Raw genomic sequence first — 61,253 nt, forward strand, 5'->3', positions numbered from 1 at the left:
AGAAACCCATAATAGACAGTGCATTTGTATACAGCAGCTGGGCAGTTGAGAATGCATTAATTAGTATATTACAGCCGTGGCACTTATTATTTATTATGCCATCATCAGAGAACACAATTAAGTTATTGTAGAGTTGCTATGGTTTCCAAAGGAGGTACAGTGCAGACTAATTACCTCAAGATGCCAGATGGTGCTGAATAATTCCTGAGCAAATGCCCCATCACCTCTGCCTCTCCTACGTTTGTATAGTAAACACAACATTGATAAAATGGAGGCTGAGAATGTAGTGATTTCCCTTTATAGGTCTCCACAGGTTTCTGTTTGCTCTGAGCATATTTACATTCTTCAGACTTTATTGTTTAATTTTCTCCCATCTGTGCAAAGATCCTAATGAATGAACTGCAAACAAGCATGTAAGAAAGCTCTGCTGCTGGACATCTTGACTGCAAATGCTTCATCTGCACTACACCAGCAATTTTTGTATCATCTGTCATGCTTATCCCAAGGAGATGTTGGATAGAAAGATGTCTGATCCTGACCACAGGGCAAGTAGGCTGTAAGAGACAGTTTAAGCACCATCTACACCCATGATTTCCCTTTAGCCTAAAAACTCACCGCTTTGTGGATCCTGGGGACATCCTACAGTGCAGCAGCGTAGGCGAACATCTATTTGGACTTCCATGGAATCATAGAATCATTTTGATTGGAAGAGGCCTTTAAGATCACCAAGTCCAACCTTTAACCTAACACAGACTTAAAGCCTGACCTATAGGATGCTTGACATAGCAGTGCACGTGCAATCATTGGGATTTAAAAAAATTGCAAAGCTTAAAGACAGTGAAGTTGAGGCCACTCAGTCTTAGAGAGAAGGCTTTCTTGTAGATCTGTGCCTGATCATGTGGCTGCTTTCTCTTTCTTCTCTTTTGGTGGTCAATTTGTTAGTTGGGTGTCTGCAAAATCTTCTATTATGCCGCCTAAGAGGCAAATAAATAGATGGACTCCAGTTCTGCACATGTAGGAAGTGCCAAACTGTAACTTTACCATCAGGGGGTACAACAAAATATGAGGCCACAAAGAAAAGTCTTTGGGATAGCATTTCACAGAGACGCATGCCATAGTCCAGAAATTCTGGCTGTCCTGAATATCAGTCCACAACCAGATGACCTGCAGCATCAGGTCAGTACAACAAGTAGGTCAGCCTTTGGGCAAGGGCTTTTGTGCCCTACTTCTGTTACCGGTATCATAGGATTGCCAATGCACTGCCCTAAGAAACAGCCTTTTAATTTAGTTTATCCTGCATTCAGATTAAATTCAGATTTGCAGTGTGGCTGGTCTAGAAAAACAGCCACGAAAAAACGGAACTGCAAATGTTTCCCCTCCAAACTCAGAGCTTGCCTGTACCGAGCTTGTTTGAGCTTTCCCTGGTATTTGGGGTTGTCTAATTGATAGCTCCCTTCTACACAGCTTCATGGAGCTTGCTTGTCTCTCTGCTGGTCCAAGCTGGTGGGGCTCCAGGGTTTTTCAAGCTTCTCTGTGGGGTTTCAGTGATTCTTGTTGCAGGGACTCTCATGAGCACAGCTAACAGAGGCAGCCACAGATGCAGCAGTTTGCAAGTCAGTCTCTGGGTTCTGCTTCAGGAGCTTCTGGGGACAAGGTCCAGGATCACTGGAGAATGCCAGGAAAACCTCTGAGAAACTTAAGGGTGCCTGCTACAGCTGGGTAAGGATGAGGTAAGGGGAGATACAAGGGTATGATCCCAAGGAAGCTCTAGCAACTTCTAACGAGCATGATCAGCTACCTTTGACCCAGAGTGACTGAAGTCCTTCCTGCAGCTGCCACCAGTTAGGAAGGATCAAGCATCCTTTTAGCTGGTGTTTGGGAGAAGCTATATAAGAGCTTGGTGCTTAGTTGTGGTGGTTGCTAGAGGAGTTTCACCAGGACCTGTCTGGGCAGTTGTCCCTGCTACAGCAGAGGCTTGGCCACAGACTGCGCTTCAGATTGCAGATGTAGTCCTACGAATTCCAGGCTCTCTGATGCCAGGAGAGAGAGCCTTCTGTCCTGCGGGAGCTGTGTCACCTTGGAGGAGCTGTGCCAGCAAATGGAAGAGTTACAAAAGGAAGAGAGCAGGCTGTGCAGCATTGGAGAAGGTGGGATCTTCTCTGAGGTGCAGCAGTTTGAATAGTCCTGGACCCGAACTGCAGTAAAGAAGCAGGCAGTGTCTACACCTAGTGGTAAGAAGGGGAAGGATGGAAGCCAGTGACTTCTAGCACCAAGAGGAAAGATCCTGCCCCATCTAAGGGCTTACAAGTACAAAATAGGTCTACTACACTCTAAGGTGAAGAGGAGACTGCTGTGGCTTCAAGCAGAGGATCAGGTCCATCTCTGGTCCATAAGGAAGAGTTTGGTCAGGGGAAAGGAGGCGCAAGAATGGCAAAACAGTGGCTCTGGCAATAGAGAAAATTGAGAATAAGGTATAAAATCAGGTAAGGAACACAGGAGGGGGTGAATCTCCTGATGCTAGGAGCATAGATGTCTACAAACACTAATGAAACTGACCTGTGGACTGGGATGCTGGCCCATCTTCTGAGGCACTGGAGGGAGCTCTCTTAGACAGCCCACTGGACTTTCCACCAGTTCTATGTCTGAGAGACTTGGTGTGGGGTACGGTAAAGACAGATAGATGGACTTGCAGCCAAGTACTAAGTGGTGGGGGGAGGAAAGGGTGATAGAGCTGTAATTCAATACTGGTGGTGTGTGTTTCATAATACTTGAGTGATAATAGCTTTATAATTGTATGCAATAATTATGCAAAATGATATAACTAAATCAGCAATAGTGATATGCTTATTATTTAATTATATTATTAGGCAATTGCTTTCTTAGTAGTGTATTGCTTAATCAGTAAATGCTTAATCACTGTAGTCTCTTACATCAGTAATATTTCAAGCCTGTAGGTTAGAGGGTGTGAGTTAGACCCGTGAAGCAACAATGTCCAAAGGAAAACATACTTAAACAGGCAAAGATGTAAATATCAACTCTTACTTTGCAGTGTTGGACCTAAGGTACAAAAATGGCTGTCTGCCTTGTCAGATTATTTAAATACTTAAACAAGAAATTAGTTTAATCAATGGGATTTGCAGTCATTGCCTCAGTTCAAGCTCAATTTGAAAAGATCTTTTAATTTCTTATTCCTGCATAAATTTTCATTTTTTTTTCTTGATTCCAGTGAAGGAAATAATTGAAATGCCCAGATCAAATGAAATACTACAGTCTTTCCCTTAAAGTACTAGCTGCTTAGAAATGCTGAAGACCGATTGCTTTCTCAAGTCAACTTGTTGAAAAAACCCCCACACTGTTAAAGCATCAGCCAGTTTGCTTTAAGAATATGTATGTTTCCCGAGATAACACATTCGGCTGTACAGTTAGTTTGAGGATAATACATATAATTCTGGTATAATAAAATTATTTCATTACAGGAGCCAGAGAGGTATGAAATCACTTCTTGCATTACACCATCTATTGATCATGAAACAGCAGATTGCATGGCTTGATAATTTGTTGGGAAATGACTTGGCTGTAATCTGTCTTGTTTCAGTCAGAGGAACTATGTATTTCTTGTATATAGCTAATAAACCGGGACTTTACTGAACACAAATACTTATATTGCTGAAAGTTTACAAGCTAGACATTCTAAATAATAATTTTATATTACTGTAAAAAGTAGTGTAGAGATTAATCTCCTCCAAGGAAGGCTCCAAGAAGGAGGTCAGACATAGAAGGCAGGCCAAGTGTCGAGGCTGAGGGGTGGGGGAAGCAGACTGAGCAGGGGACCAGAGAGAATAAAAACCAGGGCTGTGGAATCTTGGCTCGATATGCAAACATTTCTGATATGATTACTCTATTTGCCATGAATTTTGAATTTGATTAAAAGGCTTTCAGAAAATTGTTCATAACAAAATATTTGCTCCTAATGTAATCATTACATATGAAACTAAAGGAAATTATTATGCAAATGAATCTCTTTCTCACTCTGCTTTATTTTCTAGTTAATGGTGCCTGAAAGTTAGAGGAAAATGTTTCAAGTTGGGAGAAGTATGGACAGAGACAGAAAGGTGCAAAGACAGCAAGTATGGCACTGTACAGGAACACTAACATATACAGAATAGTTTGTCAAATTGAATGACAAATGCTGAAGAAGTTGTGATATACACATGAAACTCATCAATATGTGTTTTTTGAAAAAGAAAGATCACCAGCATTTTTAATTTACTCTGAGGTAAAGTGAGACTCTCCTGACTCTAGCTGATGACCCCAAATACAATTACTGTGCACAAAGGAAACCTGCCAGCTCTTGAAATCGGTCGGCTTATATATGTGGGCTACTGCAGCCTTATGAAATGCACTGGCACAGAAGAAACAATTTTCATTTTCTTTCAAGAACGAACATAACAAGACACATCTAAGCATTTCACTCCAGTGAGTGTGCATGTGTGTATGCCTACCCCAGCTGTAGTCACAGACTACCAAAAATGGGACTTAAACTTCATGTTTGTTCCAGTATTTATCAATAAGAAGCAGTATTTTTACAGTACATATGTATTTTCAGTAATACAATCATGATATTCTTGTAAGGTATATCATCACACTATACACCTACTTTTATGCCACAATGAACACTTTTTCAGACCTATGAACCATATTACATAAGTAATGACCTAAGGAACAGAAATATAAATAATCAAATGTCTAAAAACTTCAATTTTTTTTTTTCCAGCTACAGTGTTTGCTTAAAGTATTCTCTGTGTAGTTGTGGGTGTCTCCTACATGAAAATTGACACCCTTGGGTCTTGTAAAAATAATCAATCTGTATTACATGGACAACTAATGGTAATACAGAGCTTGTAAAAACATGAAAAGGTATTCTGTGAGGATTTCTTCATTTTTGCTCCAAATTCAACAAATTAATGTTTTTTTTAAAGCAATTTTTTAATGTTAACTCTAAGTGAATACAGTGTTAAAGCTGTAGCTGAGTTTCCAAAGCCAAAAACCTCTGCCCTTAGCGTTCCTGACATGAATGTTATCTGATTTGCTCATTTGAATGATAACTCTGTTCCCTGCTGCACCCTGTGGTGCCCTCCACTGTCCAGCTGCCCGAGGAGAAAAAGCCCTCACTTTACCACTTGACCCTTTCTTGGCTCAGTGCGGCTTTAACCTTGTGGCTTACCGTGTGCTTCTGATGTTTTTAAAGGAAAGAAGGATAGAAACAACAAGAGTAAAATTTGTCAGGTGGTGTGGAGTTCAATTTTCTTCATCAAGAAAGACTGGGACAGCCATTTGAGTGCTAAGAGTGGGCCAGTTGAGGTGAGCGGTGTATGTGAGCACACTTGCTGTGTAGTCTGTCTTTGAGCTGCTCAGTTCCTATCATGAGGCTTGGGTCTGTCCAGTAGGAGTAAAGTGCCCAATTATGATTGAGGGTCTGGGTAATTGCATAGCATATATGATTACTTTGAAGGTCAGAGTGCTCCTGCCATAAGCTGCTGGCATCCATATTGTGTTTACACCAACCTTCATAAATGCAGTCTGTCCTTGTAGCAGGCAACACGGACATACCTCTAAAGAAGGTCTCTGTTGACCTGGTCTGTAACAAAATATCAAAATGCTATCACTAAAATTTCAGATAGGATGATTAGAGCCATGTGAATTATAGACAGTGCTGTATCCAACATCTGTAAAGAAGTTCACCTCTGAGGTCATTCCAGACTGCAAGTCCTCCCACAGCAAGGGGTGATGACTTGCTTCCCAGCTGTTCCTGGGTTAAGCAACGTGGATGACTGGTGGACACTTTCGCACCTCCTTGTGACGGTATTCCACAAAACAATTAGGTGCTTACACACTGCACTAATAGGGATCCAGTAAGAACTGCTGGTGGAAATCCATGTAAGCAGGCGGTTGATGGCTTAGCAGATGCCAGGTTTGGGGGTCTCTTCTCACTGAAGACAATAACTTTTCACGTGTGGCTTTGTGACTACATCTTCTACTAGCTTGCAGCTTACACAACAGACTGTACCGAGGATGTTCAAGAGAGATGCAGGGTGCTGTATGCCCCTTGTTGCACCTCACCCTAAGAGACTATATTTAGCAGTCCTTGCAATTTTGCTGTGAGTGTCACGATAACTGGAGATCTTCAGCAACAGAGTGACAAACGTGTCCTGACTGCACATGGTACTGGGCAAATGCACAACTACTGAAATAAAAGGATTGCATGAAAATCTCAGCTTCCATGAAAAAAGAGATTGCTTTCCATGCTGTTGTGGGGAAAGGTTTGAACATATCAAAGGGGTGCAATAACAGGATCAAGATCAAAGAGAAAGAAATATACACATTTTAAAATAGTGCAATATTATTTTGGGGGGCCTGAGTCATGATTTTTGAACATTTTGGAAATATCATTGGTGACTAAGGTTTATTTGGGTCAGTTGCTGGGGCATCCTTAAATAATCTGACATCTGTGCTAGAGCTAAACCACCAAAATGCTTCACTCATTTAAAAGGAATCTTCACTTGCCCAGCTGATTTAGCTTTCATCTGGGGTTTTGTTGCTGAAAGCAAACAAAGCCTGCTGCAGAAAAGATCAGAATCTGCGCCAGAAGATGTAAGATGCAGAATAATTTGTGAGGGAAACCTCACAAATTATTTGTCCTGGAACAGAAGTGCCAGTAGAATGGCAGAAGAGAGATTTTGAGTCAAATAAATGCAAGTCTTTGGAGACCACAATAAAATGGGATTCTAGTGACAGTGCCTGTCTATGAAAATTCACGGCAGTATCAGACATCCCAGGTGCCTATTTTATCAGGAATCGTTATGCTGCTCTGTTCCAGGAACAGTTCTGGACAATGAAATAGCTTTTGCGTTCAAAGAGGTGACATTTAGTCATCAGGCATTTAGCTGCCAGGCGTAAAGGCCACTGCTTGTGAAAGGGTTTTTCTTGAAAGAAGAGAGTGCATGTGTGTGTTATTAACTGGAGACTAAGGGTAAACTTTTAAATTAAATATGCTGCAGCTCAGTCAATATCTTGGGCTCAGCATCATTGATGGGGGGTGATGGGGAGCTCTGAGCTCCTGCTGAGCTCACTTAGCATTAGGACTGCCACGGAACCTCGCCAAAGATTAGGTTTGAAATCTTGCCTTTGTGAATACATATTTCAAATGTAAGAATCTAATAAAACGAGAGTGTGCATTTGAATTTGCCTCTGATGAATACGCGCCACAGAGGAAATAGTCATTTTTATACAGCTGAAGGCTGCATCCTGTGGGAGCTGATGTAATTCAGCAGTCTCCTCAGCTCCAGGGAGCAAAGAAATAAGAAATAGGAATCAAACAGTTACAGTAAAGCTAATCAAACCAAACCAAATCAATACAAACCAAAAAGCCCCTCCAAAAGGTATTCTGGCTTCCCTCCAAAAGATATTCTGACCAGGAACAATATTTTATAAATTAAGGAATTTCGCATTCATGGGAAGAATCTTATAACTAAAAGGTGGAGCTACCAGGGGGTCAGTAATAACATTATGGGGCTGGGTGCACTGAAAAGCTCTGAAAAGCTAGAAAGAAAGAGATACAGAGAGAGAAAGCAATACTTTTGTTTTGCAACAGCTTTATGATGAATCAGGAAAAAATGTGATTTAGCATGAGAGCCTGTTGGCAAGTCAGTCATTATTTGTAAAGATGTGACCAGGAAGCCTAGAGAGTAGTTCACATGCAATTTCATATTTACTGGAGAAAAAAACATTACAATATTCCTGTCAGTTTCTTTGCCACTTTCTTTATGGGGCTCTGAGCAACCTGATCTAGTTCAAGATGTCCCTGCTCATTGCTGGGGAGGTTGGACTAGATGACCTTTAAAGGTCCCTTCCAACCCAAACTATTTGATCATTCCATGATCCTGTTTTGGATCACAGGTATGAAAAAGCAGACCAACGCTGCACCAGGAGCTCCTGAGGTTTTAAAACCCAGGGACGGCTCTGACATTGAGGATTCCTGTGGAGACACACTGTCTTCCCCTTTCATTTGCAGCCTGGTTAATGAGCCCGTAAATTGAATTAGCTCAGTCTAAGTGCTCAAAATCCAAGCTGAAATGAAGAGAAAACAAGATTAGAATAGTGTATGGAGCCTATACTCATTTTGCTGCCTTTGGTTTCCTGAGGAATGCAATAAAACTGAAATAATAATAACAAAAGAATATGCAACTGGTGACATATGATTCAGTACAATGTACAAACCAACCTATTAAACAGTGTTCAAATATCAGAGTGCTGGGTACTCAGCTGGCAAGTCAGTGTTTCCCAGCCTAAAGAGATTAAGGGTAGCTAAAGAAGGCGGCAACTTATTTTTCTTTTTTTTTTTTCCCCAGTGTTATGGTATGTGCATATCCTTTTGGACAACGTTTGGCATCTCTTTTTTTAAATAGCAAATGAATGGCCCAGGGAAGTGACACCAAATGAGAGTTGTGAATAACTGAATTTATGATAACAACAGCACACTGAAGTGTGGGGAAAAAGCTGGACAGCACTGCAGCACTTGTTCCCAATGATTTTGAAGCAATCAGTGCTAAAAGAAGAAAGCATAATCTGTCCTCCAAAGCTTTTCCTCCCTCTATAGATCAAAAAGTACACTTTTTTCTCTAAGCAAACAGAAAAGGAAGGCCTTTCTCCTGTGTTGGAGTGCCTCTCTGGCCCCCTCTGAACCTGCCCGGGGCTGCTGTGTGCCAGCCTCACCCAGAGACTGGCTCTGACAGTACCTCACATCCCTGTGCCGATGGGTGAATCGCCAGTCCAGGCTCCGCCATTTGCACTACTTCAGCTCTGAATTTCTGCTGGTAGAAGGCCAGAGGTTTCATCCAACGTGAGCGTGGATTCATGAGCTGGCCCAGACAAGTATTTGCTGACATTATTTTCCTGATCATCCTAAGGGTGAGCCTGGACCAGAATGGGTGAGGTGATTCCCAGTTTGGTGGCTGGGATCCACAGAGCCTAAATGACTTAATGATTCATCCCTCTTCAGTTAGCTCAGCCATTAAGCAGACCAATACCCTAATCCTTTGCCCTCTGCCTGGTCTTTGTTCGCCTCTAGACTTGGTTATGGGTTACTGTCATGTGGAAAAGTCAAACTGGTCTCATCACTTCTGTGCCCATGGATGCTCCTTCTGCCTCTAGGTCTCGTAAAGATTTACCTTTAGGAAACCATGGCTATTGAACTCTCCTCAGGAGCACACAAGGCAAAGTTGATAGGTTTCAGTTGTCCTGAAGGCTGTATGAAGTGCGATCCTTTCCTTTCCGTCTAGGATTTAATACATTTGTATATACATAAATATTTCCTTCGCCAAAACTGATACCCACCCTGTCTTAAATTAAAAATAGCACAGCAATCCAGGTATTGGATGACTTTTCTTATCAGCTAGTGGCCATATGGGAAATCACTGCGTATGCAGATCATCTTCCTTATACAGGAGTCCGTCTGCTGTTACATACATGAACAGCAGCTGGAAAAAAACCCAACTTCACAAGATTTTGGAGTCTTTTTTTTCTCAGCAATCATCTGAAGACATGATGAACAAACAGCATATAAAGATTTATCCAGTTCTGAACAAAAGAAACCCACAGAAAGAATACTAGTGGTAACATTAGCTAGTCATAATGGAACTAAATGAAAGTCCTTTATCTTATTTTCATCACTCTTATTCCCGCATGTGAAGTGAAAGCTAAGCTGCATTATTATACGTTATTATCTCTAGAGTATCTACTGTCTACAGTCACAATAATGATGCAGTTTTCTAAGGAGAAAAAAAAATGATAGGAAGAAAACACTGAATGTGATTTTCTCCTGTGCAAGCCAGAGATGCAAGACAATATTCTAAGTCTCTAGTAGTCATATTTTTAGCTCAGAAATATATGTCAAAACTACTACATAGTGGTAAGTTTGAGAGAGGCACGCAAGATCTGTGCTTCAAATCAGATATAGGGTTTTGGTAGAAATTTGCATGTTCAGCGGCAGAATTTCCATACAGTCTGCAAGCAGTAACTTGTACATACACCCACAGAAGAATAAATCTGATTAAAAAAACACAACTGCCATGTTGTTGGCATTGATTCCCTCAGAGGTAAAGTCCCAAAATAAATATTACACATCCAAAAAACCCAGGTTGGATACAAACCTACCTGAAAAACATTTTCATAATCTAAGAATAAAATTTTAAAAACATAAGCCTACTCACACTATTTATAAATCCTTTTCATTTCTTCATAAGATTCTCAGAGTAATTCTAGTAAAACTATGTAATTAAATCTTTCTTGTCTCCAAGAACATTTAAGAGATGTGTTTATCTAAGGCTAAGGAAATGCTGACAGCTCAGCAGTAGGACTTAGCAACTGTTTAATAGAACATCGCAATGTGAGGGGAAGACCACCATGTCCAAAATTTAACAATTCAATGATCTAGTTGGAATTTGATGAAAATATTGAAAACAGCATGTAGGCCTAATGTACCTACCTTATAAAAACGGCTATAAGGATTTTGCTTCTGGCATACATATGAATATATGTATTTATGAGTCAAAAGATGACAAAAGTTTGATAGAATTTGTTTTAAATGTTATTTAGCTAATATTGCCCATTTTCAAGAAAAAGGCTGTGGATTTCAAGTTAAAGATAGCCGTTGCCTACCTTTCCAGATGCAATATAGGGCATTTCTCCCTAAAGAGTTTGGAAATGGAGGCTTTCTGCTACCCCTGGCAAAAAGGGCAGCAGGAAGATCCCATATGTCCTCTTACCTCCTTGTGCACTTGCATGCACGGCCTAGATGCATGTGTTGATGTCCTCATTCATTTAACTCATTCATTATATAAATTGAAGAATCAACACACCCAACTCACTAATGTTAACAGAAATATAGACGCAGAAGCCCTGCCATTCTGCCTGACGGTTGTTTTGCAGAAGTTAAATGAAATCTACAAATAAAATGAAATGGCAGTGTAAAGCACTCGTCATGTGAATAATTAGCCATTATAATAGAAACAGTGTGCTCGGTCTGTTCTCATCAGTAGTTTTCTGTTTAGCAGCTGCTACGCCTGACAAACGACTGCCAGATGCAAGAGTTCCCTGGTGGGTACCCGAACATGCTCTGTGTGTCCTCCTGAACTTTGCTGCAGTTCAAATGTTATTCTGGACCTGCAGGAAAGTAGACAGACGTTTAGTCAGCTTAGCAAATGGGAATATTCCTTCTCTGAGCAAGTGGGAAATGCACTAAATCTGTCTCAGCTAGAAACTTGTTGAGCATTCACTGTTCAAATCACCTGTTCTTGTAATCTCTAAAGCATAGAGCATGTTGTTCACAAACTTTATTTACTTGCAACAGAATAAACAACTTATCTGTCCACATGTGCTTTTACAAACCAAAATACCCACTTACCAACAACAGATGGGAACTCTAGGGCTCTCAAATACCTGGGTCCTGATGAATGCTCTGTTAATTGTGCATTAACAATTAGAGATTAGAGAATATGCTTCTGATTACTACCAGCATAATAAACTTAGAGGCAGCTGCAAAGAGACTTTGTAGAGTGAAGAAAAATTAGTATCACAAGACAAGTCACCGTGAATTCATGCCATCTGTCTAATGATGAATGACACCAGTGTGAATGGTATCAAGTCAGCCTACAGATTTGCTATATATACTTAGTAACCTGCAAATACATAAGACAGAATGGCTCCACTTACACTGTGCATCAAAACAGAGAGTATAACGCTTTGGCAGAGGGTAAACTGCTGTATGAATATGATGATATGGTCAGAAATGAAGAAGGCAGTTGCTGATTTCAACCCAGTTTATGTCTTTTTTGGATATCTGTTTTCTTCCAAAAATCTCATTTTCATCATTTGGGTTTCATTTCGCTGCTATTTTGATGCTACCAATTCTAAAAGGTCTTTATACCTTGCCTTTTTATTCTCTTATAAATGGGAATGGCATGAGGTCCATTTTTCCAGTGGTTCCAAATAGTACACTCTACATTTCTTCAGCAAAATGCAGACAATCTCTGCTGCTTAACACACATGGCTAGATACTCTTTAAGCATTTTGCTACAGTTGAATGTTATTAAGTTGTGATTTTTGAAGTATATATATGTATACACGTATAATGAACTCTGCTAGCTAGATGTCACCTACATATTAAAGAAATTATGTCAGGGTTGTAAATGAGACTAGAGTTTCCTTCTATTCTCTTCTGCTCTTTTTTTCCTTCTGGATACAGTTATAAGGGTCTCGCTTGGCATACTGTGGTTGCTCCTTTAGCTTAGTTCAGAGATTTCATCTTAAAAGTATTAAAGAGTTTGGCTCACCTGACCTAATTTTGGTCATCTAAAAAGTAAGTATTCAGACTAAGCTTACTAGTTGCACTTTCTCTGCTTTCTCTGTCATGGAAGAAAGATGTGATGAACCACCCTCTGCAGGCACCTTCCTGCATGGAGTGTGGAAGATTCTCAGATGCCTATCTCAGAGCGGGTGTTTTTCAGGCTGCGTTGTACAGTGTCTATCCCCTGGGCTTCATCCGCTACTGTTATCTTGACTCTGCGTCAAGAAGAAGCATCAGAACTCAACAACTAGCTGAAGCATCATCATCATCTTTGTTCCTTTCAAGTGAGTGATGAATTTGAACGTGATAAAATGTGAGGAATTTACTGGAAACCACATTATTTAGCAGCAACATCAAGGTAATGGGTTGGTTCAGTTCCTTGTGAGATGGAACGGAGTCAAGGAAGAGGCAATGGGTGTAATATCTTCTTTCCAGGTGTTTTTCTTTTTTTTTTACAGGGTGCTTCTCTATTCAGGAGGAATCTCCATAGTGACAACTTTTTTCTCTGCGTGCTTCAATTTTGTGCTTGCTGGACCTCGTGACCTCAAATTAATCAATGACAGAACATTAGGACCAAACTAAGCAGAAACAAAAACTAACAATAGCCAAATGATTCAGAAAGAACCATAATTATGGTTAAGAAATATCTCATTACTGCAAAGCCCCGCCACATTAGCTTTTAATGGATACCGCTCATTAAATGAAATAACCCTTTGAATGAAGAGAAGTTTGTCTAGAGAACCTAGAAAATGATAAACAGAAATATAATGGCTGGCAGGGTGCAGCATCAAACTGGGTATGTGGAGTTAGTGCCAGCATTTACTAGGAATTTTATTCTACAGGAGGGACAGAGATGGCTTAGTCAAGTCCCATCCTTTCTGCCTTTGTGGAGAACATGAACCCAGAGATGGTACAAATATGTGTGTTTCAGGTCTTTGAACTCTCAAATGTCTTATGACATGAATGCAAGCGGTTTAGAGTCTGTTATCTGTTTCCTGCTGGCAACATGCACTTACCACCAAAGTCGTGTGTGCTCAGAGAAGGCCCACAGCTGGAACATCAAGATGAAATCTTATGTGTGTAAACGCCTCTGTCAAGGGGCACTCTCCACTGTGCTTAGCTAATTTTCTGCAAAGAAAACTGTGCATACCATTTCTCATTTCTCACAACCAGGCATAAAAATATTTCCCAATGAATAATGGAATTGCCATGAAACTAAACGATGAGCTAATTTCCTACTAACAAGATGCTAACAGTATTTGGAGTGTTTTTAAAATGTGGTAGTGGTTAATTCTGCATTTATTCAGTGCTACATTAAATTTTTGAATAACTCGGCTAGCATCAAATCCTTTGCACAACAGACAATATAAACTTTCCCATTGCCTGCAACAGGAGTAAAATGGTTTCTGTGTTAAAGAATATACAGCATCAATCGGAGGAGATAAAAATAAAAGTGTTGTGCAAAATATTTCTGTTATAGAAGCTCAGATTTCTTAATCTGTGGCAATTGATTGCAAAGCATTTGGGTTTTATTATTGAATTAAAAAATAAAGAATATTAAAAAGGTTCATTGCTGCAGGTTTTTAAATCAGTAATCAGTTTTTAGTAACAATGAACCGTATTTATTGTCAAAACTCGTGCAGCCAAAGAGCTATATTACAGTGGGATTCCCCCCCTCCCACAAATGAATTTCACAGGGTGCTTATAGTTGTATTCAATATTAGTACGCACTTTGATACAAACTGTTTTTCTTCTCTGAAAGATGAGTAGCAATACATTTTAACTCTTGTAACATTATTTTTACCTGATTTTTTTTCTGTGTGAATAATAGCAGTTGATAACAGAGTGAATCACCTCATTTTAGAAACAAGTGTGGCAACCACGAACACTATGAAATGCCACTAATCATTTGTGTTTCTATTTTGTAGATGGAAAATAAGTAATTTTAGAGTTTAGTCATAAAAAATGTGATTTTATTGGGGCTGAAGAGCAGTATTTTCATGCCTCTTGTTCAAAAGAAAGTGACAACAACCCCCACCTAATTGCTGAAAGATTTGAACCTGCATTTCCAAAATCTTGGCCAGAAAGCCTCCTCAGATGCTTGAAGCTCTGCAGCTGCTCATGACCACAGGCGTTACCATTCTGGGCTGGCTGAGCATCGGGGGACTCGTTTCATGCCTACAGCTGTCGGGGGTCACAGGCTTCAGGAAGCAATTCAGTATTCATGAGCCTGGAGAGAAAGAGTTTGCCAGGAAAGTGTGAAGGGGATGGAGTTCTCGATAGCGCTCTGAGGAATGCTTTGCATTTTATTTCAAATGGAGAAAATGCAGAAACAGCACTGCGAGTAGGGATTATCATGGAAACTCAGAACCAGCTTGGGGGGTCTAAGGCGCTACTATGTGGTATTGAGTAGACATAGCCAGAAGCCTCAAGTGTGGGTTTGTTATTTTTAGGTCTGGAGATGGGTGCCCAACACTGCGCCAACCTCTGCTTGTGATTTGTTGGGATAGAGGAATTTGCTTCCCCTGTGGTTGAACCCACATTACCCTACTTTTCTTTGTTTGATCCTTGCCCCAGTTAATTAGCTTTCTCCTATTCCTTTGTTCGGATTCCCTTGGCCCCGACCCTTGAATAATTGACAAAACTGAACAGAAGCTGTGGTTACCGTGTGGTACTATAGCTGCGGCTCGGTTTTATTTAATAACACTGTGTTACTCTGTGCAACAAATTGTGACTAATTGCTTCTCCACTGCTCTGCCAGTCTGTGAAAAGACCAGCATCACAAAACGCCAAGTCAGAGCACCTCTGTAAGCTTATATAAAAAGCAAACTTTGGTGAATGAGGTCTGACTGGTAGGGGAATTAAGTGTTTTGGTGAAAGAAATGTACCCGTCATTGACTCCCGTGCTGAATTTTGCAATTTTCCCCTCAGGTATAATGTATATAAACAGTTTTGACACTGCAGATCTTGTGAAAAACTCTTCCTCTTTGCCCTTCTTGGCAAACAAAAACTGCATTCATATAAAGTCATGTAATTTCTGTTATTGAGCTTATCATGTGTGGGTTTCAATTTTTCTTTTAATCAAGGAATATAATTTCTCCCTTTCTTGCTTTCTTCCTTGGTGCTAAAAAGTACACAATGGCTTTTTAATATTTAATTGACGAGGTCGTTTTACAGGTTTTAGTTTAAAGGTAACCATAGCACAAATGCATCCATTATTAATAGCAGAGTGGCAGTGTAGCTTCTTGGGAACCCTCTTTAGTTTAATATGAGAACCCCTGTCAACAGAAAACAGCGCTGATATTGTTGTTAAGTGTGACAAACTGGCAAATGCGATGGGCACCACGCTGGAACAATGCAAACTGCTTATGTCAATGGAAGAGGCGATGTTTAAAAGTGAGATGAAGGTGGAGAGTGAGAGGCTGTCGAGGAAGGTTCGATTCCGCGTCGCGTCCTCGCACAGCGGGAGGGTGCTGAAGGAGGTCTATGCCGATGGGGAGGCTGCCGACTCTCTGGACTCCGAGTATGCCAGCAGCTCGGAGACCGACCAAACCAGCCGGCTGAGCGAAGTGGACGGGCAGCAGAATGGACACATAGGGTCTGAGTGCGACGAAAACGAGAACGAGCAGGACGACTTGCTCATCTTAGTCAGAGCCACTAAAGAGAGGGGGTTTGGTACAAAGCGAGTCAACATCCTCAGCAAAAACGGCACAGTCCGGGGAGTCAAGCATAAAGTCAGCGCCGGTCAAGCCCTCTTTGACAATTTGGCAAAAGTATTCCAGGTAGGTGATGTGGTCCTGCTGGCTGTAAGCCCTGTGTCTGTCCCTTTTAACTCCCCACGTTATTCTTTGCCTTTGTCCAAACCTCTCATTTATGATTTCTCAATATTCTATCTCATTCCCATTGCTGTCCGCCTGCTGCTGTTGCCCAGGAAAGGCTCACTGCTCTTTCTGGTATACTCCGACTTCCCACTCCAAATTAACTGTGAAATTTTTCTTTCAAAATTGACCTAAAATTTGCTGACTAGAAATGAGTACATTGCACTATCCGTGTATGGACCAGGAAGAAATGTAACAGAAGAATTAGCTGGGGCTTTGTTAGAGATCTGTACGGATCCACTGTACAGGGAAGTGCCATGTTTCCACTTCTATTATATTAGTTCTAATGAGTTAACGATGTTATCTACTGTCCCCTACATGTAAATATGCGTACTTGCAAATTCCATTGTGTTTAATCTGCAAAGTATATCAAATTAGATGCAGGATGGCAGCAATGATGGTTTTCCCACATGAAAATTTCAGAGGCATGAAATCTTAGTCCGAGGTCTCTTTTATTAATGTCTGTTTTCCATTTATTTTGTAGAAGAAGCAGAATATCTGCATTTGAAACAGTATGTGCCACATTGTCATCTTAGGCAGAGAAATACAGGCCTCAGAAAAATCAAGATAAGATTTCTAAAAAATTAGTGAATGTATGTATAATTTGTCCACATATGCTATTCAAGTCTTTGAATCATTAATATTTGAACAAAAGAGCAACATGTATGCAACAAAACTCTTTCTAAAGTTTATTATAATCCAGAATTATGATGGTCACTTAACCTATAATTGGCTTCAGAGTATTGTTTTGAAAACATTTATGCAGTTATAAAGCACGGGGAATCTGATATTAGTAGCAGCTGCTGTGTATTAATGAAATCATAGAATCATAGAATGGTTTATGTTGGAAAGGACCTTGAAGATCATCGAGTTCCAACCCCCCTGCCATAGACAGGGACACCTCTGACTAGACCAGGTTGCCCAAGGCCACGTCCAGCCTGGCCTTGAACACCTCCAGGGATGGGGCAGCCACAACCTCTCTGGGCAACCTGTTCCAGTGCCTTACCACCCTCATAGTGAAAACCTTCCTAATGTTTAGTCTAAACCCGTCCTCTTCCAGTTTAAAGCCATTCCCCTTCATCCTATCACTACATGCCCTAGTAAAAAGTCCTGCCTCAGCTCTCCTGTAGGCCCCCTTTAGGTACTGGAAGGCCGCAATAAGATCTCCCTGGAGCCTTCTCTTCTCCAGGCTGAACAGCCCCAACTCTTTCAGCCTCTCCTCACAGGAGAGGTGCTCCAGCCCTCGAATCATCCTCATGGCTCTCCTCTGGACACGCTACAGCAGGTGCATGTCCTCCTTATGTTGGGGACTTCAGAGCTGGATGCAGTACTCCAGGTGGGATCTCAGGAGAGTGGAGTAGAGGGGCAGAATCACCTCCCTTGTCCTGCTGGCCACACTTCTTCTGATGCAGCCCAGGATATGGTTGGTCTTCTGGGCTGCGATTGCATATAGCTGGCTTATGTTGAGCTTGTCAATCAGCACACCCAGGTCCTTCTCCCCAGGGCTGCTTTCCAGCCATTCCTTGCTGATCCTGTATTTGTGCTTGGGATTGCCCTGACCCAGAAGTAGGACCTTGCACTTGGCCTTGTTGAACTGCATGAGGTTGGCTTGGGCCCCCTTTCCAGCCTGTCCAGGTCCCTCTGGATGGCATCCCTCCCCTCCAGCCTGTCTACCTCGCCAAACAGCTTGGTATCATCATCAAACTTGCTGAGAGTGCACTCGACCCCACTGTCCATGTTGCCGACAAAGATGTTGAATAGTACAGGTCCCAGTACCAACCCCTGAGGAATGCCACTCGTGACTGCTCTCCGCTTGGACATCGAGCTGTTGACCGCAACTCTTTGAGTGCGACTGTCCAGCCAGTTCTTTATCCACCGAGTGGTCCATTTGTCGAATCCATGTCTCTTCAATTTAGAAACCAGGATATTGTGTGGGATGGTCTATAGCCGCTGTAACCCCTTCGTAGAAGGCCACCAAATTTGTCAGGCATGGCTTGCCCTTGGTGAAGCCATGCTGGCTGTCACCAATCACCTCCTTGTTTTCTATGTGCCTCAGCAGAGTTTCCAGGAGGATCTGCTCCATGATCTTGCCAGGCACAGAGGTGACAATGACTGGCCTGTAGTTCCCTGGGTCTTCCTTCTTTCCCTTCTTGAAAATAGGGGTTATGTTTCCATGGACTTGTGCACCTTCAGGTTCCTCAGGTGGTCTCGCACTTGATCTTCACCTACTGTGGGCGGTTCTTCATTTTCCCAGTCCTCACCTTTGCATTCTGCATCATGGGCAGTGCGGCTGCAGTCCTTGCCAGTGACGACTGGGGCAAAAAAGCCATTGAGTACCTCAGCTCTGTCTCTGTTCCGGATAACCAGTTCTTGCGTTTCCTTCTGGAGAGGGTCCACGTTTTCCCTAGTCTTTCTTTTCTCACTGACAAACTTAAAGAAGGATTTTTTGTTTGTCTTAATGTCCCTGGCCAGATTTAGTTCTATCTGGGCTTTAGCTTGTCTAACCCGATGCCTGGCTGCTTGAACGATTCCTCTGTATTCTTCCCAGGCTATGCGCCCCTGTTTCCACTCCCTATAGGCCTCCTTTTTCCTTTTGAGCATGTCCAGGAGCTCCTTGTTCATCCATGCAGGCCTCCTGGCTTTTCTGCCTGCCTTCCTCTTTGTAGGGATGCATCGCTCCTGAGCTTGGAGGAGGTGGTCCTTGAATACTAACCAACTTTCTTGGGCCCCTCTTCCCTCCAGTGCTTCATCCCATGGCACCATACCAAGCAGATTCTTCAAGAGGCCAAAGTCTGCTCTCCCAAAGTCCAGGGTGGTCAGCTTACTGCACACCTTCCTTGCTGCCTTGAGGATCTCGGACTTAAAATCTTCTAAAAGTTCTTTCTTACTTTGAAGCTATTTCATAATACATTTAGAAATAGCAATAGATTAACATTCTCTTGCTTCTGAATAAGAATTTATCCTCTATATTGTACCTAAATTATAAGTCTTTTTGTCAATATGGGTGTTCCTGTGGAAGGTGGTTATTTCAAAGATTAATTGTCTGTTCATTTTTGTTCTTTACATCACATAGTAGCTTGCGTTCTTTCAAGCCACTCACTGAAAAGTTTGTCTTTGAATTCCCTACTCCGATAAAATTTCTAACAAACTTACCTTTTCTAAGTAGATAAGAGTTAGGAAGTGATAACTGGGGCTTGTCTGGATTATTCTCCAACCTTTTTTCCAAACACTGTTCCGTGCTGTTTCACTACATGGAGTACACCATTTCACCTCTCTAGCCTCATTCCTTCCTAAAACCTTCCTTCCACTGCATGAGTGACACCAGGCTAAGAAATCTGAATCACCTAAAGAAATGGACCCATCTGAAGACCTTAATTAGCGGCCCCGTCATCTTGCTGTTTCTACCTCCAGTTTTATGCTGCAAGTTCTTTAGGAAAGGTTCATGGACTAGAATAAATGTACTTTAATTGCAATGAAGTTTCTTCTATTCATAGCAGAGCTACAGCTAGGACCAGCGCTATTTCCATGAGGTGTTTTGCTGGAAGAAAGGAAGGCTTGAGAGGAGGCATATCCATCTGATAACTTCAGAAAATTATATGTAGCCAAGTCTACCACAGAAGTCCATAATTAAAACCTGTACAATAATTAATGGTTTAAAAGCGATAAGAATCATGTATTTTACAACAGAAGAAAGTGGAAAAATCAAATTATTGGATGAAAACAAGCTTAAAAGTTTTTCATACAGCATATAATTAAATTTGAGCACTCTGCTGCAGGCATTGCAAAGGCCAAAAGGATAGGCAGGTTTTGAAAATGGATGAGGAAAATCTATGGGGAACTGAGAAGCTTCTGCTTAGGCAGGTCTTGATGACTGATTTCCAGAAATAACTGTATATTCTTACCTTAAGCATCTACTGGATCATAGACAGATATTCAATAATACAGAGAACATAATGATTTGGTGTTTGTGCACAAACAAGTTCCTGTTTCCACAGAGATAAAGGTTTGAAGTCTAGCGAAGAAGAATGATGGTTTGCATATCTGTAATGTCATACTCTGAGCCAATTTTCTGTGCCACATGGGGAAAACAGAGGAGAGCAAAGCACGAAGGTTGGCTTTGAGAATGATTGGGAACTGCCCTATCCCGATGTGAAATATGATCGAAATCTGTCCAATTACAAATGAAGTCATGACCTTCAGGGTAAAATTAGAGGATGATTTCTAGTTTTCTGTAAGTATGTTCCAGATAATTAGTTGCACAGTAATAGCACATAGAGAGCAATAGTTCCGTATTCAAAGATACGATAAGATAAAAATATATCTCTATGAGAAGATATAACTCAAAATCTTTGATCTGGGCATTTTTGTAAGTTGTCTCCTTGATTAGTGGTTGAGTCACCATCCCTGGAGGTATTTAAAAGAAGTGTAGATGTGACACTTAGGGACATGGTTTAGTGGTGGATTCGGCAGTGTTAGGTTAATGGTTGGACTTGATGATCTTAAACTTCTTTTCCGATCTAAATGATTCTATGATTCTATGTGAAATCACATAGAATGTGCAGTTACATGTTTTGCTCCTCTTAGGTAAGCAACAGCAGATGTATAACAACAGCTAAGATGCGCGCAAAGTCCCTTATCCCACGCAAGAGCCCATGTCCGCCCCTTTGATGATTCAGCAGTAGATGACCTCATTATACATTTCTCAGAGTCAGTGTCAGAGCAGGAATTTCTAATGTCAGAGTATGCATGTGAACTCTTGACAATCCTAAATCCTGAGCAGTGTCAGTATTCTGATTCTTCAGACTATATCTGCAAACTCCTCTGCTATCCTGTGACCCAAAATCCCCAGATGCTGCCTGTGGTAGAGGAGAGATCCTTTAAAACAAATCATTTTCCTCAGATATTCTAGGGGGGATTCATTTACTGGGCTTTGTTAAGTCATGCAGTCAAGACTTTTGATGTTTTCTGTTCAGATACCTATGCTAAAAGGACTTCTATGTATTTTAATATTCCATGGAATATTTGGGGTTTTGAATATTTTTTCCACATTTTTTAACTACAGCCTTTCTACTGAATCGGTTCAGGCAGTTCCTTCCCACAACAGACTCATCTGAAAAAACTCACACCTTCTGAAGTTTTTGGGAATGTGAATAGAGTAATGCAATACAGGAAGTATTTCCAGAGGAAAAGGTGGTTTTGGTTGTTGTAGGATACAAGTCTGGCTTGAGAATATATATCTACTGCCAAGGAGACATGCATCCCCTACTACATCTTCCCACATCCATGCACTGAGCAATTCCATCACCAGCACAACCAGCATCTTCCCATTTCCACCCTTCCTGGAGAACAGAAACTAGGTCCCTCGCATTAGTCTGTCCAATGACTGTCTGTGTCCCCAGACGTGAGCTGCAGTGCTGCGACAGTAGAAGGTCTCCTAGCAGGTTGGCCCTGCACAGCTGGTGAAGCTGCTGTGAGCTGGTTGAGAGCTGGGGCTGGGGTGGGACAGAGCTTCATGGCAGGACATTTTGGGGGCAGATAAGCAGGGAAGAGACCAGCTCTGTTGATGCTTCAGGGGAGCATGGTTTCCATGACAACCCCTCCATCCTTTCCCTCTCAGAGGTGGATGCCACAGGGAGAACGTTGACATAGCAACCGCATCCTGGCAGGGAAGGCAGGAGACCAGTCGGTGGCCATCAGTGGAGGGCAGACCGTCACAGGTGTCCACCCGGCCTCCACCTGCACCTAACCTGGGACCGGAGGGGTGGCCTCCTACAGGGCTGGCAGTACAGCCGTCAGTCGGGAATATTTTATTCCTGAGAAATATGCACTACTCAAAAGCCTGAATAACAGAGAGGATCTGGAGCTCCCAGTCTCCCTGTTTGTGCACCTCCTCGGTATAAGTGAAGTTGTGTCCTGCTGGAACACTAAAACTGACGGTGTCGGCAGCCTTGGAGCTGGGGACATGACCTGCTAATTGCTTCAGGAACATAAGCCCCTTCTCTGCATATGCAAAGTAATTGTGCTCTTATTTCAGTACATTACTAACATTTTTTTTCTAATCCTTACAAAACTGTTAAAATGTGAAGAGGTATGAATATTTCCTATATGTTCCCATAGAAGGTAGTAGAGAAATGGTTCTTATTTCCTTGAAATAAATGTAATTGTCTTCATGACCAATTTTTATGACTAGCCCATCGCTATGATGGCTTCCAGCCATGGGTTGTCTGGTATATTACTGAGTACTGCAATGATCATTTCATGCCAGACCGGGTTTCCATCCCAACATGCAACGTAATGGAGCTCAGCCAAAGGTTTTACTCAGGTCTTTCCTCATTTCCACTGTTTTAGCGTGGGTCCTTTCCTCCATTTCCACACTTACATGCTCCACTGGGCTTCAGGCCTGCTCTGAAAGGTCACCTTCTGCTAAATTAGCTCCAGATCTCATTCTCAGGCAGGGCCCGCTGACGTCTATTACAAAAGGGCAGGCCTGGTTAACAAACCTGATTAATGCCTTTGTGAACATTGCATCAGAAGGGATATGGGTGAAGAGTCAGACATAATGTACTTCGTCTTTACGATATTTTCCAGCACGGTGTCTCAGGCAGAGCTAACATTTGAGGTTGCAAAGTGCAAATCAATATTCAGCCCGATAAAGATGTAGCTTATTAATGTTTAGAGAGATGGAAAAGAGTTAAGAATCGGGTGGAAGTTTGTTAAGAGGAGGAAAGCTTCTGGGGTGGTTAGGTTCACTTTCATCTTTCTTTACTTGTAGGTGACCTGGAAAAGTGAATACACAGCAGGACATGTAGAGCTTACTCACCAGAAGGGCTAGCTAATACCTTAGAGAAAATAAAATGAAAGACAGCAGCAAAAACAACTGTCTTCCAAAGAAGGCAGATGTTGCAATGTGCTGTTAAGAAAAGTTTCTGGTGCAACAGTACAAGCGAAGGTTTTAGGGTGTGTGGCACGTTGTCTACCACTTCAGCCCCTGGGGCATATATCACTACAACCCCTCAAAACTCTGGGAAGGAGAGACAGAGGTCTACACTTTCACTGGAAAAGTCATGGTGTTGTCCTCCTCACTTCTTTGGCAGATGATCAGTGCTGACACTCCAGCATTATTGGACTCTTTGAACCCAAAGACCTCTGCTAGGACTGGGCTAACATTGTGAAAGGTCTCCTGAACTTTCCCCTCCTGTTCTTATCCATAAACACTGCCCTGTGAGTCCCAAATAGGCATAGCTTGCAAAAGGAAAGGACATGCTGGATTGCCTGCACCTACTAATAGCAATATTAGGGAAACCTGCTGACAACCTAAAGCCACAGCATTTGCTGTGGTAATGCCACTTATATGGATGGAGATAAATAGCAGTGAGCTGTAGGTACCTCCTTTGACGTATAAAGTTCCAGTTTATGTTCCTAGTATTAGCAAGTCTGGAAAACTAATTATTAACTAGCGTCGCACTGAAATCCACTGAAGAATAGGAAAAATTGTAATGACACAGGGGATCAAGTGATTATGGAAAGTAGGTTTCTGTTTGTTACAGAAAATTCGCTGTTAGAAGGACGACTGGATCACCACTGGAATGGGCATACTGTCGCTTCACCACTTCCTTTGTACCTTCCTAAGTGCTTTGATCTGTGATCACAGGGCATGCGACAGTGATTCAGCTGATTCAGCAGATTAGGTGACAGTTAAAACAGGTAGTTTCCAGAGCTGGTGGCTGAACAGCCAAACTGATTCAAAAAGAAGATGTTCAGGACTGTGTGCTTTTAACTGGAGCTTGGTGTTGGTCAGTACTTATGATATTGGTATTTATTGTTCTCATGTTCTCATGTAAATCAGCTGTAGAGCACCGAGCTCAGGCAAGTCTATTATTAGGCTGTTCAAGATATTTTAGGGTTTGCTGCTATTGGACTTGAAATACATATTTGACATCAGCTTGAAATTATCAGTCAACAGACTTTAAACTGTCTAAACCTCTGTGAGTGATATACCAGCTTTGAGTTCAAAAAGATTTAGCTGTCTCATTTTTGTAGGTGAGGGATGTCTTGACTTTTCAATACACTCAGCATTGGGAAGCTTAGCAACAAAACCATGGTTACATTTATCACTTCTTCAAGACTGAATCAATAATTAAAGAAAAAAAAGCTGCTGGACTTTTATGCTGGCTGTCTGATCAGCACGTACTGGACATCTGTTCAACCTCCAGAGCACCACATGGCCTCAAAATGATCCTTGCTCTGATGTGTCTTGATGCTTGTAAAGGATCCATAAATGTGGACACTGTTCTTGAGACACTCAGGTGCCCTGTATGGGGCTAAGCAGAGACAAGCCCTGGGACAATAAACATTTCTGTTCTGTGTTTACATACGCTTCTGCTTCAGAGGATAGAATAAGCAGGTATTTTGCTTCTGGAATCACACCTACATCTGCAGGTGAGTGAAAACTGTTATGACACTGAATTAGTATTTCCACACTGGTTGGAATATTTTTATCTGTTTAGCATAGGTAGAAATGACTACATGGACTAGATAAAATGCAAGACAGCTGAGAAACAGTTTTTATGCATTTTTCAGTCAGGCATTAGTGGCCTGAATGGTGTGGTTTTGAACACTGACAGCGTAATCTGTGCACATCAGCCTTTCCTGAGACAGAGGCTGAACTGACGCACTTCCTAGCAAGGACCTGTGAAGCACACCGCAGTCTCAAGTATTACCAAACTCTGGGAGGTGCAAGATGGAAGCAGCAGCGAGGAAAAGATCATTTTGCACTTCGTTAGCAACTCCTCTCTTCTGTTGATAGAAGACAACTTCTAGCAACTGACTGGTACTGAATAGAGCTGTCTCAGGCTTACCCCAGGTAGGGTCTAAGTGCCCGTGGTCCAAGCGGATTGTGCAGCCTGTAGGAAAAAGCAATCTGCTGACCTGGGCCTCGAGGGAGAGCAGAATTATGTTGTTCCCTCTGTGAAGTCTACAGAATGTGGCTACTTTCCCAAACAGAGTGATTTATTAATGACCCTCATCCCCTGCCCTTATCTGTTGAGTGACAAAGGGCATAGCAGAGAAGCTATGCTTACACTGCAGTGAATATGTGTATACAGGGTATGTAGTACTAGAGTGAATCAAGACTTTAGGCATAGATTCAAAAAACCCATAGGTTTCTGAAGATGGACTTAGAAATTAAGCTCCAAAATTGTGATCCTCCAAACTTCTCTTCGGTGCCACCCTGTCTCAAAGGCAGCAAAAGCCTTTTATTAATGAAAATTTGACTAACAATCTGCCTTGGCCGTGTGCCTGAGCATCTCAGTATTGACAGGACGTGACAGTGGCCTCCTACTCATGTCCTCCGGGAACCACAAAAAAGGCGTTCCTTTGCCTGTCTCACCTGCAGGGCTTGATGCAGTAGGTGTCCTCTGAGCATGCCTACTGGATCAGATCCTACACAAACTGTACATAAGCAGATGCTGCTTTGTTACAAATCGTGTCTGCAGGAGGCAGTGGTGGGAGTTGTACTTTGAATTAGACAGTCACAAGACAGCATGAATAAGTTGCTGGAGCGGGAGTGGAACACAGTCTTGCTGATTCTCAACTTGCCATCCCAAATACTATGCTTCAGCATCGTGCTTCACTTCCATTTCTTTCTTTCTCGCTCTTGAACATTATAGTGATGGCATTGCTTCACCATGGAGGTATCCTAGAAAAGCTTGGAGCCTGTGACTTGCTTGTTAGAGACAAGAGACAGAGAGGAGACTGAATCCATGTAGCCAAGGCATGAGAGACAGCAAATAACCATGTTCTTCTGCCTTGTTTCATGCTCTACCTTTAAATCTAAAAATACATTTGCTTTCTTTCTGAAAGAAAGAACCAGTGGACTTGTTCTCAGGCAATGAATGCGAATGCCACATGGAAAAAGATGCCTCCTGATTTTACTAAGTGGGATTCCTAAATCACAACAGCCTCAGGGAATTCTCCGAGCTGAAAATGGTCATAAAATGAGAGAGTATTAGGAGGAAATACCATGTATTCTTGCCAACCTCTTACTTTTAATAACGTGCCTGGTAGATGACCTGGAATACTAGATGACCACTGGGTCTGAGCCCATGTCCTGCTCTGGGACTCTTACATAATGTCCCTTTGTGGAACTGCTCAATAAGGTGCTCAACCTTTGAATTAACATGGAAAATGCTTCATCTTGCTTCAAACTGACTTGAAAAAAAGTGATGTTATGTAAACAGCCTATCAAAAAAATTCTTAGGCTGCTAGTGCAGATTTTTTTTTCTACTTCTAACAGTAGGAAATCTTTTTCTTCTAAATTGGCCTCTTACAGCACAGATGAAAAAGATGAACTGATTAGTCTTAATCATTAATTAGTAGCAATAACCCTTCACTTTTTTTCTAGCTGTGGAGCTCAACTCAGTAACTCAGCAGGAGAATTGTGAGAAAATATCTTTTGAAATACTCTTAAAACCAGGACCATCAAGTAAATTTGGGGCTATTCCCCTTTCTTTGACATGGTACACGAGGCTGCCTGCCAGGTCTTTTGCTGTGTCCTCTTGCCCCTGAATATCTTCATGTCTTTGACACAGCATACACAAAAGTTGTGGAACACCTAAAGCTGAAATAAATTGCCTACAATTGCGAACTCTCCTATATACATAATTACTAGCATTATTCTTGGTCATTGACCTCTAATTTTTGTGTACAAATAAATTACTTTGCAACCAAATATATAAGGGTCCTCGTTGCACCCGAGTGTCTTGGGTGAAGTATGTTTTAGTTACATTTACAAACATGGAAGCAAATATTTGTCTATGGTGGGCCAATTTGTCACCATATTGCACAGCTGTGCAGTTGTGCTGTTGCAGAAATATGGCAATAATGAGGACGAAACACAGCTCCTTTAAAAAAATAAAAAAGTTCAAAAGAGTGAGAAATTATCTTTACCTTAGTGCTATGATTCTCCAGGCACGTACTAATGCTTTTGATTTCATGCCATAGAAGGCATTAGCAAAAATACTTCCTAACAGGTTAATTACATTACAATTCCATTTGGTTTACAGATCTCAGAACTGTTTCAGTTCCGAGCGAGGATTTGCAAATGTTTACGCTAGTATTTGCAAACACAAGCTAGACAAATATAAATGTACGCATGCCATACCGGTATTGCATTACAATGACTCAGGAAAACTACATTTGAGCAGTTGACCAAAACCACATTTCAGGACTCACCTGCTGCCAATTTAATCAGTGTGTAGGTGTCATTGAGGACTATTTCTTTCCCAAAGAGAGAAGAAACGAAGTCATATTTTGTTTGAAGATAACCCTTGCTAGACTGCTCTGGTCTGTCAGCAGCCTGCTCTGACGTTTGTCTACTATTGTTGACAGTTTGTTACCCACTACACCAACTCAAGCTACGTGATTAACAGCCTGAAAGAAAGAAATGGTCAAAGAGATACTGCTCTTCTTGGCTGGAGCTTTAACCTGTGACTGCAGTGTTCAGCAGCATCATAAGTTTGTAGCTTAAGTGCAATAAAATAGGCTTCAGAAGGGAATTTGCAGCCAGAGAGAAAAAGGGTATGACTTTCACGCATGAAAACTTCCTCATTGCTGCAACATCCAGTACTAGGCAGTACAAGGCATGAAACTCAAATCTCACTGAATTTTTCCAAAACTTGTAAGATAAATAGTAATTAGGACAGCATTCCCAGCCTGTTGATTTTGGAAAGGAGTTGGAAAAGCATAGCTTCCCATCCAAGCAGGCAATCTCGTGGTTTTGCTTGACACAGTAGTTACATTGCGGAGAGGCCACCACAGCACAACTCTTCACTGCCTCCATCATACAAAGCAACAGAAATGGTCACAGGTGAGCAGCTGGACTCAGTGAGGTAGAGACTCATTTCACACATGGCAAGAAAGGAGACAGAAAAACCATCATTCATTGCTAGTATGAATTGTGGAGAGCATTTTAACAACCTTAGTACAGTTTTACTTTGGAACTATATCTAGAGACACCATCCATCAATGATGTCGGAGGATTATGTCTTCTATAACACGGAAATGCCCCATGCAGACCCATTCTTTCTCCACTCCCAGGAAATATGGGAAAACTTAGTGGCCAATATTTGCACAAGTTTATAACAAGATGCAATGTTATATTCTGCATCGACAACTCAGTCAATGCCCGTGCAAAGGCAAAGGAATTTTGCTTTACTCCTGGTACCCTTGTTTGGAACATTACTTATTCCTAATTATCTAACAAGTTTTAAAAATAGTAAGAATTGACAGCAGTCATACACTGTTATTTAAGAAAAATATGTTTCATGTTGCAACTTTTGTAATACAGAAAGCAGACAGTTTCTAAACCTGAAACTGACGTAACATTTTTTTAAAAGAAAATGTGGTCTTTTCCTGCCCAGATGCTCATGTCCTGCTCTTGGTTTACTACATCTAAAAGTAAAGGACTCCCAGCCCCACAGGCAGTTGTGAAGCATTTCATTGCTGTTCAAGTGGAGAATGTCAAAATAGACAGACCGATAGACACAGTGAAAAATGAGACCTTTAAGCATTATTTCTGGAGCTCCTTCCACCTATCGCACGTCTTAATCTGCATCTTGAGAACTTCCCTTTCCAGGTATTGGCTGATGCTTTCAATCAGACTCCCACACATGCAGTGGTTCAGTCCAGTTGTTTTTCCAAATCCCACCATGATCCAAAGATATAACCCTCTACTCAGTCTCTCCATGTCCAAACTTAAGCATCCGGAAGATTTAAGAAAGACAGCAGTTTCTGAATGACTTGTTCAGGAAGTAGGTGACCCTGCTCTGGCAAGGGGGTTGGACTAGATGATCTCCAGAGGTCCCTTCCAACCCTGACCATTCTGTGATTCTGTGAAATAGACTGTGTATTTAAATCTGTCTGCAAAATTTTGCCATGGCAGCTCTGGTTTTTGTATCTGCTGAGTGGTCAGACCTTTTGAAAACCTCTCTGCTCGGTCCGTGATGTTCTCATGGATCCTCATGTGAGAGACTGTGGGGCGGAAGGGCACTTTTACAGGCCACTATTTGCAGCTGGATACAGGTGACTAATACTATCTTTATTTTTTCTGCTGCCGCTGACGGGGAGTAGCCTTTAACCATGTAGTTCCTTCAGCCGGGTAATTTTATCCTCAGCTGCTCCAGCAATTCTCTTTTGAAGTCAGAACAGATAAGAACAAGAGCTGTCAAAAAAGGAGAGATGTCTAGTGAACTTTCTGACCTTTCATGCTATCTCAGTTCTCGTTTAGGCAGAAGTTTATGCCACTGGCAGGAATGTAAGCAGTATGGAGTTTCAGCGTTGTTTGAAGACATGATATGATATTAGAATAGATGTTGTTATTGAATTTTTTTCCTGCAGGGGATTAAATGATATTCATGCAAAGGAGCCACTGAAATGTTGCTCCAAAAGGAAAGCAGATAACCAATTTAATCATCTCAGCATTTGTATTTGCAGTCATATTTCTTGACCAGAACATGTTTAACTCTATGATATTGATTTTAGCTCTATTATGAGAACATTATTATGCAAAACGTCTGATTATGAGAATAACAATTTCTGCTTTATTTAAAAAACACACATCTCTGGGCCAAATCCTGAATCAGACTAGAGCGTAAAGCTGCTCACATTGACCTTTCTAAAAAATTACTCCAGCTGCAGATGTGAAGTATATGGTATAACTACCTTGGCAGCTATTTTGACTAACAGGTTTAGGAGCTGATATAAAGCATACAACTTCCTACATTCTGATTTTGAGACATTTTATCTATTTGGTTAAAAAAGCCAAAAAAAAAAAGAGCTTACGTCTTACATTCTTTTTCAGCCACAAAGTCTATAACTCTGCTCCACAGAGATGGATCCTATTTTGCTCACACAGAAATGGTGGGTGAGTCATCTGCCCCTGTTGTACATCAAGGCTATCAGCTGTGGTATAGGCTATTCTAGGGCAGAGCTGCTTTATGTATGCTTTCTAGGAGTTGCATCCTCTATGTCTGCACACAAATCTCAAGCTCTCTCTGCCTTTGGTTTTGGAATCTATTGCATAAGAAAAGGAGTGAAGCATGCTATGTGTGCAATGCAGGTGGATCTTTAATCTAAAGAAACGGAAATTGAGTGTATAACTAGTGATCAACTACTTAGGGTTTGAAAATGAAGGTACCAAAGTTCTAGGTATTATTAAGTAATGAGATAGCTGAGAGCGTAGTTCCAATTAGGTTAAGTAATGCAGCAGGGAAACAAGGTCCTTCATCACTCAGTGCTAATACAGAACAAAGTAGTGCTACAACTTCAAGAGATCCTTTTCATCACTTCCGTCTATTGAGTGATAGTGCTCTCTCTCACTGAGGAGTAAGGACTGAATCAGCACTTCATCAGCACTTTGTTGCACTAAGCATAGCTCCACTTTGCTCTTTGCCTCATTCAAAGACTTGTGCAAAATTCATTACCGGTTGCAGACTGCTTTGTGACCCCATGCAAGAGAATGCTCTGTGTCCACCTCAAAAATGGTTGGAGTTTTCCTTAACTGTGCGGTACAGGTGGCAACTTCAACTTCTTACAGCCTGTTTTCATCTTGGCCCAAATGAGTAACATTTTCAGGTAGAATTCAAATTGTATAGAGCATCAGGAAAGAAAAAGTACATCATTTGCCAGATGTTTGGAAATGAAAACTTAAGCATACTGGGAGGGTGCTGGTTTCCCAGTTTTGTTCAACACTCCTTGGGAGTTTCAGGATCTCAGTGCATCCCATTCCAGCTTCCATTCACAGGGGTATGGTAAAAGTTTAACTTTTGACAGAAAGTTTGTTATTAGCCAAACATAAAAACTCCAGGGTATATCCCCAAACAAAACCAGACTTCTTTTACCTCTTTTCTCTGATTTTACTGCTTAGGAAGATAAATTGAGAAGAATGTATGATAATTTTGAATTTTCTCTGCTCCTGGTTGCTGTTCAGAGCACCACCTTATCCCATTCATGCGATTACCTTCCTTAGTTTTTTTCTGAATAAACAGAGGTAGTTCTGTTGTATAAGACAGACTGAACCTAGGGTGTAATTAATTCACGATGAAAGGCTGAACCACCTGCCAATGACCATGCAGTAAATTTTCAACTGAGCTAAGTCTAACTGCCGAGAGCTTTCATGAATACCGGTTTTTACTTGCTGGTTGTCTTTAACACTAGGAAAATCACCAGTTGCAGCACTGGTGCAAATAAGAATGCAGTTACTGATTATAGTGCTGGTTCCTATGATATTCCGGTATATTGAAGGTATGTCTTAGGAAACAGATCCATTCACTGTGCAAAGCATAGCCTGGTAAAGAAAGAAGTGCCATGCAATATCACGAGCAGGACCTCACTGCCTTACCATTTTATTCTCCGGTAGAAATACGATGAATTACATTTGTATAAAGCTCAGCAGACTAGAATTAATTTTCATCGACCACTAATGCCTTTTAATTAACCAAACAGTTATTGACATTTGGGAACTGTAAAGGGGATCGCTGCATGAGTAAACTGCACCTGGCTGTGTTTAAATGTAAAAAGACTGAGTCAGAGGTCTATGTACGTATGTATTGTTATTATGATGAGGAGAAAAGTGAAAGAGGGAAGGGACAGAAACCTTTTTTTTTTTTTAAAAAAAACCATCTCATCTGCCTGCCGGAGAACAGTAAACAGGGTTTTCCAAAGCTGCTGCCAAGTTAAAAAGAAATGGGCCAGAGCAGACATAGTAATTTTCATGACAGCCATTTGCTGCTGATCAACACAACTCTCTTTCTCTGCAGTATGAGATGTTCTATTGAGTGAAGCAGCAGTGATTACAGACAGATGGGGCCAGTGTGCTCAAACCAGGACCCACTTGGAGCCACGCTGGTTGCTAACTTTTCCACATGATCTGCAATATCAAACATCTTCATCTTTGTCTGCCAGCCCTCAGCAAGTCCTGCTCCAGTTCGCTTCTGGCTAAAGCCATCCTTACTTACAGAATATTCTCAAATAGTACATAAGCTGCGCAATGATCTTCCCTGGACAGGCAACTCAAGATTCAAACATGTGATAAATAAAAAGCAGAAGAAAATGCTGCTTATGACAAGAGAAAATAGGATTTGGGCCCAACAAAATGTCTGTTTAAGACAAAGGTGTTGTGGTTTTTTGTTTTTTTGTTTTTTTTTTAATAATTCAGTGTGACATCATGGGAAATGGTACATAAGTAAATTGTAGAATTACCACCAAAGTCTGAGTAAGTAGCAGGACAAAAAGTTCCCGCTCAAGACGATTAAATGTATGTGAAAAATCCTACTCATATTATTAAAAAGCGAGCCCCAAAGTACCTTAAAATATGAACTGGCAATAAAAAAAAAGTAACTATGCACGAAAAATAACTAGTCATTTATCCAAGTATTTCATACATACAACCAAATATAGGCAAGCTTAGATATGTTTAAAAGTCCTTTTTGAGCAAGAGACCAAACACTAAGTGCCAGTCAGAACTCCTTCAAGTTGACCTACATGCTCTTTCCTTTTGTCTCCAGCCCTTCTTCTCGTTTTGACTAAAACCAGAAATCAGAAAGGCCCAGAAAAAATGAGTGAAAAAATTGAACAATGTTTTTTAAACTTGAGAAAAAGTTCCATCTTATTGAGGTACAATTTTCATTTTAGTCAGTCTGTTTCTCCTTGTTGCTAGTGATAAAGAGATAGAGGTGAAATAAACACCGAACAAATGTTGAATAATAATTATTTTCCATACTCCTACATATAACTTTTATCACCAAGTAGTAACTCCTAACTGTCAATCAAGGAAATTAAATGGTGTAATCTAGGACAAATCTTCTTCTAAGAATAGAGGCTTATTCTCAGATTTCCAGGGCTTGCACATTGCTTAGATTTGTATAATTAATATTAACATTCTTTTCATGACCCATCTGTGATCCATCGTTTCAGTTCTCTGGTCTTCCACACTATTTACAGATGTAGCTTTAGGCAGGCAGATGCTATGCAGCTCAAGCCATACATTTTTAATTTACTGATGGCAGCATTTCTTTAGGTGACATGAAGTAGACTTTTTTTTTTTTTTTTCTCTCTTACATTAATTAGTTTCTGTTTGCAAGGTACTTTGGAGTAGTAACAGTGACCTGCCAATTCACCTGTTCTCTAACTTCATGTTGTATTAGTAGACACAGAAAATTGATAGGAATGATAAATTGTGAATCTACCATTTTTATTTTCACATTTTGTTTGACTTGCCAGTTTTCCAGACTTTTAAAAATAGCGGTATCTTTCTCATGTCAAAGGCATATGGCATAAACTGTTATGCTACTGTTCTGTGAGCAAAGTCTTCAGAAAACTGTCTCGAGGTAAACAACTGCAAACAGCAGACAGCCCTTTTCCTTTCCTTTCTCGTTGATGTAATACACTCATAAACCTTTACTGGAATAATTTAAAAGCTATGTCCACTTAGTTTTGCATAGATCAGTCATGCTACTGGAGCCCAAATGAGTCTAATATGCAATGAAAGTTCAGGCCAAAATTTACACCTAAATTAAAAGACTGCCAAATGGTCACATGATTCACACAACAGCATGATGTTGTACATTTTTGTAGACATCAAAACTGTATTCAGGCCTGTCACAACACAAGCCACATCTGCCAGAGATAATATTCTTCTTGAAGAAGTGGGAATTTTCAGTTTGACCACTGCTATGCCACCATGCTTCACAGCTAGCGTGCTTTCTGTGGACTGGGTGTGGATTTTAGTGCAAATTATTTACACATGGTCAAATACCTCAATACTATAGGAAATACTTTGTATCTGATGATTTTTAAAGGAGTTAACTTACATCAAGCAGTGCAGTAGGTGAGACAAAACTATGATGAGTGGATACTGTGATTAAATGGGTAAAACAAAAGAGGTTATTGGTGGGGGAAGCAAAAGTCCTCCTCTTTTCTGAGACTGTGAAGATAGCCAAAGTGTCTTTGGAGAAACGTCTCTGAGTAAATTTGATAGAATGAAATTATGTAGCATCCTTGCCAAGCTATTCTGTAGAGGTATTCGAAAAGATGAAGCTAACCGAGAGCCAGAAGAACTAGTGGAAGCCTAGATCATGGCAAATGAGACTGGCTGGGTTGTAGCTACTGAGATAAAGTAAATAGTTTGCAGAAAATCTCAAGTGGTAGTTACACAAGGTCTGTGACTATGTGGGATAGGCTGGAGAAGAATAAAGTAGGAACACTGGTATTGTAGAGGGAATTCAGGAGGTAAAAGAAATACTTGTGGAGAAAAGTTATCACCGAGCTTATCTATGTGGTGCTGGAGAAGGCTTCCTGCTGTCTGGATTCACAGACATATCTTGGAGGGAAATGGAAGAGCTGTGATTGTGAGAGTTTGGAATGTTGTTTTGGAGCCTGAAAAGCTGGTATGATGGCTGTGGAGATCCTCTGCAATTTTAAGTACCCTGTATTTTCATTGTTTATCAAGATGATTAGGTAAATGTGTTCACTTGGATTCACAGAATTCCTCAACAAACTTACTAGAGAGGGAAGTGATACTTTTCATTCATCACATTTCAGGCATAAACTGCAACAAATACACAGTTTTGGAGGTTTGGGTTCAGTCTCTTCCTGGCTTATGGCACTAGTTTGAACGAGAAAAGCACAGTTCATTTGAAATGGTGGCATTATGCATGCTCCAGGGCAAGGCATGGCAGTGATCTTCTTACAGGATAAGGTATATGTGACATTTTCAGTGAGTAAGATGTCCAGAAACCTGGGAACTGTGTTCACCACAAATGCTCCTAGGTTTGGTTTGGGGACGTCTATCTGCTTAGTGGTGTGAGTCTTCTGGTGGGCTTCTGTCCCATTTTGGCTGATTCATTATACACTCAGCCCTACTGAAAGGTACTAAGGAGGCACCGGCTACTTCTGAGCTGGCACCATGGAAATCTCTAGCTCCCAGCCATTCTTGCAGCACAGGCTTGTAATTTTGACCTTACGTAAATCTTAGGAAAAGATAAGGGCTGCACTTAAATCAGCCCTTCAGTAGCTGCCAGAAATGTCAAGTGTGGCAGTGAAGCACTCTGTCTTGAAAGAATAAAGCAGAAAGTGAGAGGCAGGAGAAGAAAGGGTTCCTCATGCTGGACACGTTGGTGGAAATATGAAACTCTCTTGAAGGCCTGGGGAAAAATGGGTGTTAAAGTCCTGAGAGATTACTTTGACCTGGAAGAGAGATGAAGAGCAATTGGGCTCGCCGGAGGGGAAGGGAAGCTTAGTCTCTAATGTGGTCAGTTCTCTGAAGTAAAGATAAATTAAAAAGGAATAGAGAAACATGAGTTTTCAATTATAGCTTGAATTCAGAAGGTTTGGCAAGGCCAGATGAATGAGAGGAAATAGTTGTTTTTACATTGTACTGCAACAACACCAATTGGTGATCAACTTTAAGAATAATCTTTTTGTTCATTTTGATTGCAACTTAAAAATACCTATATTTTAGCCAAATCTATGGACAATTTTCATCCTAACTTTGTTTTGGCCAGAAGAACAAACTCTAGCATAGTTTTCCACCCGAACTTCCGTCCTGACCACAAGGAAGCCTGAAGTTTTGCAAAATTTTTGCAGTTTTTACCATTGAGTATTCCTGAATTTAGCTCCTCATCTATATCTGACTGGCACAGTCTACTTCTTAAGACGTGGTATTAGAATTTAATAAGTGTTTCTAATTAACATTTATTTTATGCAGTCAAAGTCCTGAGAAGCAAATCAGAGAGCTTATATCTCCTTAACACTGTAACACAGTTTTGCAGAAGTATAGGTTTGAATTTCCTGATCCAGTGATTACATCAAAGAAAGAGAAATTGTTTATACCGCCACTCAGATTGTTCAGCTGAAAGCCATTTATCAAACACAGCAGATAATCAAACATTAGTAAAACTAGCTTATAACTCTCCTACAAAACTGTACCTGTAGAAAACAATTGTTTCCCGGGTTGGATGCCAGGTTACAGCACTCTACAGTTAGTCTTTCAACATAGAGTAGGTGCAGAGGGGAAATACAGAATAACCCATTGCTAAAGAGAATTCATTGTTAGGTGCTGACTGAAGTCTGCATGTCGTATTCTGTATAGTTTAAGGCAGGTATTAAGCATGTTTGTATTAAATATACTGTAAAACAGCTATGAAAAGTAAAAACTACTTATCAGAAACAGTAGCATTTCCCCTCCAAAATAATGAGTTTGTTGTGCTGGAATGAAAAAGTCTTACAGGTTAGTGTTGTTCATCGTCTCAAAAGAGCCATTTTGCAAATACTGTGTTTATCAGTAAAGTAATCCCAGCACTTTTCCTCTTGTGTAGGGAGTCTTGTTACTCTAAAATGAATTGATAAAGGAAGAGGAGGGTAATAGATGAACAGGCTGTTTGATGGGCAACATCAGAGCAATTTTAAACTTTCTTTACTCTCCCCTTTCCTGATCAGTTCGTTTCAGAGCTGACATTACAGTTATTGAACTAACAGACGAAAGAACAAGACTGGACTGTGCCGTGGCCCTGCCACTGAAGGCTGAGAAGCAATCAAGCTCTCAGTGAAGATGAAGATCAGTATCAGAAAAAGCAAGTGTACTGCCCATGCAGTTTGAGGCTTGTCACCTGACAAGCAAACATTGTATTTAGTAAAATCCATAAACTGGGAAACTCCCATGGAACTTTATTCAAGTGAATCTTCACTGATGTGTGCTCAAGAAACTGAGGACCAGAAGCTATAAAATCACTCTGTGAAATTTATTTCCAGTCAACCTTGTTAGTGAAAAATATTTTCCCTTTACGTAGTGTATTCTAGGAAATATTACAGTTTCATTCACTTTATATGGTGAACGCCTTGTGAATGGCAGAGCATTCTCTCCTTCATGTTTACTTTTGCAGGGCTGAATCTTGGTTATTGATTTGGACTGGCTAAAAACCTCCAAATGCATCTGTATCATTAGTCAAACTAATTGATATAAAATAATAATCCTAGAATAATGCTTTCTTATAATGGTTGATATATTCAAAGAAACTAAAGCAATGGGACAACACCCAAATCCCAATTTTAGGTACTCCTTAGTCGAGGAAACTTTTGGCTCCAGAGTCATATTTTGTAGGTGAGATCATAATAAAGCTGAAAGATGGTGTGTCAGGTTTCAACTCTTTGTTTTGGTGTAAGCTCCCACAGCACACTTTGCAAGTGAAGTGGAAAGTTATCATGTGCCTTGCTGAAACTTGGTTTAGCTATTTCTTCACTGCTGCCTTAAAATTGCACTGGGGGTTTCCTGCTGTAAACGGCAAAGAACTGAATCTGTCTGTCCTGAAAAATAATCGGACACTATTTCTGCATGGTGATTGTGTTGGCTGATGAAAATTTTCTGAAATCAGGTGCTCTGGCTCGTGCTGTTAGGAAAACTGTACTGTTCTGAATTATGTGTCAGATTTTTCTGATATGAATGGATTCATAATGGTTTTGTTTGTACTGGTAGTGGAAGTTTCAAAGTTATTGGCAGTCCAAATTCATACAGGCCAACTGTAAAAAGACTACCCATGGGATGATTTGTTTGGCTATAATATTTTATTGCTATTTGCCTTGTGCTTCCTACCACTGTATTTTTATTGGTGTCCTTATAAGTCTGATGAGAGGGGAAGAAGATGATAGCAAGTGTAGTTACAGAGATCTCTGCAACAATGAAGGGTTTTTAAATAATGAAATAAAAAAATTCAGTAACGTCAATTAAGTTAGAGATATCCATGAATTGGTTCTTATGACCATCACTGGATTATCTGAGGAAAAATTTTTAACTGCATTTAAGGACAGTGTAACAACGTTTTCTCAATTAACACTGTAATTATGTTTCACTCATAAGCAACATTTTACGCAGTTACATTAATAGATACAGAAACAGTTTTTAATTGGGAGCGTGTTATTTGAAGGCTTTTCGCAACACACCAGGATTATGTTTGAGGGCTTTGCATAGAAATTGAAAAAGGGAAACCACATTTTGGCAATTTTGCAATATCTGTTGTTTCCAGGACAATATTTTGGCCATCGTTACTCCTTGCTGTAATAATGTCTCCCATTACTCTCCATGAATAGATGCAATTGGCTGTTCCAATAAAAGGGATATGAGATATTAAACTTTTCTGAGATGTAGTTTGATCCTCTAAATGCTTACATTTTATCATCTATAAAATACGTTATTGTGCTGGTGACGTAGCGTAAGATACTTCAGGGATCACAAATACCCTACCATTTCTGTTAAGTCACTATATTTTCTTTGGAATGAAAGAAATGGAAGATGAGATCTACTTACTTGACTGTGACGGTAAGGTATAGAAGATAGAAACACTCAACTAGTGTAAACAGCTCAACTATCACCTATCTTAACCTACACCCCGTAAGCCACACCACCAAAAGGAGCTTCAGCAATGTTATAGAACAGTCTTGGTGCAACTTGTCTGGCTTCAGGGCTCTTCTGCTGAATACAGGAGTAGTTCAAAGAACTGCACAATGTGAGAGGAGGTTGCTGGACAGTCTTTTTTTCAATGAACTTCTACTGTCCCATGCAAACTGCTGAGGACAAAATTATTTTCTGTAGCTCTTGCTTCTTCCCTTTCAGGCTTTGTGGGCAGTATCCTTGTGAAGCAAAGAAATGCTTCTCCTTTCTTAAAACCCTATTTAACATAGCCAAGGGTCTTCCCAGAGACTCTCTTTTTCTCTGGGAAGATTTCTCTTGGAGATGTGGAATTGGTAAGTACGAAGAGAGAGAAATAAGGAGGAAGGAAGCAAAAGAAAGAAACAAACATTATATCACCGTGTTGTTTCTTTCTGGGAGAACTGCAGACCAGGTTACACTTACTCACAGGATTATCTTTTGCTTCTGATTTTCAAAGGTTTAATATATTCTTATCATATACAGAATGGCGTAAATAAACTAATAAGAGAATACTGATAGACCTTCCAAAGTTTGATAAATAAAATCCAATTAGGCATGGACAGATATGGGTCTTCTTTCTACTAATTTGAACACTGTAATGAATACTGCCCTGGCCGACTCCCACACTATCGCTCTGCCGTGTTGAACAGGAGCCGCTTTTTTCCCCCAGAGTCAGTGCCACTGCTGTAGCTGGCACTTTGACTCTGGAAAGTCTACAGAGGCATCAGGGTCTAGCAGAGACCACGAACCCTGGGGAGATAACCCGTTCTCTTATCTGAGCTTGGGTCACCTGAGGGCAGGCTGTAGCCTGGCTGTATGGATGTGCACTGGAGGAACGGTAATAAGGACATTGGGAGGTGACCTCAGTCGTAATCTGTGTACCTTCTGAACCTGCCAATAGCTGAAGCATTGCAAAGAGCAGGGAGAGGCAGGGTCATGCCCTGTGCTCATTTACGGTGGTATTGCAAGTATTTTTTCTGCTTTGAAATGAAAACACTTTGACCTCCCTCAAACAGCGGTCTGTGCCAGAAGATTTGTGGGAAAGACTCCAGGGTCAGAAAAAAAAAAAAAAGGTATGGTGTTATATTGTATTAAGGAACAGAAAGGGTCACAACACCCATATACATGGTGTTAGAGGATGGACAGCCCTCCTTTTATTTTTTTTTTTAAAGTATTTACTCAAGTGATTTTAGGATGAAAGGAACAGTATAAATATCACATGCAATATTATTATTACTTCTGCCATTTTCACTGACATCCCCAAAACTGATGTATGGCCTGAAAAGTACAAATGAATTGCAGACATATATAAATATACTATACCAATATCTTAGGTATAATATCTATTTTACGCAGCAGACGTTGAACAATTTTGAAGATGCCAACCTTAAGGAAGTGAAACTGTGGTATTTTACAGTCAGCAACTTGTGGTGGGTGTGTAGATAAGAGAGACGACAGTCGTCCAGCAGTTAGAAGATCAAAAAATTCACGTTCGTGCTGGATCACGGCCTTTCTGTGACCATGTCCTCAGAGTTGAAACTGAAACAGGAAAAAATGAGATGCTTCATGCCCTGTGTTGGGGTGCTCAGTCAGGCAGAGGAGCCTGTGATCTTGTACAGCTTTTGGAAATGAATGTATTCCTAGGGCTGCTGTTTGTGGGGGAGGCAAGTGCCAGAATACAGGCAGCCAAAAGGCACACAGGTATTTGTGCTGTTTTAAAAGCTGAATCAGTGACCGGACTGCTTTCTTGGGGAAAGCAAAACTAGTATCTGTATTTGGGAGTGCTCCAGACTCTCTGGCTACCTTGTTGAGGAGTGCAGCTCTTGATGCCCTCACTCGTAAATTGGAATTGATAGACCTTCCCAGCTTGCTAACGATAACTGATGATGATAACTGGTGATATCGTTTCACTGTCCCAACGACACAGGGTCACAGACTCCAAGTCCTACAGTTATGGTTCCTGTAATTACAGAAACTAGGTAAGAAAAAGTGTAGTGTTCTCGAAGTGCTCTGTTTGAGAGGAGGTCAGTGCATGTTTTGACTTGAGTATATGACTTGCACTATTGCAGAAATTTAGTCTTTATTCTACTGAGCTGTACTAAAAACCACAGTTTTCTGAACTTAATAAAGTTCAAGTTCTAAATTTTCCTGAATATTGATATAGTGCCAGGTCCCTGAAGACAATGCAAACAGGACTACAGCCTTAACGTAATAAAGCACTTAAGAGCGTGCTTAAATTTAAATTTAAGTGTGCACTGTGCTTTGCCGTGGGAGAGCCCGTGGAGGGTTGGAACTGCAAACAGCGAAGGGGAAGGGAGAGTGCATGCCGCGGCAGGGGACCGCTTGCAATTCCTCTTGTACACATAACCAGAGCTTACCTGCTGAAGAAAAACTGAACTTTGGTCAATGAGATCTGTCGGTTGGAAGAGGTCTTCTGGCCAGCGAATCAATTCTTTCTGAAAAACCTTTAATTTGAAGCAGGCAACCAACAATGACCGACAGAAAGGGCTTGTTGACAACTCCATTAGCATTGTACTATATAGTTGTGATGGCAAATATTATAGTTTTCACTAGGACACAGTCCTTCCAGACCTTTACTTTGAGGGTTTTAAGGCACTGGCACAGGTTGCCCAGAGAGGTTGTGGCTGCCCCATCCCTGGAGGTGTTCAAGGCCAGGCTGGACGTGGCCTTGGGCAACCTGGTCTAGTCAGAGGTGTCCCTGCCCATGGCAGGGAGGTTGGAACTCGATGATCTTTAAGGTCCTTTCCAACCTAAACCATTCTGTGATTCTATGATTCTATGATTCCATCACCAGCCATCCCATTCAAAGACTGTTACTCATTTTTATCTAAATAGTGACATGATGAAAAAAAAGCTATACATTTTGGAAAACATGTATATTCTGTTGAAATGTCATATAGAAAAAAAAAAACTGAAACATTTTGGTGATAACTTTTTACTTTAAAATAAGGTTTTCAGAAAGAATACTTTACATTTAGTATATGTTCTTTTAAAACTCAAAAGCTAGTGAAAACTTTTCAACCTTGTAGAAATGAAATGTTTAAATTGATTATTTTTTTTCTGCAGAATTTCTTCCACAAGAAAGTGGTAGCTGTTTCTTTTCCCTTCTGTTTCTGACTGAAAAATAAAACCAAAAAGTCCAAAAGAGGTTGTGGTCAGAAAATCAGTGTTAGACTATAATTCCTCTTGCCACTCAGTTATTGATACTAATTCAAGCTATAAGCTATATAATACCAATTATGAAGTGAGCAGCCTAATTAAAAACTTGTAGGTATGCAAGCATACATAAGTGTATATATATACACACCCATATATGCATACATACTTATATATATACTAACTTTCTCTTGCTCAACATTTTCTTTACATTGTGAATGTTGCATTTACTCACTGAAGCATCTCTGGCACAGGGTTTGTAAGGCGCTCTATGTTCCTGCCTCAGCCGACTTAGCGACAGCAGATACTTCTGCCAGTCTGATGGTTTCTAATTACAAAGCCAAGAGGTGCATATTTCAGTAGCACGCTCTGAGATGTTGAAAGATGATATTCTGAGGCAGAGAAGGGCATATCAGCAATTGATTTAGGTCACAGAAGCAATTCACTACCGCATGAATAACATTAGTTGAGTGTTATATCCAAACACAGTAAAAACCTTTAAAAATCTCCTATGTGATAAAGGTTGGCATTAACATTTCAGCTTTTGCCAAAGTACTATAGCAGCCCATTAATCTTAGCAGAAAAATATTCTGCTTTTGCTAGAATACAGTCGCTCATATAATGCATATAATGCAAGCATAGAGTGGGTTTGGTGTGGGTTTTTGGTTTTTGTTGGTTTGGGTTTGTTTTTTTTTTTTTTTTTTGTTACTTTGTTAAAAGAACCAGGTATAAATTTGTGGGTGATGCCACCATTGAAATAAATTATATATGGATATGAATGTAAATATCTATTCTTTTCACACCAATGAGGTTAAAACACGTCTTTATGCCTTCTATCCAGAGAGAGGATTAAAAAAAAATAAAATCCCATGACTACTTTTGTAGTGTTGCTGTCATAGTTTTCATTTGCAACCACATAAAAATGAGGTTAACAGCATGAATATTCCTTTTACTGCCAGGCTTGTCTGTTCACTTGCTTGCAGATGCAGTCATATACAAAGGTTTTCAGAAAGCAAATGTTACCACTGTTTTCGGAACAATTGCTTTGTGCCCCAAGGCTCACAGGTGGTCCTTAAACCACAGGTAGAAATGCATTGGCTTGGACTGCTTCCTCTGCTCTGAATTTGGCCAGCTCTTAGCTGTGCTGGAAAAAAAATCCACATTATGAGTTTTGTTCCAAAGATAAAGAGCCACTCAAAGTCAGCAAGGCAGGCATAAAGATGTCATAAAAGGTATTAAAGAAAATCTATAGCCTTGGGAAAGCAATTCATGACAAATATGCTGAGGAAATAATCCAGTATTACTATTCAATAATTCATTTTATAAATTCCCCTCACGAATAGGAGTGTGAGTGGTATCTGGTCAGGCTGGGGGCACTGGTCAGGGCCAGGGTAGCTATGGGACCAGTAGAGAAACATGAACTCTCTTTGCTGCTACTTCAGCTGCGGCTGGATCCAGAAGCCAGGGATAAGATACAGTGGGGAAGGTCTGAACCCAGAGATGTCTGTGGGAGTTTCATGGCTTACACATTTAACTGTCTGTCAGAAGCACCATGGAAACACCTGACTGTTATACAATATTTTCAGAGCTACTGAGAAATCTGTTACTATTGTCATAGTAGCTGCTATATAGAAAAGGTGAATTCTCAAACACTATTTTATGAGTATGATTCCCAAATATTTCCTATTTCCACAGCTCCAGTAATATACAGGGTATTTTTTAAAATACCCCAAAATAATGAAGCAACTTGGACATTAGCAAGTTCTGTAATATATTTGTTGTATACTTTCACTGGCTACCAGGATTTCTATTAAAAAAGGTTCAAGATGTCATATTTCAGTGACCGTCTGTCTGTTTTACCATTTATTTTGTTTTGTTTCACTGTCTGTCTTTTTTTCATGTTTTTTTCATGCTTTTGTTTCTACATTTAGTTTGTACTACTTTTCCTTCGTCAGCATCCTGACATTTTGGTGTTTGGTTTATTATCTATTTTTGGTTATTTCGTTTTTTTCAGCCCTTTTTTCAGTTCCCTGCATTCCTCCATTTTGTTGCTCATCTGCTTACTCTCTTAAGCCTTCCCTTTTTCATCAGCAATTTCTTCCTCTGTTCTGTGGTCGCTCTTGATACTAAGATCATGTATTTAGCCTCAGAGGATGACATCCCTCATGATGTTTGCAGAAGACTTGCTCAATTAATGATTACATTTAGTTGCAAACACGTCAGATGGATGCCCGTGCGGTGGCAGAGGGAGAGGTTTCCCCTGGTTGTACACCGAAGTGTAACTAACTCCTCTTTTCTGAAAGCCCCGATCCACCTTGTAGAAAAGTCTGGGAAAAGACTGATTTGTTCAAGACAGGTGCAAAATAAGAAAGATCTTCTGTTTTTCTCGTCTTCAATGAACAGGATTGCACCGGTGCAAAACCTGCTTTTTCTTTCTGGACTGAGAAAAAAAGGGCAGCTGTTCCCGAGTCACCGGGAGCGGTGTCTGTGCCATGAAGTGATGCGGGTCACGCTGCGCCTGGTGCTGCCCACTTGAAGCTCCCAAGCGAAATGCAAGCTCTTCAGGCTGATGCAGTAAAACAGATATTGCCTTTGAACCCTTTGGGAGATGATAGCACTCTGCTGTTAACCTAAAACCTGTAAATGATGTAGAGGATCATTACTAAAGCAAATTTATCTCCCTCTGAAACCTTAAGTCCCTTCCTTGGCAGTCTTTCTACACGGACACCTTCTTTGAAGCACACTCTTGGCCCATGTGCCTGAAGTTTTCTGAATCTGACAGAAAAGTTGCCACCTTGGGCCAAATGATTTCCCTGAGCTTCAGGTTTCGATGAGAATCCCGCTTACAGGAAGGGCGAGAAAGCAATCAATGTAAGTTGTTCCAAATCTTTTGGTTTGTCCATCTGGCCAGCTTCCACAGCCCAAGTAATTTTTTCATGCCCATTAACCAGAGAATTACTTTCTTTTTATCTTCAGCTAAAATTTTATGTGCATTTGTTATACAAGACAACTCTAATTTGAAATTTGTTTTGCAAAATTGTAAAAGTTCATTTTCTAAAAAGTCTTTCTATTAATTTGTTGACATTGTTGTCATTCATTATGTTTTTGCCACAGTTCCAACCCAGGAAGGAAAAGCCCAGTGTACAAACATTATTCTGCTGATTTACTTCAAGAGCGTATTCTAGTCACTAAATATTGCAGGCTGTAGTCATTGAACTGGGTAGCGAAATAGGAATTAACATAGATCGCCATCAAGAAAAAACATGTAAATCGTAACTGTCTTTACACCTATTTTTAATTTCCAGTGTGCTTCAAGACAGGTGACAGGGAGGATTTTCCCTGGTGTGATAAAGTCTTGCCAAGGACAAGTTCTGCGTGTTTGTAGCACAGAAAACGAGATGTTCACGAAAGTTTCCCTGAAAACAAATTTGGTCAATACCCTTGATAGTTCTGTGCAGGGCAAACAAGGGTATATCTGTGCTACCACATAAGGAAAAAATAAAGGAATAAACATAAAAGTGACTCTGCGTGCACACTTTCCACTTGATATCTTTCCAGATCACTTTACAACTTTCCATTTTCCCGTCTCTTCAGCTGCTTATTTGTATGCTGTAGGGACACCACAGTCCTGATGCTTCACTAGATAATGACTGTCTGTATCTCTGCTGCCAGCCGCTGATGTCTGGGAACAAAGAGCATTAAAGATTAGAGCTATGAAGGAACAAGAATTTCCATCTTGGTGAATAGTTTTCCACTTCAAAATGTATTTTCACTCCAAAGAGGAGAAAACAATGAGTATGTGAAATCATCTTTTGAAGAAATATTTTAGGAACTCCGTTTGGTTACTTCTGAAAAGGATGAACTCCTCTTCCTTCCAGCAACCCATGCATGGTTACTAAAATATTTGGCAGTGTTTATGTGGAGTACTTGTCTTGTAAGTAGAGGAAAAGCTAATCCTCTCACTTGGAATGTGCGAAAATATGCTGGAGAAGAGTCAATGCTGCAGTAGCGGTATAACAGATTTTCAACCTAGAAAACAGGCTGGAGGAAAGTAGTTCACTTTTTATAACATTTGTTCCTAAAATTGAATTTCTGACATCCGTTCGAAGAGAAATAAATACTGACCTATCGCAACATGCTTCCTTCCCAGAACAGGAGACGGACAATTGATAAATGACAAATGTTTGCAATTATACTTCCGATGATCTAGAAGTGATCTGTAAAATGCAAGTGTTTTTCCTGAGAACTCTTCACTGTACTTTGAACCTTGTAAGCACCTTTCCAAGCAGAATATGCTTTTCACAATGACTATTTTTTTTTGCGTTTACATAGTAAGATAAATCATGACTTCATTATTTGGCAAAATCTGCAATGGCATCTACCCAACTTTACAACTTTGCTCTTATAGCTATTACATGACATACTTCAAAAATTACCTATTTGCCCATCAAAATCAATTTTCCATAGATTGCATGTTACAGGTGGTTTTGCCTATTTTTTTCTAACTTGTGGTTTTACTCCTGGAATACTACTGAAGTGAATAAATATCATTTGCTGAATATAATGGATAATTCAAAAAGCTTGGAAATGCCTTACCACCCTTCAAAAAAGCTAGGATTTTAGCTGTTTATCTGAACATAATACCTTTGTTTAAAGCAATGATTCTCAGGTTTTTTGAAAATGTACCACTCTCTTGGACAAACTAATCCCTGTAGTATTTACCCTCCCTAATCATTTTCACCCCCGGAAAGGAAAGGTGTGGCATAAATGTTTACATATGAAGAAGTGGGGTAAAAAGTAAAATCTGGATTTTAGTATGAAACTTATTACAGCCAAGGGAACTGCCTCCGCTAGCTGCACTGGGCTTTGAATTGGACACTGAATGCACACAAAATGTACTTTTTTATTGTTGGTTGGACGTCAGAGCAATTTGATGTGAATCCCCATGTCATGGACACATGTTCGTCAAGGACACACCTAAAGTACTCTAAGATAGTGTTGGCTCATGGACATGATGGAGTTTAGCTTAGGCTCTTGCCCTTGCTTAAGGGAGGCTGTCAACAACACCTGAGCCAGCAAGTTTAGACTTAGTCTGGGCACCACCAGACCGTGTTTGTGCAAAAACCACAAGTCACTGTTATGACAGAATCAGACATTTCTAAAAACAGTGGGGTCAGGGCAGTCCTACATTCACATTGCTACTGCAGCTTTGAAGAATTTTAATAGATGAGAGGGGATTAATCCATGACATTTTGTTTTACTGCTTGGAGAAGGAGGGGTGGCTCTGTGTACAGGACAACGGCAAAAGGGTGATGACTTATTCACATTCAAAAACCTCCCAGGATCCTAAATATATCTGTTTCTTGAAAATGTTGGCTTGATTCTCCATCTCCAAAGCTTTAAAAAAAAAAATAAATAGAGTAGCACCTTACTTAGATAAACAGCTTAAATTGCCTTAAACTGATGATTGCAAGAACTTGATTCCTCCTCTTTCATCTCTACATTTGAAAAAAGTACAGTGTTGGATTGTGTTTTCAAGATGCATGTTTTTGCTTAAATAATATTTTAAATGAAATTTCTCAATACTTGGAAGCTATTAACATTTTATTTCATGTAATTGGATTTTTTTTTTTTTCAGGTATCAACAATGCCAGAGTTTGGCCGCATAATAATTTATACCACCAGCCTTCGTGTGGTGAGAACCACTTTTGAAAGATGCGAACTGGTTAGAAAGATCTTTCAAAATCACAGAGTTAAATTTGAAGAAAAAAACATTGCTCTGAACAGTGATTACGGAAAAGAACTAGAAGAAAGATGCAGGAGAGTCTGTGAAGTTCCCTCACTCCCTGTTGTGTTTATTGACGGCCATTATCTTGGGGTAAGTAAAGCCTGAGCCTATCTTTTATTCCTCAGTCTGGAAGAAGAGATGAAAATCTCGATGAATGAGAAGCAGGGTTTTCAGAAAATTGTTTGCAATGCTTGAAGGATGGGAACAATCAAAGACAGAGGTCACTGTGGTATGTGCAGCGCAGATCCACTCTGATAGGTTTGATCTGAAGATGCAAAAGATAACAGAGGAGAGACTATCAAGAGGGGAATAAGATGCAGTGATACATTCTAAGCTATCCTGTGTTTCTCAAAAACAGCTTATCTTTGTAGGAGAAACCATGAAAATCTGGAGAAATGGATTTTTTTTCCTCATGGGAACCTGTATGTATGATTGATCCAGGAAGATGAACACACATAGCATAAACCTGTCATTTTGTAATATCTGTGTTGAATATGAAACTAAGAGCTTAGGGTGGCAGACCTTAAACACACATTGAATTTTACATGATGCAGTCTGTATCAGGCATCTGTAATCCACTGAACATTGTTTTAGGTACAGAATTGGTTAATACTTAAATTTAGAAAAGCCTAGCAGTAAAAGGGGGAGAAAACCAGCCCAACTCTGCCCTGTTGCAACACATGAATTCCAAATGGAAAACTATAATCCAAATTTGTACTCTTGTACTCGGTGTCTAAAAGCCTGTTGGCATTTGAAATCACCTTTTCATTAAGGCCAGCCTGTACTTTCGAAATGTATTTCTCAGACACTGAAAAAATCAGAGTTTAAAAAAAAAAAAGATTCTGGAAAGTGGCACAAAGAAAACAGCTTGAGAGCTCAGAGAAGGTATTTGTCTTGAACAGTAAAGAACTAGCAATTAGCACGAACAGTGAGACTGTGATTTGTGAAGGCAAACTATATTTAAACACAGTGGGGTTACTGTGTTTGTATTGCTTAACACTTTCATTTTCACAAAAGATTTAAGTAACCAACTGAAATGTAATCAACAATTCGGGCATAATTGATATTGGGCCTGTGTGAACACTCTGATACCCTTTCTTCCCTTTCTCCCCTTTCTCCCCATCCCCTTCCCAGCTCTTGGACTGCGCTGCTCCAGGAGGGTTCCCCGAGCGCTCTAACAAATGCGTTTGCTGGCACAGGGCTCGCCAAACCACTGCAGCACCGGCACAATTGCCTGTGTGCAGAATATCAGCAGAGGGCGAATTTTATATCCTAGCAGTGAATGCTTTTATCAAAGACCTCAGTTGGAGAGTTCTCCTGCCGCAGAAGTGCTTCATTCAAAAGCAGCTCAAAATTCAACAGGATTCAGACTAAGATTCGCTCACCTAATTATCATGTTAAAAATAAAAGTAGTGAGTTATGACTGAGCCCAAGAAAATCTCAGTCCGTGTGTGATCAATTTCTCAAAAGAATTCAGTTAAAATACTGAAATGGATTGAATAAATTATTTGCTCAGCTCTAGGTGAAGCCTGGTACGGTCACGTTGGTGTGATGGATGGCCCATCAATTCACTGCTGCTTTTTTCTTTTTTTAACAAGATTGTGGGAACCTTGTCTTTTAACAGAGGAGCAACAGTGTAACAAGCAAGACAACTGCATTAAAACTATTTAAGTATTGTGTGAGATACTTTGGAGAGCTATAGAAAGGAAGACAAGTGAATTAGGAAGCTGGCTGTCTGTGGGAGAGACAAATTTAGCTGTCTGACCACCTGCTGACAGGTACTCAGCACGTTTTTCACCTGCAGGTAAAAAAATGAAGAAAGAATTAGGTGTTCTGGTCTGCAGCCATTTATTACAGCACGGCAACTCCATTCACATTGTTTAACGCAAGAAAAAAAAAAATCTGCAAAAAAAGGAACAAAATCAGACTTGGGGTGTGTTTTCTTTCTTCTTCTTTTTTTTTTTTTTTTTTTTTTTTTTTTAAATTGATGAGGCACACCATGGTTAAACGGAGCAGACTTCCGCTCCAGGAGAAGATTAGAGTTATTCTACATAACAGCGATACTATTTGTGGAGACTCTGCTTTGCGGGCAGAGAGCGGTGCAGGAGATGCCAGTTCTGCTCCTGGGGAGGGTAACATCGCAGCCAGCCAGCACGGTGGCAGTCCCTTGCTCTGCCAGTGTGGATGTCCCTCACCTGTGCCCTCAGAGGAGGTTTCTGTGCTCCGTGGCTCTCCACTGATTGCCACCATACGGGGTGGCACCGCTGCTTTGGATCCGTTGCTACAGCATCACTCTCTGATGTGCTTTAGTTGGGGTGAACCAGGATGGGAAAGCCACGTTCAGCATGAGCAGAGCATCCCTGCGGCTGGCAGGGCGGTGGGAAGGGAGAGCCCCAGGGCCAACCTGTCACCTGCGCTGGCAAGGGACATACGCCCACACACTGCGCTCGGTAAATGTGACAAAACCCCATCACTTTATGGCAGCTTCAATCCCTTTGTCTTAATATGGCTTCATAAGAGAGGTTGGTGTGCATTCATTTAGGAAGGGAAATAAGGAGGGGGAAGCACTGGGCATATCGAGAGGGTCTGGCAACGAAGTAGTCACCCCCCAGCCGTGTCAGTGCCTGCTGGATGTGGCACCTTAAGAAGACAATGCATCAGTGACTCCGAAGGCAGTAAGTTGGCTGGAGCCTGTGCTGGGCTTGTGTTTCATTAAAATGCAATTGAGAACTAATTACAGAATTTGGTCTCGTTGGTAACAGTGGACATTTCTATAATGCTTTTTACGAAAATTATCTCCCATATGCAAATGCAACACAGAAATCCAGAAGCCTGGTGTGTCAGTAAATTAATCATGCAATTTTTTTTTTTTTTCTCTCTCTTTTTATGTCTCTCTTCTTTTTAATTTTGAATATTTATTTCGTGGCAAATCCCTCCCTGAAAGAGATTGCGTGTAGCAATACAAAGGAGAATCTGTATTGAGCCAGGCACCTTTCCATGAGTCATAAGGAGAAAAAAAAGCCCAACTCCTAATTAAAACATGAACAGTTTTGAAAGGGGACAAGATTATTTTTAATGAGATAAATGTAACAAAAACACCAGACCACAGCATATGGGCATCTAATAGAGTATACGGTATCCGAGCTGTATAGCAGCGGGGACAAGGTTGTTAGGGCGCTGCAGGCTGTGTGGATAAATCTTCACAGTGCTGTGGAATTTATCATTGCCGGCAACAGGGGGGATGAAACCCACCTGCCACTTGGGCAGAAGCAATAGAAAAATCGTATTTAGCCGCTGTCAAGCAAAGCCTTGTGTGCTGCAGTACAGCAGGTTTCTTAACGTTCTCATTTTTTTTTTCAGGATTGAATCATTGTGTTTCTTGACACACACTGTCTAAATATCAGTCTTTCAGGAAATTGCGGGTTCTTTCTGCAGCACGCTCTTTACCAGCTGATCTAATCCCTCCTTTTCACCTGAGGCTGTCTCCATCTGAAATGGAATTATGCCATCTGCTGGGACACCAAAGCAGAATAAAAAATGACTTCCAACATCCAGAAAGCAGCACAGCAAAATAAAAAAAAAAAACACCAAAAATGCAGCATTCATTTACTTTTTCAGAAAGGCACCTGGGACTGTTAGAGGTTTATGTTATGTAAAGACCCACTCTGCTGGAAAGGGATGTACATAAAAAAAGGGCAAATAGAGTCATCTTTAGTAAACATTTTAGGTCACTTCGTAAGAGTTTTAAAATACATTCATTTTATTTTTCACTTTAAATATGTGACTGAATTCAGTATTCAACTGCCATATAAGCCTATTTGAATCTTTTTCAATAATGTGAATTTAATATTTTTTTTTTTTCCTGAAGAAACTGTTTCCTGTTTGATTTTCCCAGCTGTAATGAATAACGGCACAACGCCATGGGATTTACAGTAAAATTACTTTGTTTGACTCCTTGGTTATGATAATTTCCTAAGAATAATGAGGCTATTTTTGTAATTGAGTTTTAGAAAATATCTGTGTGACATATTTTTTGTTATGCAAGTGGTAACTGTTCTCTTTTTGCTGCTTTCCAGTGGCCATATACGATCAGTAGCTCTCAATCGCTTCCCTGTTTTGTTAAACACATTCTCCTGGCGTTCCCTTGATGGGGTGGACTTGAGTGGCTCTGTGGGAGTGAAACCATGATGTAACAATTGCATCGAGTCACCTAGCATTTCCCTGCTTGCTTCTTCCATTTTGCGGTTTAACGTTGCAGGAACAGCAGGGTTTAATTAACCTTATAGCTCTTTGCATATCAAATCCAGCATTTCTGGTGCTGATACTATAATGTGGTGTCGATTTGCTAAGTCTATGGGCAGATTTCCACGCATGTAAACGTACTCCATGCATGTCCACTCCCAAAGGGCACCTCGCTGTGTTGTAGGCTGAAGAGCCTGCGAGATTTGGGCGAAGAAAGGGATATATACAGCCTGTCTCCTTGCTAAAGCAGAGTCAAAAAATGTGGCAGGTCCACTAAGGGTAAGGTGTGTGATTGCATTCTGCTGCCTTAGCAAGAGGCTTCACCCGTAAACTTAGCAAAAGTTTTCAGGAGATAAGGGAGGCAACTTATCAGCACAGCAAATGTGTCCACAGGAGAGATGTCACAGTGCTGTGCTAATTTTTCTCTGTATATAAGGAAGGGTGTGGAAGAGAGGCTGCTTCCCAAAATCAGCAGGTATTCCAGTGCAGCCAGATGCAGAGCCACATATCTATGAGTAGTCCTTGATGCAGAACTACATTGTGAAAATGGTAATGGGCTACATCCATGGTAGGTGAGCAATAGGCTGGTTCAGAGCTGGGGCAGTAGGAGGTTTAATGGACCTTGGATTTATCTTAGTTTTCAATTAGTGGGACTGTACCTGAAATCTGATGCTAATTTCTGTCCGTCCTCAAGAGAAAATTGGGAAAAATATTTTGAAGAATAGGAATGGTCTTGAAAACCTGTTGAGAGACTTAGCCAAGTCCGTGGCATTTCCTTGCCAAAAGAAGGACAAAGACCTGAGCGCAGCCCCTGGGCTCCTCCGCCCTGGTAGAGAGCTACTGAAGTTAGTAGATGATGGGCTCACAGGCTGGTGCTTCGAAATTTAGCCAGCTAACAAAACTGAAAACTCACTTCTCCCTGCTGCCACTCTAAACGTCACGGCCACTGTCCCTTGTGCTCCTTATGAGTGTTCGGAGGGACAGGCTGTAATGTTTCACATGCCTTTGTGGGTAACTGTGGACCAAGTATAATCTAGGAAGAAGAAGAAAAGCCTCACTTTCTGGTCAGAAAGCAGCTATCAGACTTATTCAACAGCTGCTTTAATTACTCTATTAATTACAGACTGTGTGTGTTAAGATTCACGGATCCAAAGGGAAGGTTAACCTCTGCAAAGTATCTTTTATTTAAATTTCACTTGAGGCAGTCATTAATCAGAAAAGACATGCTGAAACGTTTAAAAACGTTGATAGCCACTCAGACGTTTAGGTTTTAATTTTAAACCCATAGTAATGAGGCTTTCCACTTTGAAAGTAACACAGGTGGCCGAGTGAATGTCATGTGAAACATAAATCCTTTAAAATATGAAGCTATGATGGGAAACCTGTCAGACTTTTAATTACCCGACGGCACTACCGTACAGCTTCACTGTGACTTGGAGCAGAAGTCACGGCAATGCTTTTGCCAACCGCTGCCGCCGAGAAGAGATCCTTCCCTAAAAGAGGGCAAATTGGGGCTTGACAAGCTCAGGGAACCTGCAGCACTGCAGTTACGTCAACAAAGCTACAAATCCTTAACCTCTCTGCACCAGCCGGGCAGCACGAGCTTTGCCGTACGCCACCACGGTGCCTTCAGGCCCTGAGACGCCGCTCCGTGTGCCGCCTCGGCAAACCCTCGCTGCGCTCCGCCGCTCGCTCCTGTTTGCCCGCTCTGTCTGAAAGCAGGGAAAGGTTAGAGGGCAAGCGAGACAGGGGACGATGGACTGCTAAAAGCTGCTCTGGTGGGGACACAGAGAGCCCTAACGCCTACGTCGAAGCTGGTAGACTCTGTGCCCACGATCTAGGACAGGTTTCAATGGAAGAGTCAGCACAGGTAGGGCTACCTGATCTGAGTGAGTCTCCTATCACCTTCTGTGACTAAGTAACCACAAATAACTACCTTGTAGATACTTTTTTTTTAAAAAAAAAAAAAGCCTCTTTGAAAGTGTAGCACTGTAATAGTGGCGTTAGCTGCAAAAGCAGCACTCACATCCACTAAAATATTAATATTTTGCTTTTTAGCCGAAATGAAAATCATCAAACACTGAGTCAAAAGTGCTTTTTTTTTGTACAAAGCCAGACCAAAAAGGCTTTCTACAGGGAAACTAGCCTTAGTAGGGCGTCATACAAAATCCTTTGCAACGTTTTGGTGGCCCTTAGTTGGCTTTTGGGCTACGCACTTGTAGCCTCTGCAGTCCCCAACAAGACACTCTGAATATTTGGACATTAACACATACATCAGTGACCCATGTATGTTCCCTGTGCTCCCCAGCAGACTTGCCTGTACCTCCCAGTAACAGGGAGAGTGGTACTGGTGGGGACCTGGGGCTGAGAGCCCCTTTGGCTGACCATGGGCAGCTCAGAGTAATGGCACATCGGAGCCATGCGCCAGCATCCCACCACACCGCAGCCCTGTGCCTGCATCCCAGCCCACCTCCCAGTTCATACCAGAAGCAAACCCAAAGATGAAATTTAACAGTCTGGGCATGCAGGGAATAGCAAACTGGGGCAGCACGATGGCATGAACCTACCGCCTGGTGCAGATGTGGCCAATTGCCCTTTGCAGCGGGTAAGGGCTGTGCAGTTCCCTCTGTCTGTGCCTCAGTTTCCTCACATTTTGTTGGTTTCTTGTGATCCACTGATTAAAAGTGTCTGTCAGTGCTTGGTAATATTTAGTATTCAGTGAATTTAGTTACCTAAGTGAAGTGTAAGCATGCAAATGTGGCCCTCTAATTAGAATAAAAGGGAAAAAAAAAGCTTTACATCAGCTTTGACACTTTAATTTTGTCTGCAATAATCTCTTAGCATTTACTTTCATGAGGAAAAAAGGAAAACCACTTCAGTACTGCCTTGGTTCAGATCACAGAACCCCTCAGAGGCCTAATGTACTCAGACTAAATTATTATCATTCATTGTTGTGTCTGACTTTAATGTTGTTACAGTATTTTCATTACCCTTTTTCTCCTTGTGTTATACATTAGGCATATTGTGTCTTAATTCAATGCTCAACTGCCAGAATATTTGAAATACAATTTCCTCCTCTCGTTTTGCTACATTCTCTGATGTGTTGTATATTTATATAATTGTAATTTTTGACATGGTAACTAGACATATTTTTTATTCTGTCAAGAAGCGTACCCCATAAAATAAAGGGAACACAATCAGAATTTCCAAACTGTATCACCTTTTACAAAAAGGCAAAGCGATACGACACCTGGGAATGAACTTCAGGCACTACTATCAGAACTGCAATTAGATTCTCCTCTCCTTCTAGCTTTCCTAAGGTTGACCTAATTACAAAATACTTAATGTGAGTCAAATTTGTCCTCAGCCTGTTTAAATTTTCAAGACCAAATCTTCTAATCATCTCTGTTTTTTCATGCTAAACTGCCTGACCTTTTTCTTCTTCTTACTCATAGGGTGCTGAGAAAATTTTGCTAATGAATGAATCTGGGGAACTGCAGGATCTCTTAACCAAAATTGAGGTAATTGTATTTCTGCAAATAAATATAAGGAATGTACGTTGAATATTTGTAAGTCACTAGATTTCCTTTTTTTACCAGTTCATTTTATTTTCTTATAAACTGATGATCCCAAATACTTTTTTTGTTTTTCTCTTTGAATGAATGATAACGTAGTATCACAGCCCATTATCTCTGAGAAAATGTGAACGGTGATAACATCAAACCGAAATGTCCATCTCTATTTTCTCGTGACTTTGCCACAGCAGGAAAAGCGAGTAATTTTCCCTTTCCCATAACTTTTCACACCATCTTCGGTATTTAACCTTCACCATGGGGGAGTCAGGCCTCTTGTGTGGATGCTGCACGGCTTCTCTGTGTGCTGCAGTGAGTGCACTGGCAGTGGGAACCTGCACATCTGCATTCTGGCTAGACCTAAAGCTGGATGTCTACAAAATCTCAGCAAATGCTGGAACTTTCCATTTACACCAATTTGCACAAATTTCAAATTACAGGTTATCATGCCTTTCTCCAGCTCTTAATTTTCCTTGTCCATTGAAGTTCTCTGGGGAAAGTTTGCCTTTTATTGTGATCAGTTGATGCACATTCCCTGGTGACGCTTGAAGTGTGGATCTGCTCCCACAACTAAGCTCGGATCTCTACTGGTCATCACTTTTCTGCTGGTCTTGTTGTTCTATTAGCTGCTTAAGGCATTTTCTGTTTTCCTTCGGACAACCTGCAAAAAAGAACATTTTGAGGACACCTGTGCCATAGTGTCTGGGTTACACGGATAACTGTCTCCTTAGAAAAAGAATGTATCGCTATAAATTACCTTGTTATTTTGAAATCACCCCTAAGCAAATTAAGATAACATATAAACTTTGGAAGAACGTAGTATCAACATTAAAAATAGATAATAAGGATATGATATTTTTAAAAGACACTGATGAAAGATCAGAAGAAATCTACATATAGTTGATTTAACCCCAAGTTTTTTTTCTCTACATTTAGCCAAACTACATCATATGCATTCCTAACCTACTCTCAATAACTCTTTGTATACCATACATCTTTGAGTTTATCACAAAATAAGTATCTCTTTTTGTGAAGCATGTTGGTTTCTTATAGCCAGTCTCCTTCTTGAATTCCTCCCAAAGTTCCAGTCAGGTGGAGCCCAAGGGTTGTTCACCTCTGCCTTACTCAGGAGGTAGAATTAACACTACCCAGTAAATCATGAACTGCTTCGTCCTTTTGCATTGCAAGTAGTACCTTCTGTGTTTGTTTGGCCTGTTCCTTAACTCGGCAAAACTTTCCTTGCCTCGTGACGTAGTGTGCGTATTCCTGTATAAAACGCATGAGCCTGTTGGCCATATTGATCCATACTGAATAGCTAACCAGAAACTATTAAACAAAAGTATACATATGATTAAAGCATGCAGCATTCTTGTTGTCGGACTAGAAAGGTTTGCTAATAAACCCCTTTAATATTTTTCATCTTTGGAATGAAATGTCCCCAGATCCTGCTTTGGGGGATCCTATAACTTTATTGCCTAGCCCAATGGGTGCCCTAATCTTGGGACAGAAAGTAAATCTATAAGACAAACAGTGTCACACTACAGCAAACTGATAAGTGCTTACTGAACACAATCACTGCTTCACTGCCTTTTGGTTCTGATTTTTTTGGTGTTTTTTTTTTTTTTTTTTTAATGGATTTGCTACTATTGCAAGGGGCAGTCAGGTTTCTTCATTACTGAAGATGCAGAAAGTGGTTACACAAACCGTCATCTGTTCAAGAAGGAAATGGGCATTGTTCAGGGAGCTGAGCTAAAGCAATTCTGCATGTGGGTTTTGTTAGTTCTCTTAACTACATGGAAAACTAGTTATTTACAAGCCCAACAAGCAATAATGAATGTAAAGATTAAAAATATTGTTCTCTTAGAATGTTGAGATTATTTGCAATATTGTCCAATGAAGGAAACAACCATCATACATTATGAAAGATGTGGGCAGTCCTGAGATGAAAATAATGCTGATTTTATATTAAATACTTCTAAACATTGTCACTGCAGAATTTAATAGAAATAGGAGTTGCTTGCCTGGTGAAGAAAAACGGCAAGTTTATGAGCTACAGGAGAAAAAGAAATAGTGGTTTTTTTGCATGTTCATCTGAGTTGTCGATAGATGAATGCTGTTATTAATGGTTTTGCAGAAATCTCTTCAGTTTTCTTGATGAAGCTACAAGAAGGACTACGTTATCCATACATATTTTAGTATGCTCTGGTAATAACTTGTGACGGATTATTTAGTGATGCATGATTCCTCATTCTAACACAAGCAGGAATTGTATGGATTTTTGTTCTTCCTTTGTAAATAAATCTGTAAAGTCTTTACTCAACAGTGCAATCTTAATGCCACATATCTGTGCTGTAGTAAGTACCCAATGTGGTGCACCTTTCATTTCTCCTATATAGAACTTTAAGGCAACCATTAAACAAACTAGCAACATTTTCAGCAAGTGAAACTTAAAAATGTCTTTGAAATCTCTTCTTGTCTTCTCCATTGTCTTTAATCTAATACAAAATAGAGTAAAATTATTGTTTTACTCAGGAATTAGGACAATTGAGGGAGACCAAGCCTTGCTTGCAGCAATTTTCTCCAGGTATAACTGTTGAATATTGATGAACTTTCTTAACACTTAAAGCTTTGGCATTCTACACTCATAAATTTGAATACACCAGTTATTTCCTCAAGCACTACTTGTCAGAAGCTATGAATTGCTTTTTGATATGATCGACTCTAACTGTAACAGGAACAACATGTTCAGCACTGGGATGCAAATGCTAAAAGTCATAATATCTTAAAGTACAACATAGAAAATATGCCGTCAATGTAAACTGCCTGGAGTTTAGATTCAGTCAATTGCAATACACCCTAGAATTGATCTAGACCTAAACTACATTAGAGCAGTGTATGCAAGCTATCCTTTAGCTAGTGCTTTTGGCAAGTGTAAACACAGGCTACTAAGATATAGCATGACTGATGAACCTGCAGCGAGCCTCTCTGACCATTGCATGTGGATCTGACCAAAGGAAAAGGCAGACGTGCTGGTTTTTCATGGTGGTATACCTTGGGATGGGGCAGTGGGTATCGCTCAAGATGAGAACCAGAATGTTTGTTTTCTGCTGCCCTGGACCCCTCATTGCTCTAGAGCTTATGGTGGTTGATAACATTTTTGTCTTTCTCACTTTCTTTCTTGAGCAGAGAGTCCAGCACCCCCATGAGTGCCCCTCTTGTGGGGGCTTTGGTTTCCTACCGTGCTCAGCGTGCCATGGGAGCAAGATGTCTGTGTTTCGGAACTGCTTTACGGACTCATTCAAAGCCCTCAAGTGTACTGCTTGCAATGAGAACGGGCTACAGCGCTGCCTGAGCTGTGCAGGCTGAGAACGGCATCTCCACATGTACAAACTGATTTTATGGTACTGCACCAGTTTGTAATATGATTTTTTTTTTTAAGTTGATCTGTTTATCCAATTGAGTCAATAAAAATCCATTTATAGTATACTTCTGCTGGTTTGATCATTGGAGCCATTTAAACTTATGTCACTGACCTTAACATGAACTCTGAAATATATTTTTCTACATTTTTTCTAGAGAGAGATTTGTAGTCTGCAAAATTTACTGTATTATCAGCCCTTTGGATGTGAAGTCTTCCTTTTTTCTGTGTGGGGTCATCAACAATAGTATGTGTTTCTGCCACCAGAGTCCAGAGTCATGCCCTCAAGATTACAGAAGAATGAAACTTAACCTTCAGATTTTTGAGTATCTGCAGTTCACAGGATTAGTGACATAAAGATGTTGTGATGTGGGCTGGCCCAAAACATTCCACTTAGCACTGCCCTGAAAAGTTGCTATGGCCAAATTCTGGCCTGAATTCTAAGTGGCAACAGAGGAACAGAAGCATTTCTTAAAAGTCCCATGAATCAGCCTTCTCTTTTAGTACTGTTTTGTGTCCAGTACTAAATTAATAATGTTAGACAAAGTTATATAAACATTTAACATAATAGCTGTTGATAACAAGTGTTGTACTACCTCAGAGCTTTACGATCCTCCATATCACAATAGATCTTACCATGATCAAGTGAGAACACCAGACATTGTTATAAACTGCATAGAAAGTCACTGAGGATGAGATTTCTGCTTTTTCAGCTTAGTTACTGTCGTGGCTTGATGGCTAGCCTAGCCGGAGGTCTTTAGGGCACCTGCTCTATGCCCAGACAGCTCCAGCACTCTGTATACCTATGCCATTTTTGGTGGGTTTCTCCAACACAAGGACAAGATTAGTCAGTGGTTAGTCTGAATGGGCTGTAGGCTCTCCATACCCAAAATATTGCAGTTTGGAAGTGCATTAGCATTCGTGTGCTTCACAGAGTACTTTTTAACAGGATAATGTAGTGGACCACCACCTTCTGCTTACATCTACATTGCACATCTTCCTCCTGTTCCTGCTGTCAGTCTGTACTGGCACAAAAAAATGCAGACGTTTAGCAGCTTGTTGAAATTGGTTTTGGCTAGAAAAGGCTTCCATGGTCGTCATTTCATCCTGCCCAAACTGCTTTAGCAAATGTTAAGCCATGCCACTTCTTGCTCTTTACCTCATTCCTTGTAAAGCTGTGCTGGTTGGGCTTTAGGTAAGTGCAGTTGGCTTTACGAGAGGCTGCTTACTCTGGTGGGGAACCGCATTTCCCTTCCCCCTTCCCCGTACAACCTTGCTTAATTTGTCTGTGATGGGAAACTCACCTTTCCTTTCAGTGTTTTGGGCACAGCATACCTGTGATATGAAGCAGGGTAGCCACAGCTGCGTAAAGCATGGCTTGCAAAAAAGCCCCTTCTGATTTACATTTGTATTTCCTGATACTTTATTTCCCTCACCAGAATCAACAGAAAACAACATTTCCTCCCACTCCATCCCACTTGCTATATCTAGAGGTGGTAGCTGGTGCTGAAGAGTTGGACAAGTTGGGCTAACCTAACTTTCTGAACATTTGAATCTAAAGGACTTCTGCATATTCTATGAGATATTGAATGCACAGGCTTGACGGTGCTGGTAAGATCCTGCTGCTCCCACTGCTTTTACGGTGAGGCTCAGAGGGAACGTCTGGATCTTCTGCATAGCAGGAGAGAGATTACATTTTCTACAGAGGCCATCCACAATGCTTAGTAGCACCCCAGCTATAAAACTCTGAATTGCAGATATGCTTAACTTATTACTGCATGCATTGTATACTTGGACTTTCGAAAAACATTTGATACTGTCCCCCATACAATTCTTGTGGAAAAACTGGCTTCACACGGCCTGGATGAGCATACAATCTGCTGGATCAAGCACTGGCTGACTGGAAGGTCCCAAAGAGTGGTGCTCAATGGATTTAAATCCAGCTGGCGGCCGGTCACAAGTGGTGTGCCTCAGGGCTCAGTGTTGTGACCATTTCTGTTTAATGTCTTTATTGATGATCTTGATAAGGACATAGGGTGTATCATCAGCGAGTTCGCAGATGACACCAAGTTAAGCAGGAGTGTAGATTCCCAGGAGGATAGGGAAGCTCTACAGACAGACTTAGATAGATTGGATCATTGGGCCAACATCAATGGTATGAGTTTCAACAAGGGCAAGTGCCGGGTCCTGCACTTGGGCCACAATAACCCCATGCAGCGCTACAGGCTTGGGGAAGAGTGGCTGGAAAGCTGCCTGGCAGAAAGAGACCTGGGGGTTCTAATTGACAAGCGGCTGAAT

At 40.7% G+C, this 61,253-nt stretch overlaps 1 protein-coding gene across 1 annotated transcript; it reads left to right on the top strand.

Moving 5' to 3' along the window:
* The first annotated feature begins 15,789 nt into the window (after positions 1–15,789).
* GRXCR1 (glutaredoxin, cysteine rich 1) lies at positions 15,790–58,903 on the top strand. Its single transcript, XM_009884960.1, has 5 exons — positions 15,790–16,185; positions 17,564–17,566; positions 47,574–47,813; positions 55,421–55,486; positions 58,724–58,903. Exons 1-5 carry the CDS (start codon positions 15,790–15,792, stop codon positions 58,901–58,903), a joined length of 885 nt encoding a protein of 294 aa, XP_009883262.1.
* The last annotated feature ends 2,350 nt before the right edge of the window (positions 58,904–61,253 follow it).

This window comes from Charadrius vociferus, unplaced genomic scaffold (assembly GCF_000708025.1).
Source record: "Charadrius vociferus isolate BGI_N301 unplaced genomic scaffold, ASM70802v2 scaffold134, whole genome shotgun sequence".
NCBI classification, from domain to species: Eukaryota; Metazoa; Chordata; class Aves; order Charadriiformes; family Charadriidae; genus Charadrius; species Charadrius vociferus.

Coding starts and splice junctions, on each gene's coding strand:
- GRXCR1 (XM_009884960.1), top strand. CDS start 15,790: ATGTTTAAAAGTGAGATGAAGGTGGAGAGTGAGAGGCTGTCGAGGAAG. Junction 47,814..55,420: donor TTGACGGCCATTATCTTGGG/GTAAGTAAAGCC, acceptor TCTTACTCATAG/GGTGCTGAGAAAATTTTGCT. Junction 55,487..58,723: donor ATCTCTTAACCAAAATTGAG/GTAATTGTATTT, acceptor TTTCTTGAGCAG/AGAGTCCAGCACCCCCATGA.